Consider the following 72,089-nt stretch of genomic DNA (forward strand, 5'->3'; position numbering starts at 1 on the left):
CCAGACCATCCACAGGCTGGATTTAGAAGGCCCCTAAGTTTGCCTACCCATGATTTACGCGATCCATGTGCAAGAAGGCTGGAGGAACATACTGAGCAAGGGCTTCCATGCAGTCAAGTAATTGGTACAGTGGTGCCTCGCAAGACGAAAATAATCCGTTCCGCGAGTCTCTTCGTCTAGCTGTTTTTTCGTCTTGCGAAGCAACCCTATTAGCGGCTAAGCGCTATTAGCGGCTTAGCGGCTATTAAAGGCTTAGCGGCTATTAAAGGCTTAGCGGCTAAAAGGCTATTAGCGGCTTAGAAAAAGGGGGGGGGGAGCGAAAAAAATTGCAAGACTCGCAAGACGTTTCCGTCTTGCGAAGCAAGCCCATAGGGAAAATCTCTTGCGAAGCGCATCGAAAAACGGAAAACCCTTTCATCTAGCGGGTTTTTCGTCTTGCGGGGCACCACTGTACCTCTTACAATCCAGCCAAAGGGACACAGGTGGCGCTGTGGGTTAAACCACAGAGCCTAGGGCTTGCCAATCAGGTCAGCAGTTTGAATCACCACAATGGGGTGAGCTCCCGTTGCTCGGTCCCTGCTCCTGCCCACCTAGCAGTTCGAAAGCACGTCAAAGTGCAAGTAAATAAATAGGTACCACTCCGGCGGGGAGGTAAACGGCGTTTCCATGTGCTGCTCTGGTTCATCAGAAGCAGCTTAGTCATGCTGGCCACATGACCCGGAAAAACTGTCTGTGGACAAACGCCGGCTCCCTCAGCCAGTAAAGCGAGATGAGCGCCGCAACCCCAGAGTCGGTCACGACTGGACCTAATGGTTAGGGGTACCTTTACCTTACAATCCGGCCAAGCTGCTTAAAGCAGTTGCTAGGCTTGCAAGGTGAAATAATCAGCCATTTGCTAATTGTATCGCCCAGCAGGGGGTGTGTGCACGCAGACAACAGCAGCAGCTTGAAGAGAAGTAGAGAAAGCTCATCCGCACTTGTAGCCATTAGGTACACGGGGTCAGAACCGCACCCCCACTCCCAGAAAGAGCAGACATAGAAGGCTGTACAGGCAACCTGCCTTTAGCTGCCAAGGAATCTTAGTAGTGTGCAGTTGGGCCAGAAGAGGCCTGAAATTTGACAGGATTGCGCTTCTGGAGTTTAAGGGGTGGCACTTTTCCACCAGGGATCCCTTCAGAGCTCCTTCTTTGCTAAAAGGATGGGGGGGGGGTTTCCTCACGGGAGACGACATCTAATCCCATGATCCTTCCACGCAGCAGAAGGGAATTTCCCCCTTACATTCGCAGGCTCCTAGTTTTGAGCTGCACTAAAATTAATTGTGATTTCTCGCTAAACCCTACTGACATGTTACCAGAGGGGTGCAGAGCTTATACTGCCAAGGTAGTTCGCCATTCTTGTTTTTCTTCCCATGCCGAGTTTCCCTTCACAGCTAAAAGGAAGTTAGAGGAGGGGAATGCATGCAAAGGTGACAAAAAATCCAGTGCTCAGGTACTCTGAAGGTATTAAATAAAGATCCAACTTATGAAACAGATTGTTATCCCAGGTGCGCCAGTACTGAGCACCAGAAATTGCAGATACAACTTTCAACCTGGGTGTGAAGACTTTATTACATTTGATTAACAATTCATTCCAATATTGGAGGGGGCAGGGAGGGAATAAAATACGCAATTGGTGTTCACTAATATGTAAAAAAACCCCACCCAATGACCATTAGGAAACAACGCACTGTATTATAGTGGATACGATACACTTCTGACAAGATTTTAAAAGTAAAAATGAAATCATTATCTACAACTACAATTCATTTTCATAGCAAGCAAACAACACGGGGAAATTTCCACTGTTGGTGCTTATAATATTTCATTGCACGATTCTGTATGTTTTTTTTTGCCGAAGTGCCTTTTGCAAGAATTGAATCTGCACATGGAGGATATGTGCATGTCTCTGGTGTGGTAAACCTTTTATTGTGGCAACCATGAACAGCCACCACAAAGCAGCATCTCAATACAGTTTTGCCTACACCCCAACTACCAGAGGCCTGTATGATCAGGCCTCAGGGTTATCAGGAGTCATTTTCACATGCTCTGTGCTCAACAATCCTTCTGATAGTGGAAAGCAGTTGTGCCAGTCAAGTCTTCCTCCCATGCATCTCAAAAACCCCACTTAAGCTTCACGGTGAACAGTTGCTCCACAGAAAGCATATACTTTGTGCAAATCACTTGGACCGCGGCATTTCTACAAGATGGTTTCTGGATTGAGTAACAGGCTCATTTTCAGTCCAAAAGTTCGGAGTGGCTTTTCCTTGCTTGAGAAAGAGAGAGAAAATACGAGGGCACACAATTAGATTTATTCCAGGAAGCCAAAAGGAATTTGCTCTCTGCAACATTTAAAGCAGCAGCTGTCCTGACCATTCCCTTTCAACCAGTTTAATCAGGGAAGAACGCGGCAGCTAACTAAGGACCAAGCCAATAGACCTTTGCTTCTCTGTGAAGTTTATCATGGTGAAAAGAATGGGAGAACTTCAGTGCTGCTTCAGAGTCACATCACATGAAACAGCTCCAGTATACCTGAAGGAGCGTCTCCACCCCCATCGTTCTGCCTGGACACTGAGGTCCAACGCCAAGGGCCTTCTGGCGGTTCCCTCTCTGCGAGAAGCCAAGTTACAGGGAACCAGGCAGAGGGCCTTCTCGGTAGTGGCACCCGCCCTGTGGAACGCCCTCCCACCAGATGTCAAAGACATAAACAACTACTGTGGTACCTCGGGTTACATACACTTCAGGTTACATATGCTTCAGGTTACAGACTCCGCTAACCCAGAAATAGTACATCGGGTTAAGAACTTTGCTTCAGGATGAGAACAGAAATCGTGCTCCGGCAGCAGCGGGAGGCCCCATTAGCTAAAGTGGTGCTTCAGGTTAAGAACAGTTTCAGGTTAAGAACAGATCTCCAGAAGAAATTAAGTTCTTAACCCGAGGTACCACTGTACCAGACTTTCAGAAGACATCTGAAGGCAGCCCTGTTTAGGGAAGCTTTTAATGTTTAATAGACTATTGTATTTTAATATTTTGTTGGAAGCCGCCCAAAGTGGCTGGGGAGGTATTATTATTAAAACTGGGAGGAACAAAAATAATTCAGAACTGTTAAGAATGTTACTAACACAGGTGGGCAGTATTATTATTACAGTTTTCACAGTTTTTTTGATCCACTAGATGTCTCAGGCTGAAAAATCCTATACTTCACAGGGAGTTAAATTCTCATATACTTTTCTAGGACTGCCAAACAGACATGCACAGAATTTCTTTGCCATCGGTCTGGCTTCAGAGATTTCAAGAGGCCCCTCTCACACGTTTGCAGTCGTGTCTCTGGAAGTGTGAGGGCTAGAAACCTACACAAAAAACACATTCGAAACCAGATGCTTTAGCCAATACCACTCCTACCTTTGTTTTGCAAACATGAAGTTTCTTCTGAGTCTCACAGATGTGAGTGTCATTGTCTCGGCAACTCGTCTCCGATGCAGCTGTGTCCATCAGACTGCTAGTACAAGTCTGAGTGCTGTAACCACTGTCCGCCTGGCGAACAGAAATGAGAGAAGAGAAGTGATATTGCTCAGTTTCTAAAAAGCAGCAAAAGATGGAGAAATTACAGCATACCAAAAGACAAAAACCTAGCATTGTCATCACCCTGATGACATGGCTTGGCAGAACAGAAGCCCATCGCCTCTACTGGTCCAAACCAAGCCACAAATGGGAAGCTTAAGAAGAGGAAAGCTTGTTTTCTTCCGTTTCACACAGAACAAGCCACAACAAATTGTCCATTGATATACTGGAAGCCCGCAACTTATGTGGGGGTTACGTTCCGGGGATTGCACCTACAGCACATTGGGTTTGACGGTGGGTGGGATTGCCAAAGTCATTCCCCCCAGAACCTTGCCTCCTTTCAATTCCACTTTTATTTTTAGCCACGCACATAAACCTGAATGTGCACAAGTTAAATGTGGGCTTACATTGTGGGCTTACTGTACATGGAAGCGTCCCTAGGAGAAATATTCTTGGCTAAAGGATTTCCTCCAGTGTTTCTGCCTAAGCACAGCACAGCCACAAGATTACCACTGAAAAGGGCCACCCAAGAAACTATGGTTATAGCCATAGCTAAAGAGACATTTTGGTTGTATTTTTAACCTTACAACTGAATACTTCAGGCATAAGAATGCAGTGTTATCCTGCCGTTCAGTTTTTGTCTTTTTCCCTCCCTTGAACCGGGTGTTACAAGAATAATTTAACTTTCAGAACTGGTGTTTGCTTGTTTTCCGCCTCTGTGCCCTCTCCCATTTCTTCGTGTCCTCACAAATACACCAACACTCTCCACCTCATTCATATCTTTTGCGTAAAGGGGTTCCTGAGATCAAGGAACATGGTTCTGTTTATGTGTGGATACAACAGGACTCCATTTTGAATCAAGATGGCCGACTGGAATCCTGAGCAATGCCAGGTACAAGGCTGCTAGTTTCCTACAGGGAATGTGTGTCTTTTCCTATGCGTACATACACACCTCTTTCAACACATCTAGAAAAATACATGGATCCCAGCAAGTCTCCAAGGGAAAAGATTACTGAAAATAATAATTCTGCTGAATAACAGCACTGTTTTCAGCAGCCAGCCAGACACCTCCAAGCATCAGAGCATGGAAAACAACAACTTCCCCCCTTTGGCTAAAGGTATACTGGTGCTGAACATGGGAGTTTCCATTTAGATGTAGCATGAATAGCAGCTGCTGGAAGGCTGGACATGGGGAACCTGTGGTACTCAAGATGTTCCTGGGAATTGATGGGAGTTGAGAGTCCAGCAACATTTGGAGGGCCACAGGTTCCCACCCCCTAGTTGTACAGACATGGTTTCCAGCATATACTGTATTTTTCGCTCTATAGGACGCACCCGACCATAGGACGCACCTTGTTTTAGAGGGGCAGAACAAGAAGAAAAAAATTCTCCCCCTCTCTGCTCAGCGCCCCTTCAGCGAAGTGGCAGGAGAAACGGAGCCCCTTCCATTTCTCCTCGCGCTTGGCTGAAGGGGCGCTGCGCAGCTCTCCCTCTCTGCTGAAGCCAGGTTAGTCTTGCTCTCCTGGCTTCAGCAAAAGGAACCCAAAGCCTCTGGAGCGCAGCGGGAGTTCCTGCTGCGCTCCGGAGGCTTCAGGTTCCTTTTGCTGAAGCCAGGAGTGTGTTGCTATCGCTGAAGCCAAGGAGCCTGAATTCGCTGCATAAGACGCACACACATTTTCCCTTAATTTTTGGAGGGGAAAAAGTGTGTCTTATAGAGCGAAAAAATATGGTATTCAAGATGGCACCCTCACTAAATTTGAGAGACCACAATGGACCCAAGGTATGAAGATACAGTTCCAAGTGTGCAGGGCCCAGAATGCGTAAAAAATCAAGGCAGTAGCCTTACCTGCATGCTACTGCTCTCGCAGGGACTGGCGCTGCTTTCAGCTAGAGGCGACATGCACATACAAGAACTTTCAATACTGAAGCCAGCCATTGGCGTGCAACTATTCTCCGCCAATCCCTTTACCAAGTTCTCGTCCAACATCTCCGGATCAACCATATCCACCGTATAGTTTTCCTTGAAACTACCCGGGTCGTGGAGAAACGTCAGCCCTTCCTTGCGGGCTTCAGGCACGTCTGGTGAGATAGACACCCGGGCAACCACCAAATGGGTGCTATGCGCAAACGAATCCCCATTCAATGGGTGCAAGTTGACCTTCGATTCTGCTGGCAAGGACGTTTCTGCAGGCAAAGCCTTGGCTCCCTCCTCCTGCCCTTCGCTCAAACTTTCAGGTGCCAAAGGCAGACAAACGAGGGAGCTCTGATAAAATGTCGTTCCTCTACGTGCCACAAGTCTCATGGGGGAACAACTTTTTAATGGAGAGCATTCTGTGTAGGAATTCCTGGTCCCGGCAGGAGTTAGTCGGCAGGAGTTAGAAACAGAAGGAATGTCTGGGGAGCGAAAAGTAAATTGTCTTTGATCTGCATTTGGGGAAAGGAGGTGCGGGGGGGGGGGGGGGAGAAACAGGAACAGATAATAAGTGAAACTGCTTCAAAACAGTAAATTCCTAAAGGAGACCGGGGGGAAAAGGGTTACAAATATTCTGGGATGCAAAATGCAAGACAAAATAGCAACCACCTTATTGTATATTTCAGGCTTGTTAGGACAGAAAAATCATAGGAAAATGGGAAAGCTTTCTGACGCTCAGGGATGTATTAGGGAAGTTTTCTTGGCTCGGTTCCAGTTCAAAGATGAAATGGGCCAATCAAATGCATTATGTATTATTAGGGTTTATTTCTATGCCACTACTTTTGTCCCAAAGTGCCCCCCACCCCTAAGTGGTTAAAAGCACACAACAGCAAATGAGTCTGGTCAACCACTTAAGCAAAATACCTGACAGTGGTGTCTTTCTTATCTGAATGCCAATCGGAGAAAAAGCTGGAGAAGGAATATTTGCAGGACTCCTCTCTGGAAACGAAGGACTCGGCAAGCTTCCCAGACTGCAGGTCCTGGAGCCTCCCTGAATCGGGCTGGAGGAAAACTGGCCCTTTCAACATGGAAGAAAAGTTCGAAAGAAGGTTAAACAACAGTTGCACACCTAGAATGGCTCGCTCTCTTCTATTTCTATACTGCCCTTCATCCAAGGAGCAGAGCATTGTTTACAATATAAAAACACAAAAATGCACCACGTGGTAACAAACAAAAGGAACACCCCCCCCCCCCCGCAGTTTAAAAGGCCAAAGACTGGCTCATTAGCCAAAGGCCTGGGAGAAGAGGAATGTTTCTGCCTGGCACCTAAAGATCTGTAATGAAGATGCCTGGAGAGTCTCCTTAGGGAGAGCTTTCCACAAGCAGGGAGCCACTGCAGAAAAGGCCCTGCCTCATTTTGTCTGTCCTCCAGATCTCTCACAGAGGAGGCACATAGAGGAGGAGTCAACGCCAGTGAAACTTGAAACATTCCACAGCCCAGTTCTTTCAATTATTGCCACCAAAGAAGGCCACCACCCTTCTTTTCAAAGTCTTGAGCTCAAAATTAAGCATGCTGGCTGGATTCAAAGAGGGCCTCCAACTCAGCAGTGTGTCAGAAATAAGGCAAGAACCACAATTCATCAGAATGCAAGAACTAGAAAACTCCAGCAGACACAGAAGACCTCTTCCTAGCTGTGAGAATCCCTGCCCAAAATTCTATCTGGGTTCCAACAGTTCACACACTGGACCCGATTCAGCAAACTGATCCTGCTACTGGAAGCCCATGCAAGTAGGATAACCCCCAGAGCAGCATGCGGCGGGGGCAGAATTGCCTGCTCTGTTTGTAGTCACTCCGCACTGAATTCCTCAGTGTGTCTATGCGCATTACAAAATCATGGCTGGTGCCTGAATTTCTGAAAGTCTACTTCTCCTATGGTGTGGCCAAACAATGTGTACCAAAAAGCAGTTTGATGCACAAGTTTTCTAGCCACGTGATGTTGATTCAGCAAGGTAGAAACTAAATCATCTAATGCGAGGCTAGGGAACTTGTGGCCCTCTGGATATTCCTGGGCTCCAGCGCCAACCATGCCTGACCACTGGCTGGAGCTGAAGGGAGTTAAAGCAAGGATAGGAAAAACTGTTGGGATTCCTAACGGACCATAGTGATTTGGTTTTTTCCTTCCTACAAATAGGAACGGTAAGCACTGCGAGCTAGCAGTACATCACACAAAGGAAGTGAAGCTAACTCTTTATTAGCAAAAATAAAGGATCTGCCCAGGAGTGTCAGGGTAATGAGCGCGGTGACACATCTCCAACAGGTCTTGCCCCATGAAGCAGCTGCCGAGACAGAAGGTCCCTGCCTCCCCACAGCTACCTCAGTCCCCTCTTCATCAGGGTTTCTCCAAAGCAATTTGAGACTGCGCCTGTATGTCACTAATCTCTCCTCCATCCTTTTAACGCCTGTCCTGGTTCTGGGAGACCGGGGCCGGGGGGAGCTTGTAGCAGGAGGAGAGATGTTCATGCCTTTTCACCAGCCTAATGCATCTGTGCCTCTTTGCCTCCCTCCTCTCCTGTTTTAGCTTCTGCCTCTAATTCTGAACTTTCTCTGTCACAGACTCTCCCAGCTCACTAAGTCCTGTTTTTTCTTCTGCTTCTGACACCACTTCCTCCCAGTCTGCTCCTTGTTTTGTTTTTTTTCATTCATTTTATAACACAAATAAAAAACACAGACAGAAAAAAACAATACAAATTCTTGTCACATCCTTATTTTTCTAAACATTGTTAAGTGGGCTTCCCCAAGTCCCACCTATCTGATTTTCATTTTACTTCATCTTTAGCAGTCTACACATATCATAATTTCTAACCATCTCCCCCCCCCCCTCTTACTTTAACCATAGAAAACTTCACATTTTATCACTTATAAAATACACTACCTTCTACTTCTAATCCTACCGCCTATATCCACTTCCAAAGCTATTCTAAGATTTAAATATTAACATATTTTTTTTCAAATATTCCTTAAACTTCTTCCACCGTCTCTTCTCTCTGGTCTCGGAGTCTCCCGGTCAGTTCGGCAAGTTCCATATAGTCCCAAGTCTGCTCCTTCTGACCACTTCTGACCCACCACCATTTCCCAGGCTCTGAGCCTTCTTCTCAAGCTTGGGGGTTCCCCAGCTACTTCCCCCCACCATTTCTCGGCATTCAACCAGCCAACAACACTAAACACAGCTCAGCTGAAGCCCACCACCAGCAAACACCTGTGTACCTAGGTCAGCAGCACTGGCCAGGAGCTGTCCTCTGCCACATCTAAAGGGCACCAGCCCACCTAGATGCTTGTTTCATAGGCATGCTACTGTACTGAAAGTGTCTGGCTTGTAGGAGCAAGATCCTTACCGAGCTGGATGTATTTAGAGGGCTTCTACAGCGGACTGGAGAGATGTCTATTGAACACAGTACTCCAAGAGAGGCTGGGACATTGTGTGGACTCTGAGGAGAAGGGGAGAAGCTCTCCGACGAGAGGCTTCCGTTCTCGTCTAAAAAAAGCTTTCTCCTCAACGAGGAAGTGCTCAAGCTTTCCTGAGACTGGTCGGCCAATTCATCGGGTTTAAAATATTCACCTGAGGAACGCAAGAATCACAGCTGTCAAGGAAACCATTTCCACACAGTTGCTGCAAGTCAAGTTGTTATTCCTTACGTAGCTAGCATTAAATAAGTACAGTGGTACCTCGGGTTACAGACGCTTCAGGTTACAGACGCCGCTAACGCATAAATAGTACCTCGGGTTAAGAACTTTGCTTCAGGATGAGAACAGAAATCGCGCGGCCCCATTAGCTAAAGTGCTACCTCAGGTTGAGAACGGACCTCCGGAACAAATTAAGTTCTTAACCCGATGTACCACTGTAAATCTAATAAAGCACAAAGGAAAAGCTATTACAAAATCCAGCAGCCGGCTTAGCACAGCCCTTTGAAGCCCTTAGGATTGCATTTAGGGCTATTTAAAACCCATGGGGTATGAGTACACACACAGGATTGCAGTCAAATCTCCCACCCACAATGCACTGCAGCGTCGCCACAGAGACAGCTGAGGATCTGCATAGGGCAGAGCAGGCATTGCCACAAGTCTCTCGTTCAACTCTTCCTTCAGTCGCGAGCCTGCTGTGTGGCACCAGATAACCTCACAGCCTCAGAACTCTGTGCTATGGGGGGAAAGGAAGAACGCCAAGCTTTCCTTACACGGTTGTGGTGACTTCATGGAGATCAGAAATATGAAGTGTTCAAGGAAGGTTCAAAATTATGGTTTGCTTCCAACCAAGTGTTAATCAGACCCACTGAATTTAATAGAACATGCTTATCAATTTCAGTGGCTTTACTCCAAGCAGAACAGCACTGGATGCAACCAATGAAAAAGGTGTTGTAGCATGGAGAGCTCTGGCTCATAGTTTCTACCATATTTCATTCATTTCTCCCTCTCACCTGGTTTCTGTCTCCCTTCCCCAAAACCACTCAGCACTTCATGGCCATGAGTTACACTCAGAGCTCACTGAGTTGTGCGTTGCCTTCTTAGGGCTTATTTCCTAAAGATGTTTTGTAGTTCCTCAAAACTTGGGCCTTCCCCTGAGTGTGCCAGTACCTTCTTCATAAGCAATGGCACCCAAGACTAGACAGCAGGGACAGAGGGAACGATGGCATTACCATTGCCACCATCACCTCAAGAAAACTCCCATCGTACCCATTTCCACAGAGACTGGATCTAGATGAGCAGTTCTCCCCACATTACATACCTAGTATTTTTTCTATGTCAAAATCAACAGGCAGAGATAATACTGTCTGGCAAGCAGCTGCAGAGAACAAAACAGAATGTTTAGGGCAAAATCATCAGGGTCAAAGCTTGAAAAAACCCCCACCCAAAAACATCATGACCATGATTTGATAAGAATAACTGCATTTGGACATCACAACAAACTATAATGGGTCCTGATGAAAGCAAGCCAAGCACTGCACAGCACACCCCCACCCCCACAACAAGGAAATTGAAAGTCTTTATCTCCATTTCTATTGACTGCCATTTGGCAAGTCACCTGAAACCTAAACTTTGGATAAGAGTAGTTGGAACACACCAGTTTTATACTCTATGGTTTGAATTTGTGTTTTTCCAAACGGGCCAGTTTAATATTGTTCTCAGGTATGGATGGAATGAGAAGCTGTGCTCTGCATGCATTTAGACTGAGGTACAATAGACAACACATTGCACTGAGCAAGTTTCCCCTTCCTCATCTCGTTTCATACAAACCATTGTTTCTCCCAGGTTGCACGGTGATTTCTCTGCTAATCGGCGAAGCGTTACTTAGATCGATACCTGCAAGATATCAAGTTCCCAGTTAAAAGCTGGCGTGACATTAACACAGAAACAACAGAAGAATCATTTAACATATCCAGCACCATCCCAAGAATTCAGGGAGAACAAGTGCACAGGAAAAGGAATGAGCTGTTTTCAACCAAGTTCTGCTGGTGCACAGACTTCCACTTGGCACAACAGGACTTCTCCTATCTCCTTGCACAACTCCTGCCAGCAAATCTGTTACACAGGTTCACCCATGGTGGTGGGGTTAGGGGAGCACAAGGAAAGAAAGTCCCAATATGCTTGCGCTAATGGGACAATATTTCCAATACAGTCATATCTCTTGTTATATCCTATTCAGGTTGCATGTTTTCAGGTTGTGTCCCACGGCGACCTGGAAATACCGGAAAGGGTTACTTCCGGGTTTCGCCGCTTGCACACGTGCAGATGTGCAAAATGACATCACATGCATGCGCAGAAGCGGAGAATAGTGACCTGCGCGTGCGCAGACGTGCAGATGTGGGTTGCGTTCCGTTTAGGTTACAAACGGAGCTCTGGAACGGATCCTGTTCGCAACCTGAGGTACCACTGTACATTGAAACTGGCCTGCCACGTTTTACATTTGGCTGCAGTTCAAATCAGTCAATGTGGCAGTTCCAAAAAGCTGCTGAGCTTGGTAGTTGTAGACTTTTCCAGCAGGTGGGAAATTGCACAATAGGCATCAGTTCCCAAGAACTTTGGGCACTCTCAGTAAGAGGGCTTAGTACACTGGTGGAGTTAGAGAATCCTTGGTCCCGCAGTCCCTCCCTGACAGCTTCAATCAGAGGAAGAAGTCATGTTCCATGTCTCTCCTCCAGCCAAATGTTACCTGGCAGGACATGGTTCAGTGTTGCGCAATTCACTTGTTTTATTAGAATCTCAGAGTGCAGGACACACAAAACCATGCCCAATGTGACCCACGGAGGGTTCCCACCCCTGATTTAAGCGGTTTGCATGGGAACCTTTCCCCATTTTGATACAAGAGACAATACTTACACCGAGTGGAGTTAAACTGAGAAACCTGTTTCTCACTGTGATCAGTCCAAGGAGATGGAACAATGATGCTTTTGGTGAAGAACTAAAAAAAGGAAAATGTTGTTATGTGTTTACCATGACATTGTGGGCGACAGTCAATTTAGAGCACAAAGGAGTAGTTTGCTCCTCATCGTGCTATAATTCCTAGGAACTACAATTCCCATGATTCTTTGGGGGAAGCCATCTATGGTGTGGGTGTGACGTGAGTGCAGCTTGCCACGTTGTCTAGATCTGATGATCATTCTAGTTACAGGTAGGTAGCCATGTTGGTCTGCTGTAGTCAAACAAAAAAATTCCTTCCAGTAGCACCTTAGAGACCAGCTAAGTTTGTTATTGGTATGAGCTTTCATGTGCATGCACACTTCTTCACATACCAGAAGATTCTTCAGATATCTGAAGAAGTGTGCCTGCACACGAAAGCTCTATAACAAACTTAGTCGGTCTCTAAGGTGCTACTGGAAGGAATTTTCTTTGTTAGATCTGATGATGTGATTCATCTTAACTACGGTTAGCTAATAAAGCCAGCTTTGGTAACTATGGCTCAAAGATGGCTTGTTTGAAACAAGTCACACTTCATGCTAACCACAGTTTCTTGGTCTGGGTAACGTAAGCTGCAGTTCAGCAGAAGCAAAACCTTCCAGACTCCTCCACTCCCCCCAGTTGTGACGTGGGAGAGAGGATTGCAGGAGCCGAATGCTCACTGAGACCAATTCCTGCTTATTCACGTTAGACTAAACTTTGAGTGTTGCCACCATCTGCGTACCAAAAAACATTTAACACAACCTCCCCGTTTATTGTGAATGTATGCACAGCTACCTTAGCAAAGGTTCAATGTACCCTACTCCAAACACTAGTCAATCAAAACAACTCATCACATAACTCCCACATTGCAGGGGATTGGACTAGATGAGCCCCTGGGTCTCTTCAACTACAATTCTGTGACAGAATTCTTCCTGGATGCTTCCACATCAAACTACTTGGTGGACTGTGTGCTGCAAAGTTCCTCGACAACAGGAAGAACATGCCAAACTAAATGAGATAATTGTGTTTTGTTTTTACAAACTTAGTTGTGTCAGGGAGAAGAGTAGCCTAGAGCCATTTTCTCTGATAGAGCCCTTTTCTATTATTATTTATTATTATTATTTATTGAATAATACCTGGAGGTCTCAGGGCAGTTCATAGAACCAAAAGTGTATTCTAAGTGCAAGATGCCTTTGTTTTAACTATGGAGGAATATTATAGTGCTACTAATAATTATTAATATTTATCCAAAGCAGCAAGCAATATATTACAACAAAACATACCCTCAAGTACAATAAAATGCCATAAAAACTAACAATATAGGATAGCAAAACCACATTTTCAGTCTTCACCTGAGGCCCTCCTCTAACTGCTCTGGCTTTTATTGTAATGCACTGTTCTTTTTCTGATTTTACGTAATGCCCTTAAAAGTTTATATTTGCCTGGAGACTCCTTATGTGGCAGTTGACTAATGAATTGATTATTGAATAATTAAGACCAGGAAAAACGCTTTCCAGGTTAAAAGGCTAAAGAGTGAACTCAACCAACTCTACATCCCAAGCGACTGTTCTAACTTTTCCACATCCACACCCCAGCAGAAAGAACTGATACACTCCTGGAACAGCTTCACTGTGCGATGAACTAACTGCGGAGACGAGGCTTCAGGCCCGATACCTACACATACAGGTTAAATTACAGTGGTGCCTCGCAAGACGAAAAGAATCCGTTCCGCGAGTCTCTTCATCTTGCGGTTTTTTCGTCTTGCGAAGCAAGCCCATTAGCGGCTTAACGCTATCAGCGGCTCAGCGGGCTTAGCGGATCAGCTGTTAAGCGGCTTAGCGGATCAGCTGTTAAGCGGCTTAGCTGATCAGCTGTTAAGCGGCTTAGCGGCTTGGGAAAAAGGGGGGGTGGGAGGGAAAAAACCCTGCAGGAACTCGCAATACATTTTCGTCTTGCGAAGCAAGCCCATAGGAAATTCGTTTTGCGAAGCACCTCCAAAACGGAAAACCCTTTCGTCTAGCGGGTTTTTCGTCTTGCGAGGCATTCGTCTTGCAGGGCACCACTGTATATTCCATGTATCGTTAAGATGTCTAACTCAAGAAATGATAGTACTGATGGTTACCTCTTCAATGGCTTTTTGTCTTTTTTCTTCCATCTCTTTATCTATTCTAAAATGTGAATTTAAAGGAAAAGGAAAACAGTACTGTTAGTTTACTGCAGAAAAATAAACCGACTCCAAGATATAGAATAATCAGGGTAGCAAGCCAGGTAGGTGGTTGCAACTTTTCAACAGGTTAAAGGAAAAAGAGAATCAGTTCTGTTGGCTGAATGCAATAGAAGAAAACTGACCTGGCTTGGCTTAGATACAATGCTTGACGTCGTATGTCTTCTGAGTCTATTTCCACAGGGTTTATTAACGCTAGTTCATCTATAGACCATCGAAATTTTGCAGGCGTCTAAAAGGAGGAAGAAAACGCTACAATGACATATGCCACAATCGACTTCCTTGTTTCAAGATAAAGAAGCAATCATACATCCCCAGGAACATCTAGTTCAACCTTTCTCAACCTGTGGGTCCCCAGATGTTGTTGAACTACAACTTCCATCACCCCTAGCTAGCAAGGCCAGAGCTCAGGGATGATGGGAGCTGTAGTCCAACAACATCTGGGGACCCACAGGTTGAGAACCACTGATCTAGTTGGACAAAAGGTTCCCTTAGAGTAGTTTTCAAGTGGTATTCCAAGGAGATTCCCATACAAAAAGATCAGTAACAGTGAGCTAGCTTCCATGACAGCCAGCTCTGCAATATTAATCTTGGATGTTAAGACCCCCCAGTTCAGCCCCCATTCCAGCTCAGAAGATGCAAGGTCTATTTCTCCCAAACATCTGCCCTCCAAGAACTTGAAAGGAAAAGAGCAAACTGGTCAGGTGTGCATCAGAGATCTGATTTGAATGACTTCGGACATACAAATGCATGAAAATAAACAGAATACACACGACAACATGTGGCAAACCACAAGTCTTACCACAGAGGATATTGTGGATTTAAACACAGTTGGACTTGACACAATCTGCTCCTGCAGGTGGCTATAATCACTTGGGCTTTCAAAGGGGTTCTGGACTGCGAGCTGCCCAGGTGACTCTGGTGTAATCTGCATCTTGACTTCTTTTGCATCACCCATAACTGTCAGCTGAACCTAAGAAATGGACAAGGAAAGCACTTGCATTAGACACATCAGCACCCTACAGATTTAAAGCAAGTGTGCTTTACGGCAGGGATGGGCACCCGTTGGTCCTCCAATGCCCATCAGCTCTAGGAAAATCACATTAAAGAGCCTACCAGTGAGGTCCAGTGCCGAGGGCCTTCTGGCAGTTCCCTCGCTGCGAGAAGCCAAGTTACAAGGAACCAGGCAGAGGGCCTTCTCGGTAGTGGCACCCGCCCTGTGGAACGCCCTCCCACCAGATGTCAAAGAGAAAAACAACTACTAGACTTTCAGAAGACATCTGAAGGCAGCCCTGTTTAGGGAAGCTTTTAATGTTTAACAGACTACTGTATTTTAATATTTGTTGGAAGCCACCCAGAGTGGCTGGGGTAACCCAGCCAGATGGGCGGGGTATAAATAATAAATAAATTATTATTATTATTACCCTGGTTGCAAAGATGCCCCAGAAGCACAAGGCAGAGGCTGGCGGGGCACTCAGTTTCAAATTTGCATTGCCACAAAAGCCTAGAGGGCTGCCACAGTTCACAACTACCTTGGCCCTTTGTATGAAACACCTTGCCCAAATACGCAGAGCTTGCAGTGGAAGACTGCTATTATTAATATTAGAATTTATATACCTATACCTACAGGTCTCAGGGCGGTTCACAGGATAAAATCAGAATATAAAACCACAAAGTACATAATGCTAGGTGTCTGTCCCATTCTAGCATAGCTGGTCAGTGATGGTTCTGCCAGGGGTGGTGCAATGGTTAGTATGCTGAACCCTTGGAGGCCACGGGTTCGATTCCCTACGAAGCTCGCTTGGTGACCTTGAGGAGCCAGTCGAAGCCTCTCAGCCTCACCTACCTCGCAGGGTTGTTGAGGGGGATTTAAATGAGGAGCGTGAGAAAAACCACATAAGGCACCACGAGCTCCGTGGAGAAAACGGTGGGATATGAACACATCAAATAATAAGTAAATAAAAACAACAACGTGGCAGATGTGAAATAATTTTTACAAAGCATCAACGGTCTTTTTCTCTTGGCCTTGGGTAGCAGCTAGTTCCTTGTTTCTCTCCCCAGGAAAGAATCCCAACACTTCAGTTCTCAACAGCTGAAATGTGAACAACTCCCAAGAGATGTGCGCTCAAGCAGTTAAATTTAACTTATTGATTGATCTAATTCTTGTACTGCCCTATTTCTATACAGTTTTTTTCATTAAAAACAAAACCCCACATATATAGCAGAATACAGTGGTACCTCGGGTTAAGTACTTAATTCATTCTGGAGGTCCGTTCTTAACCTGAAACTGTTCTTAACCTGAAGCATCACTTTAGCTAATGGGGCCTCCTGCTGCCGCCGCGCCGCCAGAGCCCAATTTCTGTTCTTATCCTGAAGCAAAGTTCTTAACCTGAAGCACTATTTCTGGGTTAGTGGAGTCTGTAACTTGAAGTGTATGTAACCTGAAGCGTATGTAACCCGAGGTACCACTGTAATGAAGGCAACAATATAGATGTGGCAAGCTGTATTTAATGCTGTATTGTTTTTAACACTCGGTTGGAAGCCGCCCAGAGCGGCTGGGGAAACTCAGCCAGATGGGCGGGGTATAAATAATAAATAATAATTATTATTAGCTGGGAAGCAAATAGCTGCAGGCACAAAGGCTGGGGAAACCAACGCGGATCTCTGGCTACGGATAAGATTCCCCTCCTACTTTTGCAGGAGCAGCTCCTTGATCGCAGCTCTGCAAAAAAGGATATATTGACTGTTGTTAGCCGCCCTGAGCCCGGCTTCGGCTGGGGAGGGCGGGATATAAATAAAATTTATTATTATTATTATTATTATGATTTGATTTAATTAATTAATTAAATGAATTAATTAATTAAACCTCTATATAAATGGAGCATATTGGCACCAGGCGGGCAAACCCCTTCCAGGAGGAGGCAGCCCTTTCCGAAGCCCCAATAGCATCTTACCTGCCGCTCATTCGGACTCGCCCTCCTGCCGACTCTACAAAGTTGCTCAAGGTATTTAACTTCTTTTTCCCTGCCGGCCAATCAGCGCGAGAGACCTCGGCGGACGCAGCCAATCACAGCTCAGAGCGGGAGCCCCCCCCCGCCCCCCGCCAGCATCTCTCGCTCTATATATCCATTTGAATCGCTTCCCTGGTTTAACCGGCTCGCGTGGGCAAAAGGAACGCAGAGCGACGCGGGGGCGGGGCTTCAATTCAAAACGGACGGACGCTCCCATTGGCGGGGAGGGGGAGGAGGAGGCGGGGCCGCGAGCGGGGGGGGGGAGCGGGCCAATGGAGCCGCGGAGCCCCAAGCTCACGCAGGCGCCCTCCGTCAGGCCGCGTGAGGAGGTGCCTCGTTCGCACCAGCCGCGGGAAAGAGGCAAGGAAAAGCCGTAGAGGTAAGGGAACGTAGCAGAGAGCAGAACTTCCGGTTCTGAATTGAAAACGGTCCTCTCTGAACCATTGAAACATTTCTCTCTCGTGTTTTATACACATTCGTAATATATTGAGCATTATATATCTATAACACACACACATATATGCAGCATATTTGTATATAAACACATAATAGATATAATAGATATCTATATATCTCTATGTATTATATATGATATACACAAACACATACATATATATTATTCATGTTTTATATAGATAGATCCGTTATATATGTTATATATCTGTATTTTATATAGATAGATATGGTCTATATAGATATCATATATATATAACAACACGCACACCCTTAACACACCCATATATATGATGTGTGTGTGTGTGTTAAGGGTGTGCGTGTGGTTATATATAGATATCTATAATACAGTATATATAATTTTATATATATATTGTATATATAATATGCACAATAATACACACACAGCATATCTGCATATAAAAACACAAACATATTATAAACAGGAGTATATCTATACATTTATATATTTTATACTTTTTATATAGTTAGATCCGTTATATATGTTATAGATCTGTGTTTCATATAGAGAGACATGGTGTATAGCTATAGATATAGGTGTGTTATGTGTGTGCGTGTGGCTATATTTAGATATCTTCAATATATATAGTTTTTTTATATGTTGCATCTATCTGCTGCGCTAGGCTATGAACGAATTAGAGGAGCGCCTTGGGTGAGCAGCCGGGCTCAGGAGCCGCTTCGGCGCAATACCCGGACGTGGCGGGTGACACCTGAAGCGGGAGACGGCCGTTGTCTCTCTTCGGTTCGCGCACGCGCACACCATCCCCTCCGTCTGCGTCGGGGTGAGGGAGAAGGAGAAGGGGAAACTCGACGCCGGGAGAAGCGGGCGCTTTTCTTTGGCTTTTGCCCTTCTCCATCATGGCGAATCCCGCCGCCAACTTGAACGCCGTGAGGGAGACCATGGAAGGTGAGGGCCTCGCGCTGCGCTGACCGTTTATCCCTCCCCTCACACGCCCCTGCTCGCTCCCTATTATTAATATTATTATTATTCATTATTATTCATTATTATTATTATTATTTATTGCGGCTACGGCTATTATCAGTGCCGGATTTAGGTATAAGCTAAACAAGCAAAATCTTAGGGCCCCCACTCTTTTGGGGCCCCCCAAAATTTTTAAAGAAAAAACAACACCTCTGGGTGTACACTTCCAAAATATAAGATAAAAAACAAATAAAATAAAACCTACATACAGTTAGAGCTTAATAATCATTTCACTATTAGTATACTTCTTAATTGTATTTCAGTTCAACAATTACTTTGGCAAAATACATATTTTGTTATGTGCAAATGGCTTGAGATACCTATTAGGTCCATAAATTACCATATAGCATATATTCAACACAAAAAACAGCAACCATTTGTTGTTGACAAAGGACAGCTGGACATGTAAAGGGCCGCAATACCTTCAGTAGCTTAGGGCCTCATCAAACCTAAATCTGGCCCTGATTACTATTATTATTATTATTATTATTATTATTATTATTTATTAACCCAGCCAGATAGGTGGGGTATTATTAAGGTAAAGGTACCCCTGCCCGTACGGGCCAGTCTTGACAGACTCTAGGGTTGTGCGCCTATCTCACTCAAGAGGCCGGGGGCCAGCGCTGTCTGGAGACACTTCCGGGTCACGTGGCCAGCGTGACAAAGCTGCATCTGGGGAGCCAGAGCCGCACACGGAAATGCCGTTTACCTTCCCGCTAGTAAGCGGTCCCTATTTATCTACTTGCACCCGGGGGTGCTTTCGAACTGCTAGGTTGGCAGGCGCTGGGACTGAACAACGGGAGCGCACCCCGCCGCGGGGATTCGAACCGCCGACCTGACGATCGGCAAGTCTTAGGTGCTGAGGTTTTACCCACAGCGCCACCCGCGTCCCGCCGGGGTATTATTATTATTAATAAATAATACTACAAAACTAGGCTGAGGAGAAAGAGAGAGAGTGCTCCAACCAGGGGCAGCCCAAGCCAATTTGCTGCCTAAAGCAAGATGACCACTTGGCTCAAAAGTCTGACCACGCTGGTGGGGTGAATCTTCCTTCGGCACTTGAGATCCTACATGGCACCCCATAATAGGTCAGGCAAGCTAGATTGGGGGGGGGGTGTTGCTGCAGGGCAGGCCCCATGCCCCATGCTTCGAGCCGCTTTACACACGCACACACCAGAGTTTGCCACCCGAGGCAGCTGCCTCACTCCACCAGGTGGGAGGGCTGGCCCTGACTCCAACCCGGAGCTAGGGCGTATTCGGTTAGAAAGAACGCTGGAAACAAATCATACAGAAAGCCAGACTTGTCCCAACACTCAGCCAGGAACCAAAGCTAGCCTTAGGGGTTTCCACCACAAGCTCTGCAGAGGATTGAATCTTAAGTCCTCCCCCCTTAACTGGGCTAATCATAGAAGTTGGAAGGGACCGCGAGGGTCATCTAGTCTAAGCCCCCTGCCATGCACAAATCTTTTGCCCACCATGGGGCTCGAACCCAGCAAAATATTCCGTTAAAATTAAAATTCAATTTAATTCAAATTAAGGAAAAAATAGCTCTTATATTTGGTATTTTACTGGTGGCAGTGAATCACGCCCCTCACTTTATGAACATGCATTGAAAACAGCATATTTTTATGTGTACAAGAAATTGCTAGCCCAGTACAGCCATACAATATTAATTTGAAAATATTTTTTCAGTCCTGCTGGAGATATCTAGAATTCTAAACACTGGTTTAGATATGGAAACCCTCTCTATTTGTGTGCGACTTTGTGAACAAGGGATAAATCCAGAGGCACTGTCTGCTGTCATCAAGGAACTGCGCAAAGCCACGGAAGCCCTAAAGGTATGATTAGTTTTTGGAAAACCAAAATGATCTGTTCAGAGCTCTCAGAATGTTACAACATAAGCTCAAAAACACCCGTGCACTAAATCTGCAGAAATCTGCTTTACTTTCCAACACTGCACATACTTATCTTACTTTCCAAAACCACAACTTTCTTAACCTTTGAGACTTCATCAAATGATGTCTTCTTAAAAATAAAACAGTTTGTAGTTTTCTTCTATCATTCATGCGAGAACAGGCTTTTTCTCTCACTTTTTCTATAGGTACACACAGATAGCATGAATGTAATTCATAGGCTCCTGTAGGAGGAGGAAAGGTGGGATATAAATTCAATAAATAAAAATATATTATTAGGGCCTTAATAATTGGAGAAGATATTACAGTACTGTTCAATTAAAAATAATTTCCTTTTAAGTAGCCTGATCTGCATACTTCCTCAGAAGCAGGTACAACATTTTAGTGGAGTGTACATCCAAACGTGTAAAGTTGCAGTTTTATAATATGTTTTTAGTTCTGGAAGACAACTGACCTTAAGGCCAGGGAAGCTATTTGATTATCAGATTTGTTTTGAATTTATGGCACCATCACACAAAATGGTTGCCGCATGCAGCAGGGATATAGTGGTGGACTTGCCCCATCTGCAGGATAGAGATGTTTGGATTGCAGCCTAAACCTTATAAAGTTAGGTTCTGTTGTGCCTCAGAACATAAGTCTCTTGGAAGAAGTACTACCCATCAGAAGTTTAACAAACAGAATATAAAAATAAGCAGCACCGGAATAAATGTTAATACCTTATTTGACATTTTGATTGAATTGTCTATATGCTGCTGTAATTTATGCATATCCTGTGTTCCAGGTTCAAAAGAAATCTGTAAATAGAAGAATAAAAATTTGTGACAGTTGACATTCTTTTGTTTAGAAGTTGGCAGTTTTGAGTTTATAGCTTTGCCTTAATACAGACTCCATAATACATGTGTCTACTTGCAAATCAATTAGATTTGTGCATGCCATACACTTATGCACATTTTGCTGTGGCATTTGTGGATAGACAATTTGATACCTTAGTTTTGATCACAGCAAAGCTGGAGTTACTGGATAGCTCCAGTCACCAGATACAGACTTGTCAGGAAGAGTAAGATTGGGATTGTTGAACACACTGTACAGTAAAATGTTGTTTAGGAAGGAAAGAAAGGAAGAATAGGGTTCAGAAACACTGAAAACAGATATTACCCTTAAGAGTCTCGTTGATAAGATCTACCTACTAACACGAATCCTTGCTGCATCTCACCCTTGAATGGATGCACTTGTTCCTTATTCCACCTGCCCATAAACAGTTCAAGATAGTTTTCAGAATTGCTGATATAGTTTAACAAAGCAATTGATTTAAAACTAGTTAACCTCTGAACTTAATCACCTTCCACACACATGTACAAAGAAATAATAATCAGCCTTCAAGCAAGAAAGGTTTCGCCCTGGCTTTTGTGAACAGAAGCAAGCACTTGCAGACAAAGCACCTGTAAACTGGTGATGAATGTACCTGCTAAACCTTGTCATCTGTGGTAGATAGGGAAGAGTGCCAAGACTTGGTTCTGACTCCCCATGAATTTCTCTTCCACCCCCCAGAAGATTGGCACACCTGTAATATTCCTCCTAAGCAGAGCTGCTATAGCAGTGATCACAAAAGGTTGATTGGTTAGGAAGAAGTGCTGTTGTTTCTGTCATTTCAGCACAGGTGGCTTTGTGTCCAGGCTGCAAGAGCAGTCTTTCAGTACTGTTGGTTCATCTGAGAGGTAGTTCATGGATTTAGTCTAGGGTACCTACCCTGGCAAACACACAACCTGCTGCTCAGTTGCAGTGGCTCCAGGACAGCGATTCCATCATCAACATCCTTTCAGCATTAGGTGAAAAATAAAAAGCAACACATTTTATGCAGCTACAAGCTGCTGTGATACAGGTCCATAATGTTAGTAATCTTCATTTTTGTTTTTCACAAATTTGCTAAAATCAAGTTACTTTTTCTAGGCAGCTGAAAACATGCCAAGCTGAGTCTGTGGGACAGCATCTTTGGATTGAGGCGAAGCTTGATGTGGGAGGCTAACAGATGATTTCAAGGTCGTGTGCTGTTTAGAACTCCAGACATTATAGGTTGTGTTGGTTTCTGAAGTCTTCACTGAGGAAGAATATAATGTAAAGGTGTATAAAAAATTTAAATATGCTTATTAGCCAATGATGTATCTTTATTGCACATGATATTTTGAAAATATTGTAAATATGTATTCCACAAATCTGAGATGTAATTTTATTGGCAGTCTTTCAAATATTTCTTATCTCTGAAATAGTGAAACTGTACTAAAAACAACCATATGATATACTACCTTCATGTTGCAAAACACTATTGGATGTGGGGTATGATTGACTTTCTGTTTTAAAGGTACACAAAATTTTGCATAAGGTTTAAATAATATTTTCCATTCAGAATATTTCACTAAATTAAAAGCCACTTGCCATCTTGTGAAGAAAGTTGCCATTAGGCACCTTTGCTTTGTTTAAATATTTCCATATTGAAACAAGATATTTCATGTATACAATGGAGCTTTTTACTGGGGCTGTGTGGTGCAATATGGTTAAAATTAAACACTGCTTGATTTCAGTGGAAGAGGTATGCAAATGCTTAAACATCATCCATTGCAATTAATAGTAACTAAAAGTGCTTAATGTTGACCGACAGGATTATGCATTACTATTATGTCATCTTTCTTATTGTTTGTATAGTATGTAATAACAAATAATAGAATATTATTATATAAAGTCCCTTGGAGAGGTTATCAAACTTAGTTGGGGAATATCAAATTACATTTTTATTTATGGGGACAGGTTCATCCTTCAGTTTCACAGTGGAATGTTCATTTAATGACCATGGGAAGATTGAACATAAATCAGGGGCGGAAAATGTGTGAACTCTAGCGGTCTTGGTCATCACAAGAACAGTTTTATGTGTTTAGTGATAAAAGATGTTTGCCTTAAGGATTACCTACACATTGTTTTTCTCTGTTCATTTAAAAAATTCTGTTTTCTAAGTATTATGCTTGTATTCTGGATATTTAAAGGACTATCAAGGAAATAGTCAATGCTGATGTCTAAAATAGAATAATTGGGTTTTATACTATCATGAAGGAGGAAGACACACTCCAAGTTTATATTTTAAGTTGTGAAACGGCTGTAGGAAAATAACTTTGTTTTATTTAGCGAGAAGAGATGTTTCACAGCCCAGTTCTTTGAATTTATATTAGTAACATGACTTACTTTATTGTTAAAGCTTCATGAACTTTCTGTTGCTTTATAAGAAATAAAAACCATTCATTGCCAACCGTGATATTTGCTTGCAGATTAGTCAAAAGAGTGCTTGGAAAGTAGGCAGTGGCAAGAAGAAATTAATCTAAAGAAAATGGGTGGTAGAGACATGGAATTGAAGAAAGGAAGAACCAGGGATTTAAGTCAGACTTTGGTGTGGCTAGCCTGTGGCCATTCAGAGGTCAGTTTATACAATAATTCATAAAAAATAAAAATTTCCAAGTGTCCATAGGTGCCAGGATATGGTGAATCCAGACCATGATGCTTAGACCTATCACACTTTGGTGGGAGTTGTGCAAACTCCTGGCTAAGATTTTCTAAAGCTACAATTTTTGGGAAGATCATCAGCTACTCTCTACAGGTTGTATTCACAACAATAAGTAATTTTATTATTTATACCCTGCCCTTCTGGCTGGGTTTCCGCAGCCACTCCAGTGGCTGCTTTGCACTAATGAAAGTGCGTTGCTTATGCAAGAAAGGGGACCTGATTTTTGGTGAGCACTCCCTACCTATTGCAGTATCCTGTGCCCCTTCCAAGGGTTGGGGGAACCTCTGGAACAATTGGAATATATCATGGAGGTCTATAATCGAGGTCAATATGGAATATAAGATTGGAAGAGGGTTGGTGAAAATGGAGGCTCCACCCTGTACCACTTTCACTAGTACAAAACCACCATTGGATACCACCCTTAGTTCATATTTCTGCAGTGAAAATGCTTGTTCAGGCATGTCTTGTGTGTTGTTCCCTGTGGCTCTACACTTTCAGATTAACATGTCTAGTTGTTCATGCTGTCTGCTAAAAATTGAAGGGAAATCCTTTGCTTGCTATTTCCCCTTGCAAATGGCATCTTTGTGTAGTATTTAATTGCCATTGAACAAGTCCTTGCTGGCTGTAAAGTGTAACAAATCCCCTTTCACTCGCTGAATCTGACAAAACAAAAAAAATTCCTTCCAGTAGCACCTTAAAGACCAACTAAGTTAGTTCTTGGTATGAGCTTTCGTGTGCATGCACACTTCTTCAGATACACTGAAACAGAAGTTGCCAGATCCTTCTATATAGTGAGAAGGTGGGGAGGGGTATTACTCAGAAGGGTAGTGGGAATGGGTGATTGGCAGATAGCTGTGATGAGCCTGTTGACGACTCTTAACGACTGCAATAGGTCTTACAGGAAAAAGCAAGGGGTGAGAAGGTGAAAAATGGCTTTGTCATGTATAATGAGATAAGAATCCAATGTCTTTGTTCGGACCAGGTCTCTCCATGGTTTTAAGTTTGGTAATGAGTTGCAATTCAGCAGCTTCTCTTTCCAGTCTATTTCTGAAATTCCTTTGTAGTAAAACAGCTACTTTGAGATCTTGTATAGAATGTCCTTGGCAGTTATCTTCAATAGAACAGAGTTTTTGGTGTGGCTAATCCACTTCTTCAAAATCACAACTTTAGCCCTTAATATCAATAAATGGTTCATCAACAAAATCCGAGTCTGAAAACTCAGAAAGTTTGAAATTCTATTTACATTCAGTGTTCTGAATTATTAACTACACTGGCATCCCATTTGCACCTTACCCTGCTACAAGAAGGGCTGGAAATGATTTGAGAGAGAGAGAGATGCCATTATACCCAAAGTGTCAAGACCTGCTGTTGTGATCTACAACCCACCCCAGGTGTAGAACAGGTGAAATTTGACACACACATCTTTAAATGCTGCTTATGAAGAGCCTTAAATAGTGACACCGCTAGATAAAACTCAGAAGAGGCAAAGGCAATTTATGCGGAAGCAAGCTTGTTAGATTTTTAGAGAAATAGGTCTTTTTCACATTAACAACCACAAATAACTGCACCACCCTGGGCTGGTTGGAGAAAAAGGTATATAAAATGTAATAAATAAATTTTCTCTGAAATAAAGTCCTACTGTGTTAGATGCCACTAACTTTCAAATAACCTCCCTTTCCTCCCTCCATTCCTTTCCCTCTCATAACATGTTGGTTGGACTGTTAGCCTGTGACAGGGGCTTATGTATAACACTTACAATTTTGCAGGTGATTCATTTATAGTTGTTTTTAAGCATGCTTAGGGTTGAACCCCTATTTCAACTGCCAGTTTCTGATACATTATAATTTGCATGTGAAATGTGCATTTCTTGCAAAATTTCCAGAGTTTGCTTTTTGAATAATAGGAAGAAAATCAGTTGTTCATTTATGGGGATAAATACACTATATAAGTTCTCTATGTTCCGCTTAGCAGCTGTGTGTTGTGGGCAGCCCATGCTAAAATGTACTTCTTTACATTTTTTTCTGATGACCAGTGGTTTGTAACAAATAAATGTGAGTGGCTGGCCTTGCCTTGAAGTTATCACAGGGAGGAACATGTGGCGCAGGATGAGCTAATTGTCTGGAAGGAGCTCTCCACCCCATCCCACCCCAAAATCTGGAGCTTCCTGTCTCTTGGTATTGCGGCCATGCCATATTACTTGTTTTTTTAAAATCGGAACGTCCAAAATAAATGATAAATTCTACAAAGAATGGTCTTTATACATTCTGAGCATCTAATTCAATTTCAAGGCCTAGGAGCTGTGTGTGTGTGTGTGTGTGTGTGTGTGTGTGAGAGAGAGAGAGAGAGAGAGAGAGAGAGAGAGAGAGAGAGAGAGAGAAAGAGATTCAAATCCCCATATTCCAATCTACAGCACTTCAAAAGGATTAGTATATTTTTAAAATAAACCACTTTAGCAATTAATTGCCTAATTCTTCCCCAATTTAACAGAGGCACCTGAGGAGAAAAGGTTAATACTATGTTCGGAAAATGTTTTCTTTTAAAAAAAGAATAGGCAAGCAGAAAGCATTGACTGTTCTAATCCACTAGATGGCAGCCAAACATTGACATCCAGGCTGGGGGGGGGGGGCTGCGCTAATGCAATCCTCTGCAAGTGTATGAAGAACGCTCCATGGTTTTATTTGTTGTACCTGCTACCTACCTGTCCGTGGACTGTCTCGCCAGAGTGGTGCATGCTCTGGTTATCTCCCGCTTGGACTACTGCAATGCGCTCTACGTGGGGCTACCTTTGAAGGTGACTCGGAAACTACAACTAATCCAGAATGCGGCAGCTAGACTAGTGACTGGGGGCGGCTGCCGAGACCACATAACACCGGTCTTGAAAGACCTACATAGGCTCCCAGTACGTTTCCGAGCACAATTCAAAGTGCTGGTGTTGACCTTTAAAGCCCTAATCGGCCTCGGCCCAGTATACCTGAAGGAGCGTCTCCACCCCCATCGTTCTGCCCGGACGCTGAGGTCCAGCGCTGAGGGCCTTCTGGCGGTTCCCTCATTGCGAGAAGCAAAGCTACAGGGAACCAGGCAGAAGGCCTTCTCGGTAGTGGCGCCCGCCCTGTGGAACGCCCTCCCATCAGATGTCAAAGCGATAAATAACTACCTGACATTCAGAAGACATCTTAAGGCAGCCCTGTTCAGGGAAGTTTTTAATCTGTGATATTTTAGTGTATTTTTGGTTTCTATGGAAGCCGCCCAGAGTGGCTGGGGAAACCCAGCCAGATGGGCGGGGTACAAATAAAAAATTATTATTATTATTATTACTTAATATTTATTTTTATTTTCAGTGGATTAAAGAAAAGTCTACAATGGCTCATCATGTGAAGGGGAAATGTAGGAGACCGCCAAACTGTGATTTATAATTTGTCCATAAATGATCTAGAGGTAGATGTGAGCTACAAGGCTGGCAAGTTTGCTGATGATTCCAAATTGCTTAGGGTAAAATTAAAAGAGAAAGGGATTGTGAGAGGCTCCAGAAAAATCTCTCCAAACAGAATGTGCAAATGTAATTCAATGCAAATGTAAAGTGATGCACACTAGGGCAAAAAATATTAATTGCACATCTATGCTCCTGAGTTTTTTTGTTTGTGTGTGCATGCGTTTATATGGTCTGAACTATCAGGGACTGAACAGAAATGAGACCTTGGTGAATAACTTGATGAAGATGTCATCCCAGTGTGTGGCACCTGTGAAACAGCAATTCCATGCTTGGGAACCTTAGGAAAGGGACAGAAAATAAAACTGCCAATTTCATAATGCCATCGTAGAAATATTTGATGTGACCGCACTTGGAATACCGTGTTCAGCTCTGGTCATCTCCACTCAAAGAGTGATGATATTGTAGACTTTTAAAGATTCAGAAACAGACAACCGAAATAAACGGGTTGGAACAGCTCCCCTATGAGGAAAGCTTGCAGCACTTGAGGCCTTTTAATTTAGAGAAAAGATGAGTACGAAGGGACATGATAGAAATTTCTAAAATTACGCAGGACATGAAGAAAGTGGACAGTTTTTCTCCCTCTGTCACAACACTAAACTTGTGACCATCCAATTAACTCTGGAGAATTCAGGAGTGCGAAAAGCAGGCACTGAGGGCCACCAACTTGAATGTCTTTCAGAGAGGATTAGACTGGCTTCCGTGGAGGATAAGCTGTTCCACTTTCACTGTCGGTGACTGTGTGCTGGGAATCGCAGGTAGGGGAGAGAAATGATGTGGTCAGGTGCTTCTTGGCCACTGAAATCAGCATGCTGGACTAAACACAGGACTTTGTATTTAAAATGTTTTAAAAAATAAAAAAACGAACGACCATCACCCCCAGAACTCATTCATTTGCACTCCCATTTTCATAGCCAGAGCAAATGAAACAAATGGGGTTCATTCATTTCCTTTTCCGTGCCTATTAAAAATGAATGCACACCATCACCAGGGAATCCTAGTGCATCCTTCCTCCATGAATTGGCCATATATTGACAGATGGAACGGGAGGGGGGGTCATTGTTGCACCCCTCTTCCAATGCACACAGTTATGGATACCTCCGCCATGGTGTCTCAATTCTCCAAGGCACACTTCAGTCCCTTAATAGCATAGTAATGGGCTTGGGCATACAGTCTGGGAATCACTGCCATAGCCTTTTGCGTTCGTTATTATTGGTCAATCACAATTTGCTTGCCATTCTCGCAACTGCTGCGTTTCGTCTTTCATGAGAAACGGATGGGCTGAGGATAAGGTTTCCTCAAGCCACAGCCGAAACGCTAATCCGTGTAATGCTTCTGTCATCTCCCAGGTGGATTACGATAGCTGCTTTTCGGGTGTCTTTGCCGGCTCTGGTTTACATAAAAAGCCGCCGTAGATGCGCTTATAACATTTGAAAGCAAATTAGCATGTGGCACTGGTCTTTTGATCTGAGCAGTGGCCGTCTTTCGCAACAATGCTTTCTTCCTGTAACAAATGCACAAATGTAGAGATACCTCAGGGCTGAGCACTTACGGGCTCATCCTGTCTCCTCCTCCCTTTGCAGGTGAGCTTCTGCACATGTCTATAGCATCACCTTTGCAGCACATCTTCAAACTTCAGGTTTGTTGTGTTGCAAACACTAAAGGATGTAGCAACAATAGTATACAGCTATACGAACCAGAAACAACTAAAATACCAACATTAGAGCACAATCCTACATGCTTTGTCCTTTTCATGTTCCTGCGCAGCAGGAAACTCCAAATTCCACCCTTTTCCATGGTTTGTTCCCTTGCGAGGCAAGAGCACTGGACATCTTCTAGTGCTTCTGTTACAGAAGCACCTGAGCAAGCACACAGGCAGTGCTAGTCTTTAAAGCGGCATCTGTTCCCCTAAAAGCAACAGCATGCATTCACAGCTCTCTCTTCTTTCCAGCCAGTGGCAAAATCCCGCTATCCATCTTCCCTGGCTGCATTCCAGCTGCCAACCTCTTTCTTCCAGCCTCCTCCCAAGGTGGTGAAGTGTGTCCAGCCACTGGCACCCACCAGCCATCAAGACAATTAATGATCATTTCAGAAGCATCTTTAAGCCAGCTGTTACGACACCTAGAAGGAAAGCCATTTCCCACACCCAAAGACAATGCTTCCAGTACTGAACATATATGATGTTCAATGTCTTTGTGCTGAAAAACTTCGCATTAGAACGGCCAGATAAAATACAGTTTAATTATTCCTTTAATTATTGGCTTTGCCTAAATGTAAACCCCACCCGTCTACTACCCTTAGTATCGCAAGATTGCCATGAAAGTGCTTGGACTAAAATTGTTGACCCAAAGCTTTACTTTTCTGTTTTATTACCACCACAGTAAATAACAGTGAGCTTAAGTAAAGCAAATAATTTAATTACACGGCACCTATATGATATTGAGTGACAGAATAATTTGGCCACAATAAAGACATTCTGTCCATGGTATGATTACTTTCCACCTATTCATTTTGACACTTTGGCACCCTATTTGCAAAATTTAACAGTTCCAAAATACAGGTGTGCTTTTACTTTCACAAGATTGAATATGCTGCCTTTGGCTATACTTGAGGGTCAATTTCAAAAAATTCCACTGGAAAAACGGTTATGTCCATGTGGAGATGGCAGTGTTGAGTCAGTGACTCATGTACTGCTGGCTTGAACTCTTTATAAAGATTCGAGGAATGAGGTTATTACCCCTCTATTATTGTCCATGTTGGGTTGCTCAATCTATTGTGTCCTTTCTTTTAGCAGATCAAGATGATCAGGTGACAGCAAAAACTGCAAAAAAAAAAAAAAATAGCAGGGGCAATTAGAATAAGATCTATTATTTGATTATTGATGTAAACCTCCAAAATGTATTTTGTATCGTTAACTTTTTACCTCTATCTTCTGTACATTTTATTTTATTTTATTGCTATGGCTAGTGGCTGATGCAAATACAGTGGTACCTCTGGTTAATAACTTTGTTTCGGAGGTCCGTTCTTAACCTGAAACTATTCTTAACCTGAGGTACCACTTTAGCTAATGGGGCCTCCTGCTGCCGCCATGCCACCGGAGCACGATTTCTGTTCTCATCCTGAAGCAAAGTTCTTAACCCAAGGTACTATTTCTGGGTTAGCCGAGTCTGTAACCTGAAGCGTCTGTAACCCGAGGTACCACTGTAAAGACTCTTCTGATTCAGCATCTTTTGGCTGCTAAGGCGGAGTTACACCAAAGAAAGAAAGGAAATAAATGAGATCAGCCATCCCCCTAGACCAGGCTTCCTCAAACAGGGCCCTCCAGATGTTTTGAGACTACAGTTCCCATCATCCCTGACCACTGGTCCTGCCAGCTAGGGATCATGGGAGTTGTAGGCCAAAAACATCTGGAGGGCCGAGGTTGAGGAAGCCTGCCCTAGACTAACTGCTGCAACCACAAACAAGTATTTGTAATTTACGTGGTTGGATCATTGATATGGTTTGCTCAACCTTTTTCTCTCAAAAATACTCTTGGGCAGAGGTTGACCTGAGAACTGAGACTGACATACCCATTGCTATGGTAGTGGCACGTGTGGTGGGGCAGCTGAGTTGGTTGGAAAGACAAGGCTGCACAATCGTACAACACAAGTGCATAGCTCCATCTTTTCACCACCACCCTGGCCCAGTTCCATTCAGATAAGCTGGTGTCTAGAGGGCGGCTCTGCCTCACCACATAGCCTGCCACTGCTTTTACAAAGCATGTTACTGATAGGCAGCCATGTCCATTGAAGAGACACGAATAATAATCTCTATAACCTATTACAACAAAGGCTCTGAAATTTTCTGGCGAGGATTGATGGGAGATGTGTATCTGGACAACACCAAGTTGGCTAACTCTGGTCTGGCCAGTAATTCAGGTCCATTACAGGCTTACAGATTACAGTCAACTTAAGTTTTAGCTCAAATCTCTCATGTCTTATTTCAAACTGAAGATGAAAAACATGTTTATTAAGACTGGGTTGTGTAACAAATGAAATGGAAGCAATATTTGTTTCTATAAGACTTGGAAGGAAAATAACCCCTGGATTTCTACCAAAGCAATTAGAAAGATGTTTGCATTAAAGTATGAAGCGAGCTTTATAATATGCTGAAAGCTCTTAGGTATTTAAGAAGAATTTGCCCAAAGCTGCAATTAATGCTTCTCCACTAAAAATTTTTTGGAGAATGGAGACATCAGCTCATTTTTTTCTCTTCCCCACCCCATTTTTATTACATTCATCTTTTAATTAATTTGTGAAGGGTTTTTGTTTTGTTTTTAATCTGTCTGTTGAGGAGGAGTAGAAACAGGAATTTGTACTGACCTGAAGTGTTTTGCAAGTAGCCAGTCATTCTTGGCTACAATTTTGCAGCTGGAAGAATTTAGCAATATGGACATTTTTGGAGGTCTGTCATGTGAGAGAATTGGGCAGTCTTCATCTAAACAGCAGATGAGGGGGTAACCCTGTTTCAATGAATTGCATATAGAGTAACACATGGTTGGATGTTTTTAATGGAAAATATCCCTTCCTGCATAAAGGTAGCATATCAGGGCATGAGCTAAAACTCTTCTCTCTGACATCTTAGCTTTCCAGGTGTGGAGAGTTTTGTTGTATTGTTTTTAATATGGAAAATCAATCCTCCCATTTGTGGTAAAATGCAGGGACAGCCTTTGTAGGTCAAAGGCCCCACACTGATTTTACTTGGAAATACAGTGGTACCTCGGGTTAAGAACTTAATTTGTTCTGGAGGTCCGTTCGTAACCTGAAACTGTTCTTAACCTGAGGTACCACTTTAGCTAATGGGGCCTCCCGCCGCCGCCGCGCGATTTCTGTTCTCATCCTGAAGCAAAGTTCTTAACCCGAGGTACTATTTCTGGGTTAGCGGAGTCTGTAACCTGAAGCGTCTGTAACCCGAGGTACCACTGTACACTAGTGTGAATAGCATATGTTCATAATACCATTAATCAGACTTGTTGGAGAATATGTGATGCTGTTGGCACATATTACCCACATGAGGTGGGTTTCCCCCCCATGTGGCTACTTTCTGAGTACAAAATCTTAAGGAATTTGGAATCATTATTGGCTGTTCAGCAGTCCTAGACACCAATTTTTTTCTTGGTTTTTTTGTAGCCCGGCCCTCCTCTGTCAAAATACTATTTCTGTGTGCATCTTCTGTTGTTTCCTGGAACTTCCGTATGCATCTTTTAAGAATGCAAGTAAAGAAAAGATTAGTAAAATGTATATTTGTTCCTAGATCAGTCTATACCAAAGTTTTATCTCCATGGAATTGCTCTGAATCATGCTTCCTTTCTACATTGACATGTTCAGATCCTCCTTGTAGTTATCTATAGACAATATGTTCATCATCAGGTAAGTCATCATTAGCTACAAGCAGATATTTTGTAATCCTTTCAACAGCAGAGGTACAAACCTCCTACTAGCCAGCATTTCAAAACACTTTGAATGGTGGTATTGAAGGTAATAATCAGTGCAGTTCACATTACAGTGGTACCTCGGGTTAAGAACTTAATTCGTTCCGGAGGTCCATTTAACCTGAAACTGTTCTTAACCTGAGGTACCACTTTAGCTAATGGGGCCTCCCGCTGCCACCGTGTGATTTCTGTTGTCATCCTGAAGCAAAGTTCTTAACCTGAGGTAATATTTCTGGGTTAGTGGAGTCTGTAACCTGAAGCGTCTGTAACCTGAGTTACCACTGTACATTCATTTGAAGCAAAGAGGCCTCCCACATCAGGATTTGGTCTTTTTTAAACCTCCAAGCTCTTTTATTGCACATGAGGCAAAAATATGGTAGGGAAGGTATCTGTTTGTTTGCAAATGTATGTGGGGATTGGCAAGCAAAGTTTGCCCTAGGATTTCTCTTGTTCTAGCCAGTCTCTGGCTCATGTTTTGTGCCAACCAGCACAGCAGCAACAAGCTGTTGCAGAATTTTGCCAGCTGTGGGGGAAACTACTTATGTGTTTTGTCTGGTTGCTATGCCCCCCATAGGAAGAAATCTTTAGCAACCTCTGAGGAGCAGGTTTCATTGGAAAATCTTGTAGAGCTGGGATGGGTTTTTATGGGCAGGAGAGGATATATTGTAATTGCAATTTATTCCTCCAGGCCCACATGTGTGGGGGTTAAACAGATTTTTAAAATCCCATGCTTGGCAGCAAAATTAAAAGCATTGGGTTAGAAGGATGCTGGAATGAAGCTACATGGTTTTAGCAGAAATGTTATAAAGAACTAAGTAAAAATAGATTGTTAATGGGCCAAAGTGTAAAATTTAAGGTCAGATTGTGTTAAGATAAATTATTGAACAAAAATTGAGAAAGATGGAAAGGATTTGCTGAGATAGCTAATTGAACTAGAATACAAAAAAGGGAGGTGTGAGGAGGTCGATGAAACAAGTAAATGAAAGGTAAAGATACAGAAATATTGGATGTGTTTTTAAGTGTGTTTTTTTTATTGTTTTGCTGTATTGTTTTCTGTTTTTCTTTTTATTTTTGATGTATTGTAACTTTTTATTGTCTTTTTTCCTTTTTGTAACTATTAAACTTCTAATAAATATCATTTAAAAAAAAAAATTAAAAGCATTGGAATTAGGCTGTAAAACCTTGGTTTGAGCAAGTCCAGCTATGAAATCAGCCGCCTTCCCCCCTCATCCCACTTAACAAACAATCAGGCAACAACCTGAGAAGTAAGTTCAAAAATAAGATGCACTTACTTTATAATCATGCACTGGTTCACAACAATATCAGCAGTACAAACTATGCAGGCAAAATACTTATATTTACAATATAACCAGTTTCAGGCGCATGCTTAAAGCTGGAGCAAGTGGAGCTATGTCTGCATCCATCACTGGTCAAAGGAAGAGAGAGGGGGGAACAGGAAGTACTATGTGCTGCGTCCTCTCCAGGTGAGGCGGAGGAAATGACATCACACAGAGCCCTCTCTACCAATTGTCATTCTATGGTCTGAGTATCTGCCTATCAGCATAACAGCTCTGTGGACTTAACCTCTTCTCATGCTAACTAGCATGAATATGCACTTGTTAGGTTTGGCTGCTAATCTCCCACAAATCCTGACTGTTAAAATGAGCAGACGAGAATGCAAATTTTGGGGGCTCGGATAAGTGTGATTCATGGAGGCATATTGTCCAGCATTTAATGGGAAATAAGTTGCATTTGTTTTCTGTTAAGTGAACCAGGTATGGGTGATATGGCAATAAGCAAGCAAAATGAGCAAACTCTATCCATATGATCTCCAGAAAATATATTTTCTACTATTCTCTACATTTTATTTTTATTTTTATTCATTTACTTACTGACATTATTTGTATGCTATTCGGTAATGGTATTCGCTGGGTGGCTTACCACAATAAAACATTAAAATACAATTACAATCAATAAAACAATAAAAAAGCAACTTTAAAATTTCAGCAGCTGCAAGGAAGGCATATGACGAAAGTAGAATGTATTTCATATCTTTAGGGTAATGTTAATATGAATGTTTTTTGTTAAGCTTGCTAATGTGGACTTCCAGTACTATATTTATTAAATGGCGTTTGATATTTTATTTATTTCACAAGATTTATATACCACTTCATTGTAATAAAACCTCATTTTTATGATGATTTTGTTGTGCCTAGATATTGGTTTATTTGCTGTTTTTGTAAGCAGTTTTGATAAAAGTGGCATATAAATAAACTTGAGCAGGATAACGTAGGCAGCATCACTAAAAGCCTGTGGCAGATTTAATTTTACGAGAGCTGACATAGATCCTATGAGCTTTCCCCCCAACGGAAGAGTTCCTTCCCCAAGTTCAACCCTCTAAAAACTTAGGTATCTAAGTCAATATCCTGGTCTGGATGATCATATCTCACCTTAGTAAACCAATATGGGATGGCACATACAGCCCTATGATGGTACCTCCTCAGTAAGCCAGAAAGTATCAAATTAACCATAGTTTCCATCCAACCTGAGAAACTATGGTTACCAGCTTTGGAGGAGGCCAGGATCTTAAACCACAGCTTGTAGCTGGTTTATGATTCTGGCTTGTTCTGAAGTTGATAATCATAAGCTCCTGGTTCAGACAGAACAGAGAACTACAGTTAAGTAGAGACTTCCTGACAAAGGGACTGTGTGCATGGGCAAAAGGCTCGTTTAGCTTATTAAGCTGAGATACAATTGTCCAAATGCACCCATTGTCTCGTTTAGATGTGATACATTTATACATTTTAATTACCACATATCTGAAGTGTTTCTGGTTCGGAATTTCAAGACCAAGCCAGAGCGCACACATTAGGAAAATTGTGCTAGCTTGTTCCTAAGTAAGATATGCACTGAACAAAAGAGTTGCTGTTACGGGACTTTTTATTCTGTCATATAAAGGGAAGAACATCCTCTTTTTCATGGGTGATGCCAGAGGAGGAGAAGGAGCAAGTTCTCTCCTAAACAAGGAACTCAGCCCCCTCCACTTGCCCCCCTGGACTCCTGCCATTAACAAATATTGTGGGGTCTCCCAGGGATCTTAACACATGGCACACAATTTGCCCACTTTGAAATATTCATTGTCTCCTTTGTGCGCCCAATACCAAATTTTCTGGCACCACCTCCACTACTTTTCTACCCAAAGATGACCAGTTGATGTTTCTAGAACTAGAATGCAGCCTTATCTTGCTGTTGGAAGCGACGAAGGCTGAGACCAGTGTTCTTACTGGGAGGGGATTTGACGGGGGACAGTTTGAATCTTGCAAGAGCAGAGAGAAAAACAGTCCACAGCAGGGACAGGCAAACTCGGCCCTCCAGATGTTTTGGGACTACAATTCCCATCATCCCTGACCACTGGTCCTGCTAGCTAGGGATAATGGGAGCTGTAGTCCCAAAACATCTGGAGGGCCAAGTTTGCCTATGCCTGGTCTACAGTTGCTGGCAGTGGGTAGCAAGAAGTGGCCTTAAGAACATAGGAAGCTGCCCATGTGGCTCTCCAGAGGTTCGGTTCATCCCTAGCTGGACATGCCAGGGATTGAACCTGGGATCTTTTGCGTTACCCACCCTACAGTCTTTCAGTAGCTGCAAGGCCATTCAGTTGCTTTTGGAGAACTGATGTTGCTTTCAGACCAGCACTGTCCATGTCTTTCCCAGAATCCTCCTACCCAATGTTTGTATTTGCAAATAAACAGATACCACAAACAAATACTAGGGATGCGGGTGGCGCTGTGGGTTAAACCACAGAGCCTAGGACTTGCCAATCAGAAGGTCGGTGGTTCGAATCCCAGCGATGGAGTGAGCTCCCATTACGCGGTCCCTGCTCCTGCCAACCTAGCAGTTCGAAAGCACGTCAAAGTGCAAGTAGATGAATAGGTACTGCTCTGGCGGGAAGGTAAACAGCGTTTCTGTGCGCTGCTCTGGTTCACCAGAAGTGGTTTAGTCATGCTGGCCACAGCTGTCTGTGGACAAATGCCGGCTCCCTCAGCCTATAGAGCGAAATGAGCGTGCAACCCCTAATGGCCAGGGGTCCCTTTACCTTTACTTTTACAAACAAATATTACAGCTTTCCAGTACTGTATTTTTGCAGAAAGGCTTACCAGATAGATAGATAAATTTTATTGTCATTGTCCATATATACACAGTATACACAACAACGAAAATCAAACACCCACCCAAAGACCGGGTTCACATACACATTTGCACGTATCTCCAACACTCTCATCCTATTCAGACATAATCTATAAAAACATAACATAATCCAGAATATAACATAACCTATTAAAGGCATAACATAACCTAAAACCTATCTCATTCCTACCTTGGAACTTCCTGCTTCTGAACAGAGGGGAGCACTCCAGTAGTACAACCTAAAGGACCAGGTGTGCAGCCTTGGGGACATTCTGGAATTACAGCTGTCTATGGAGGCGCAGGTAAGTTCTGTGTCCAGGGCAATTCTTTACCAGCTCCATCAGGTACGCTGGCTGAGGCCCTACCTGTACCCTGTCTTGCCAGCATGGAACATGCTCTGGTTATCTCCCGCTTGGACTACTGCAGTGTGCTCTATGTCGGCTACCTTTGAAAGTGACTCAGAAACTACAACTAACCCAGACTGGTGACTGGGAGTGGCTGCTGGGACCATATAACACCGATCCTAAAAGAGCTTCATGGGCTCTCAGTACATTTCCAAGCACAATTCAAAGTGTTGGTGCTGACCTTTAAAGTCCTCAACAACCTCAGCCCTGTATACCTGAAGGAGCGTCTCCACTTCCATCGTTCAGCCTGGACACTGAGGTCCAGCTCCAATGGCCTTCTGGCGGTTCCCACATTGCGAGAAGTAAGGTTACAGGAAACCAGACAGAGGACCTTCTCGGTAATGGTGCCCACCCTGTGGAACTCCCTCTCATCAAGTGTCAGACAGATAAACAACCACACAACTTTCCAAAGACATCTGATGGCAGCCTTGTATTGGGAAGTTTTTAATATCTGATGTTTTGCTATGCTTTTATTATGTTGAAAGCCATCCAGAGTGGCTGACGCAACCCAGTCAGATGGGTGGAGTATAAGTTGTTCTTGTTTTGTTGTTGTTTACAGCTGACAGATTTTTAAGTCCAGCATTGGTATGAATTCAGTGCAAATCAAGCAACCTGCATGCCCAGTTAGGGAAATGGGCACTGCCTCTTTCGAAAAGCTACAGCTGGAAGCAGAAGTTGGTGCATTCAACCTGCCCTGCCACACAACGGGATCATCTGAAACCGAGTGTGTGCTTGCTTCAGTGGCCTGTATTCAGTGGAGAAGTTACAAAGCCCTGGGGCGCTCTCTTGCTCTCCCCCTCTCTGATCTTTGAAGTGTGTCCCTCTTTCATTTTGCCATTCAACAGGCTGACATGCAAAAGCTTTGTTCAGACAGTTTAATTTAAGCCCTGCCACTGGTTCAACAAGATGATAAAATCCTCTTTGCTGTACAACATCCAGCATGCAGCTCCCTGTTATCTGATCCCGTTTGAAGCCCCTCTCATGAATCCGCCCGATAGTGCAAGTACTCCAAACATGTCATAAACAATGTATTAATACCCTTGATTGAATTCCATTAGACTAAGAACTAGATGAAGTTTAGGCCAGCAGAGCAGGCCACTGCAATAAAATATAATTTGGACTAATCTTCCTGAGGAATGTCTCAGGCTTAAATCTGACAGTCGGCTATTGCAAGCAAAAGTAATTGCTTGTTGCCTACACCGGAGACTCTTTTCAATCCTAGTCTTTGTAAGCGCTGCACCTTCCTGCAGGTGTCCCGTGCAGCAGACAATCTGTCCCTTTGTTTCAAGGGGAAAATGTCAGAAGCCCAAATAATGAAACAGACTGTGGGGGGAGTTTAATGAACATGACTGATCCAGAGTGGAATTTGCAGAATCCTGAGACAAACAGAGATGTTAAGGCAAAGGCGAAATACAAAGAATCCCAGCAGGTGAAATGTTAATTCAGGTGATCAGATTTTTAAAGCTGTGCCAGATTAAATACCTCTACATCATCCTCCAGTGCGTACATTTTGACAGCTCCTTGCTATTGTCCATCCTTGCTAATGGGAAGGGCCGTACATTTGCTACCCCAGGTTAGAGTGTCAGACTGAGAACCCCATACACGACCAAGCCAGCTACAACAGCTGGTGTTCTCATTGTGTTTTGAGATTACTTTGAAATCTCAGAATCTTCCTCTGAGATTACTGCTCATGTCACAGTCTTCTTGAAGAGTCATATGGATATTTTCCATTGATGAAGATATCAAAATGTGTTGGGAATATCAATCCTTGCACACATCCATTTGTATGTGCTTCACACAATTCTACATTTGTCTTTGATACACCATTTTTGCCCAGATACCCGCATGAACTGTGTCAACACGCCTTCCAATCCTCTGCCACGTGCCCTGGTTCTGCAAAGGATGTCTGGGAGATCCCTCGGTGGAGAAGTCAAATGTGAAAATGGTTTAATAGAGGTAGAAAGTTCAAAAAGGACTGCACTGCAACAAAACCCATTGCTTATGAATGTTTTCTTTAAGAATCACTCTGTGTATCATCTCTTCTGAATGATAAATCAAATGGAGCCTACTCATAAGTGTGTACTGTATTATCTGTTGAGCTGACCATTCCCACTTTAGGTAATCAAGGGATAGAGTCTAAATGCAAAGCCCTAATATCCTGCTCTTTTTTGGAGAGCTATTCCCAAGGGAAACATGTCATAGAGGTCAGGAAATGAATGTTTGGCTTCCTTCCATCTTCTGAGCCCTTCTGGCACTATTGTTTCTTGTAACCCTCAGGGCATTAAGGTGGAAAAAAAAATCCATTGCAAGCAATGTTGGGTTTTGTGAAGTCAGTGAATGCTTGACACACATTTCCAAAGGCCAGGATTCATGGGCTAGGTATCGATTTATTGTGGGGAAACAGATTTTATGCAATGTTGGGTCCATGGCAATGAAAAGTACATTGAGGCAATCTTTGGTTGTAGAGGTTTTACAAGAATGCTTTGTATGTTTGTCGATCTAGGACTAGCTGTGTAAACATCAAGTATCATTCCTTTCCTGAGATTCACAGCAATTATCAACTGACTAGAGAAGTGCATTTTGGGAAAAGAATTCCAGCAATCAATTATTTCTTTTTAAAGTGACTTTAAAATCAATCAGAATTCTTTTACAAATATGCCTTGTATGCACAGTGTTCTGGCGAGTTTGGGGGATAGGGGTTGTCTGTGTGTGTTTTTGTATTTGTGTGTTGGCTTTTTTCATTTTTTACAAACAACGTGTATCAATCTTTTAAGAAGCAGACAAGTAAACAAAATGAATTTTCATTTGTGTTATTTCATTAGTGTCATATGGCATTACAACCTATTATTGACTTCTTTGAGAATATTTTTACCCAAGGAGCCACAGTTTAACATGCACAAATCAAGATCAATATTGGTTATGCATTCATTTTTGCAAAAATGCTATGAGGCAATTTTCTATACAAATCCCATGGCCGTATTTATGTGGGGGTTTTCCCCCTCTTTTAATTCTCAGTGTGGCCAAATTATGGCTTAGCTTAGATTTAATTACAAAAAAATGGATTGTTATTTGCATTGTTGCTTACCATCCCAGGTGTGTTATTTATGGACTAAATTTAATTTATTTACTCACCCTTTTACAATGAGAACGTAGCGGGGTCTGTGCCATTTCTGCTGACTTCACTTGCTTGCTTTAACCATCCTTTCCCATTAGAGATCACCGTTGAGTTTAAAGGCTGTAATCTGAAACCTTATGGCTTTAGTGGATACTTAAGAGGAGTCATTGATACACTTTGAAGCCAAGATATTTGAACAGCATTAGCAATAGCAGCATCCAGCCATTAGACCATTAGGGTCGTTTGTCAAGGCACTAAAATTAAATATAGGGTCCCTGGCAATACCTCGGTTCGATTCTGCAAGTTTAATGGCAGTGCAAGATTCTCTCTTCAATCAGCCCCTTCCATATACCATAACATCACTTGTTCTACATATCACTCAGGCGCAGAAGAGAAAGTAGTGGGGAGATAACTTAAAAATTTAGGTGGGAGAAAGGTTATGATTTCCCCCCTGCTTAGAGGGTTACATGATACAGCCACCATTGCCCCTGGTGTGTTATACTTTGTGTTTTATCCTCTCAGTATTGAGGGTGTTCATATTGTTATAAGTTTGGGGAGGAGACCCCTCCCCCCAAAACCCAAGAAATTAATAAATGGTAGGGTTTTGATTAGTTGGAGTATTGAAGGGACGATTGCAGGCCAGTTGAGCTTCTTTTCCAAGCCAAGGCCTCACCTGGGATAGAGGTGCTAGCATGACCAAAGGTGTTGAGGGCCCATCTAAGAGGAATCTTGGGTTTGGGCAGGCAGAGGTTGTCAAGGTGATAGGGTATGTGTGAGAGAGGTGACAAGAAAAGAGTGTCTACGCAAGGTGTACTGGGAAGAAGAAGGGGAAGAACAAAGAGAGAGCTCCATCTTGGGCAGGCTGGCTGAAGGCAGTCTGGGAGAGATGCCTTAGACCCAGTGCTACACCGCTGTGGGGAACAAGCCCCTCTTGAGAGGATGATGCTGTAAGAGCTGGACTCCCTCCATACAAACCATATTTCTTAAAGTTATGACAGCCTCTGCCCCATCTTCAATCCTTCAAAGGAGCAGGGACCCTGGGTGAGGGCAAAACTCCTGGAATCCGATGCACTGTTTGGCAGGGATTGGGGTGACCGGTAACAATATGATGACCCTTACAATGTAAATCTTACATGTTCAAAGGATAACTAAGGAGGAAGTGGGATTTTGCCTTATATTCCTACTCCTCATCCATGCACTTCCTTGTAGTAGTCATGCATTCAGCATCAGGATGTAAATCTGACTTCTTCTTTTATTTCTACAAAAATAAACATGCTTTCTCCTGCCCTGCTCTCCTCTTGCTCCTTATTCCCCGGGGTTGTGTCACCTCTTGGTTGAGGGCGTGTTCCCTCAAACTGTCTTTTCTCTCTGTTACTGACTTTTCCCTCCTGCTTGCTCTCCCGACTCAGTTCTCCTATTGATACAGCTGGTGACTTCATGCCACTGTTGACAAGCAATGCCTGAATTATGGGGAAGAGGAAGGTAGAGGTGGTCCAACTGAGTTACCTTTTTGGATGGCCTCATCCAGTGCTTTTCTTCTAGAAAAAAAGGTGCCCTTGAGTACCCCCAGGAAAAGAAGCACTGGTCCCAATGGCTACTATTTGTAGAAGGTGGCTTAAGTTGAGATGTTTGATGAATTAGGTTTGTAGCCTTCATAAGGCTTCCCTCCCTTTTCTCCCAAAATTCAAGCACTTAGTTTATGCACTTAGCCACAACTGGGATCAGTCAATTTTGGTTCTTTCGACTTCTCATCTTTCCAATCTTAAATCTGGTTCTCCACATTTCTGGAACAATTTATGAATATTATTTTGCAAAATCCTCATGAAAAATCCTCAATGAGGATGACTTTCTCCTAATAAACACATTTTGGTATGTAGTTTTGACCAATGTACACATTTCTGCAAGAAGTTCTCCTTGTATTGTGCATTTTTGTGTGTTATTCTCATTGTTATGCATACTTCCCCCTAATATATGCATTTTTGTAAACATTCTTTATTTGTAGAGCTACATGGCAAATATTATAAAGGTGTGAATGTCGAAGGATGGCTGCTTTGTAAAGTGCGGAATTGATAGATTCAGCTTTAAATCAATTACCCCCCCAATCCCTTGCCACAACAGTTCTCTACCTGGTAAGCAGTTCTCCACCAGGGACCTTCTTTCTTTGTGTTCTCTCTGTGGTGATGAGAAGATGAGCATCTTTCAGATCCGTCTAGGAGATATAATATGGGTCAAGCTCTTTCAGACGCAAAAAATAAATAAATACAAATCTAGTTATCATCATTGTCACGTTAGCAGATGCAATACTGAACATCTGCTAATCTGAGTTAGCGGATTTTCAGTGTAACATAAAAGTAAGGAAAGGCAGGAATACAAAAGGGCCGTGGTTTCTACATAACGTCTCTTCATAAATATGAGGAAAGCCAAAAGTATTGGAGGGAACTTTGTAATCAAGGATTTGTGAACTATGAAGTAGAGAAAAACCCTCATGGTTATGCAGGTAGGAAAAATGATTTGGTTTTTAAATATATATATACCTTTGCAGCTGCTGCAGACTTCCCCTGGAATGAGTCCCAGGTGCTGAGTCCTTTGCCACTGTCAGCACTTTGGCTGTAGTGACAGCACCAGTCCTTCCTTTGCACTCCAGGCATACTTCAGCAATGGACAAGCTATCAAAAACACAACGCCCTGGCCCATAGATCATTTCATGGTGGCAGGTGGCCACCGTGCATGGAAACTGGGCTTGGTTCCCAATTAAAAACAGCACTAGCACCTGCCACTGAAAAGCATCTGGGGACTCAGAGGTAAGGTGGTGGTGGTTGAGTTGGGTTAGTGATGGAGAATATGCAGTTCTCCATATGTTGGAATCCAACTCCCATCAGCCCCAGCCAACATGGCCAGTGGTCAGGAATTGTTTGTTTGTTTGTTTGTTTGTTTGTTTGTTTATCATCATCATCATCATTTATTATCATTTATTAGATCATAAGATCTCAGAGCAGTTCACAAAATAATGGGAGTCGCAGCTCAACATCTGGAGAGCCAGAGTTTCCCCATTCCTGGTCAATGGGTAGAGTCCACCAACACTGGCTACTTTTATGGCCTACTCACTCTAACATGAAAGTGTTAAGCGTGTACTTAAGGCTGTGTACATCTAAAGCCCATTTGAAGGACATTTCTCCCCTCAGAGAATTTTGGGCACTGTGATTTGTTAAGTGTTGCTGGGAATTCTAATTCTGTGAAGGGGGGACTACAGTGCCCAGAATTCTTTGAGGGAAGAATGTGCTTTGAATGTGCTTTAAAGGGACAGCGTGTCTAGATTTGCCGTTGAAATCAATCAAACTGGTCAGTAGACACTACAACCATCTGTGAGCATCTCCTCTGAAACTTCACTGCTCCAACAAGCAGACCACTCAAGCAAGCAGTTATTTATGTTACTGAACCCTGAAAAACAATATCTTCACTGTCTTCATGAAACTCATGTAGCCACATTCCACAGTCTCCATTGCAGTCTCCACTGCAATGGAAACGTGTGGAAGTTGGGGTGAGGGGAGGGGGGAGAGAATTGCAATTAAAGTGTTGGGAATGTGCTGCTGCTTCTTCTTCTTCTTCTTCTTCTTCTTCTTCTTCTTCTTCTTCTTCTTCTTCGTGGATATCTCTCTCTCAGAGAGGCTTACAACAGTTTCTCTAAATGGCATCAGTCCCTTCCCCTAGAGCTTTCATTCTACTAAATTATTTTTATTCATTTGAAGCATTCCTCTACTGCTGCCCTTGAACGTATTGGCTATCAGGGCAGTGTAGTGAAATATGGAAAGGCTGATAGGAATGCTTCAAGGAGATATAGTTGAAGAAGAACCAACGTTTCAAAGTCATGAAGAATACATTCCTCCCTAAATGTGGCTTCTTCCTATAATCACATCCTTATTGACGTTGTGAGCAGAGCTGGGTGCAGAGAGAGGCCTGGTGTAACAGCCTCTACCCCCCAGCCTGGGCGCATCTGATGCACTCAGCGTCCTGTTGTCACAATGAGCTCTGTCTCCTGACAAGTCCACCTACTGTAAATGGAGACTCTCCCATTAAAGCCTGCTCCTCTGGATATGTAACCCCTGGCTTTCCAGATGTTGTGGGACTACAACTCCTATCACCCCTGACTCTTGGCCATGGTGACTGGGGTTGAAGGAAGTTGAACAGCCAGGGCTGGTCTACCCATGAGGCAAGGTGAGATGACCGCCTCAGGTGGCAGGATCCACAGGGGCAGCAGATCCTGATGTAGATGTGTCCCCCCCCCCCAGTTCCTGATGTAGCTCTTCTCTCACCCCTTCTTCCCTGGTGGCGAGAGGGGCACCACTTTGCTGCTTACCTCAGGTGCCAAAATGTACTGGGTCGGCCCTGCTAATGACCTCTGGAGAGCCACAGGTTCCTCATCACTGCCCTAAGGTCAAGCAGGGAAGAGCTTATGTTTAGATAACTTGGAATTGCTGAGTTACAGCCTGCTGGCCCAATAATGGGCGCATAATAATAATAATAATAATAATAATAATAATTTATTATTTGTACCCCACCCATCTGGCTGGGTTTCCCCAGCCACTCTGGGCGGCTTCCACAAAGACCAAAAATACTCTAATATGTCATACATTAAAAACTTCCCTGAACAAGGCTGCCTTAAGATGTCTTCTGAATGTCAGGTAGTTGTTTATCTCCTTGACATCTGATGGGAGGGCGTTCCAAAGGGCGGGTGCCACTACTGAGAAGGCCCTCTGCCTGGTTCCCTGTAGCTATGCCTCTCACAGGGAGGGAACCACCAGAAGGCCCTCAGCGCTGGACCTCAGCGTCCGGGCAGAACAATGGCGGTGGAGACGCTCCTTCAGGTATACTGTTCCGAGGCCGTTTAGGGCTTTAATGGTCAACACCAACACCAGCATTATTGGTACTGAAGCATTATTGGGAGTGAAGAGGCTACACTAGTTCCTTATGAGAGATAACAGAATCATAAAGTTGGAAGGGAGCTTGAGGATCATCTAGTCAAACCCCCTTCTCCATCTGTTATACAGGATGAAAGAGTCCATCCTTTGTTCACAATCAGCAATACTAGAGTTACAAGGAACATGGATGTTTTGATTCTGAACTACATGGAAAGCTACACACTTTGGATTGCACTCAATGAAGCTGCTTGGCATGTATGCTGGCAGCAGCCATGATGAGATAATGAATGATTCCTCTCAGCCTGACTGAATGAGCAGAGGCCAAAGCTTTGATGCTGCTTGTAGGTGGACAGGCAGGGACAGGTTGTGTGAATCCTTTATAACTAGTTCAGGCCCATCAAGAAACGGAGCTGGCAGTTCCAGCCTGGTTCTTTTTTAATGTCACAGTTCATTTGCAGAACCATAACTGGAATCAAGAATTAAAAAGCCCTGTGTAAAAGTCAGTAACATTAAACCTTTAAGACTTGTGTTTCATGTGTCATAAAAAGCCCATGAAAGGATTTTATATTCTGTACAGTGTTTTAGCGCTTTCAATCATTTCTCCCCTCCCCACCCCAACATAACTTTTGTGAACACTTTAATAGCCTCTAAATGAAAAACTAAACTATGTGTCATTCAAAATGGAGGGAAAAAAAGTTTTATGGATCACAGAATTTAATACAAGTTCTGGACCATAACAAGGAACTGATAAACGTATAACTGAAATTAATTCTAAATGCTGAAAAAAATATATTTTAGGAGTATATGTGCTCCACGTTGGAACAACGTAGGAGTGAAAGCATTTGCCCTATAGAGATTTTCTACAGTGGTAAAAAGAGCGCATTTGAACAGTCATTCCCATTAAGTGAGGTTTGTTCTTGTTTACGGTCCATCTGTTCCAACTCCTGACCTTCACCATTTGCATTATTGTTTCCAGTGTCCACCGCCAGCCTGGTGACTTATCCAGTGAACTCTTGCTACCCACAGATGGCTCCCTCTAATAATGGATATTAGAATATTTCTGTCAAACCCTACCCTAACTTCACAGCTAAATCTGGAAGCTTTCTTCCACAGCTATGGCTGCCATCATCAATGTCTTTAGTCACCATATTTCAAATGGCAGAGCACATCAATGGCTACATTTTGTCACACTTTTGTGCTGTGTGGCCATCAAAGACCACGGCGTCAGCAGTCTAGCCAACATGGCGCCCCCAGATGTCTAATTCCAATCATCCACCTCTTTGACCATGCCGGCTGGGGCTGCTAGTAGGTTGGGTTAGGGTCCCAAAAAAATCTGTAGAGCGCCACTTTGGCTATGCCTGCCTTAAGTTATCCTTTCTCTGGTTACATTCCATTTAGATCCCTGTTATGCGTTGTACACAAGGCTGCCAACATACAATGTGAAATCACAATGGACACCTTCAAGGCATTTTCAGCAGACCTGGTCCTATCAGGCAGCTGATTTGGGGTACCCTGATAAATTCCTCATTTATTATCACTGAATTTTTTATTGTTGGGGCAGTGAGATTTTTTACCTCAGGATGCTGAATAATTCAACCAGCTTCATCTACAATCAGCCTTGACATGGTGTTGGGGAGGGGGTATCAATTAATTGCCTAGTTTTATGTTTCACTCTTAGTTCCTGTGTGCAAGCAGGAAGGCCAACAGGCCTGGCTAGCGCCCGAATAAACTGAGTGCGCACCTTGAACATGTCCCAGAATCCTTTGCGACACTATAGGTTCCATGACAACTTTTAAGGGGTTTCTCGGCAGAGACATTGATGTGGAAACTAGCTTCCCTTGAAACTGAAAAGTTTGAAAGCCACTGCTTTATAACAATACAAATACAAACACTTACGAGAGGCTCTCAAAGCTGAGTTCTTTTAATGGCCTGTATCTGGGTTATGTCTGAATTTCTTTTGCATACATAATTTATTCTTTTCTTTGTTCTTTAATCTCCTGCATGTACAGCATCATTTCCTTTGCTGTAAAAGTAATATATAGAGAGAGTGAATAATTATTGCAACACGCACACACCCTCAGACACCCACATCTTAATATAGGGGTGACATTCACTGATCCTTTGGTGTCACTCTGGAAGTCTTAATGTGTTTAAAAAGTACTCGATCCTCGAGCGGAGAAGACTTTGTAGTTGATGTACTAAATAGATAAATAAAGGTACAGAGGGTATGTATATATTTTCAGCTAAGTTCTGAGCCAAATCAAGCCTATCTGGAGGGATCCAAATGGGCATTGGTTGAGTCTGGTTGAGACAGCCCTGGGCCACTATGGGTTGGACAGCCCAGAAAGATCCAGGAGTCGAATGGGGCAGTGCGTCAGCCAGGAAGGATAGGGCAGGAAGGTGACACAATGAAAGAAGGGTCCTACTGGGTGGCTGCATCTTCACTGGAGAAGTTGGAGTGCCCTTTCTAGCTGGCCTTTCCTCCTCCCCACCAAGCTTATCCTTCTTCCAGCCCCCTGAATCAGCACCACACAGGATTGAATCCTCTATTTACTAGCCTTGGTCTGCGAGGAGCTCCACTTGATAAGCCTGGAGGCTACCAAGATATGGCAATAGAGGAGGTGGGGCCATCCCATTCCTACTTTGCCACCTCAGAAGACGGCAGCGGAGGTGCGGAGTTCTGTCGCCACCACTGTGCAAACACCCAGCTGCTGAATGGATAGCCACCTCAGCGCAGGGGCAAGCTGCATCAGGACAACCATCCTCCCAGAAACCACGTGTTTCCACCGCTGCTGCCTCCTAATGTGGAGAAGCAAGAGGAGGGATGGCCTCACCCCTTAAGAACCTAGGAAGAGTTCTGCTGGAGAAGACCAATGGCCCAACCAGTCTAACGTCTTTTTCTCACAGTGGCCTATGCTAAGCTCACAAGCAGGGCCTGAATGCAACAGGCATCTTCTCATCATCTCCCAGCAAGTGGCATTTCTGAGGGATAGCGTCTCCAACGGTGGAGGTCAAGCACCACCTTCTGTCAGCAAACAATTGCCTTTCCAGCAGCCATTGTTCTCTCCCATTCCTTTCCAGGTGGTATTTAACACCTGTCAAACTGGCCAAAATGTTCAGATCTAGGCCAAACACCTGTTGGAAATGCAGGGAGGCAGAAGGCACATTGATCCACATGTGGTGGAACTGTAAAAAGATCAGAGAATTTTGGGAGATGATCTATAATGAACTTTTAAAAATGTTTAAATGCTCTTTCCCCAAGAAGCCCAAAGCCTTCCTGCTAGGAATAATGAGTAATTAAATCTCAAAGAAATTTGGGAGAGTTTTCATGTATGCTACAGTAGCAGCCAGAATTTTAATTGCAAAGGGTTGGAAAGGAGAAGCTATCCCATCCAAATTAGACTGGCAAAACAAGTTGCGAGAATATGCAGAACTAGCCAGATTATCAGCAAGGTTCAGAGATGTTACCAATGAAAAATTCAATAGAGAGTGGGATGTATACAGAGTTTATTTAAAAGAGCATTGCAAAAATATAAATTGCAAGGTCTGGTTCGACTTTCTGCATGTAATAGGAGAATCTTATAAAATGAATGTAATTGAAACAACCTAGAGGAGACAAAGTTTAGTGTGCAGATAAAGAATGCAATCTGGGAATCACAATGGGGGGACCGGAGGTCATGTTGAACCCAACTACAAATTGCTACATACAACAAGCACCAACTATGGAATGAATGTTTGTTTACTTTTCTTTTTGCTTTTATTTTCTGTTTATTCCTTATGTTACAGTTTTTAAAACCAATAAAGCATATAAAAATCCTCTCCAGGTCTGCTGCCTCAAACTTCTCTCTCAGATTCTGGCTGTGCGCACTGCACACATTTAAAGCCCGCAACTCCCCCAAAGAATTCTGGGAACTGTCAAGAGTGCTGGGAATCGTAGCCCTATGAGGGATACACTACAGTTCCCATGATTCTTTGGGAAGGGGAAAATGTGCTTTAAGTGTTTGGTGCATAAACAGCTGCCGCTTACTTCCCTACCTTGGGCTCTTCCTCCCCTTTGTCTCTGCCTCATGTAAATAACAACGTTAAGTTTGCTACTTGCAAAGTTGGAGTCCTGTAGCTTTTGATGAGTAGTTTGGCTCCACCTCAGCGCCATGCATCTCTTGAAGGCTAACCCCATATTATTTGCAGATTATTCACAGCCATTATACGTTAACGGAGCCTGCCTTAACCTTCGCCACACTTTCAAAGTTTCTTGTACACATGCCAGTTTCCCCTGCATGTTTTGACAAATGAGATATTCCCTCTGGTGCTTCCTTGTGGGTAACAGCGTGTGAGGATGTGTGGTGGCGGCAGCCGCAAAATTTATTACAGTTATTTTGTAGTTTGATATTAAAGAACATGATGTATTATATCAGGTGTCTGACCTTTAAAGATCTTAGGACCCAATTCATTACAACATAAAATTTACATATTATTCAACGGCCTCGCGGACCTTTTATGAAGAAATTGTAGCGCAGATGTACATGAGATTTAAGACAGAAAAAGTAGCCCTGCAAATGAAGAATGGGGAACTGCATGAAATACTAGGCTGCCGGGAAGGTGGGAGGGGAGAGGAAGCCTGTAACCTCTTGAAATCATTACTCTCAGGAATAAAGCTTGCATCCCTTTCTTCAGAAATATTCTGGAAAATAAGGAGCAGGCAAGGAAGGAAACGTCGAATGAGTTTCAAGCAATTTCTCTCTTTCTTGCATAGCATTAATTAGAAATGCTACATAGGACGTTTCCAATAGTGGCTTTTGCCTTAGTGGAAAAGTGCTTCCACTTGAGCAGCCCAGTTTTTGTTGACCCCTTTGTTCTTTCTTCTCTTCTTGAGAGTCCCATGGATTGCAAGAAGATCAAACCTCTCCATTCTGAAGGAAATCAGCCCTGAGTGCTCACTGGAAGGACAGATCGTGAAGCTGAGACTCCAATACTTTGGCCACCTCCTGAGAAGAGAAGACTCCCTGGAAAAGACCCTGATGTTGGGAAAGATGGAGGGCACAAGGAGAAGGGGACGACAGAGGTCGAGATGGTTGGACAGTGTTCTTGAAACTACCAGCATGAGTTTGTCCAAACTGCAGGAGGCAGTGGAAGACAGGAGTGCCTGGCGTGCTCTGGTCCAGGGGGTCACGAAGAGTCAGACATGACTAAACGACTAAACAACAACAACAAATTGTTCTTTCTGCAGCCCTCCATGCCATACCTTATGACCTTAACAGATTGGAGAACTGGGACCAAACTAACAAATTGAATTTCAATAGGGAGACCACAAGCTTAATGTGAGCCACCAGTGTGATGTTTGGTCACAGTGATTTTGTAAGCCACTTTTGGGAGACATTTTGTTCTGAAAAGAAGTATACAAATCCTTTACATGCTTTTAATTGTGTCACCAGTCCTGAAAGCATTGCACTACTGGGCCCAGATGAAGGCACTATTAGTACAGTGGTGCCTCTAGTTGCTGACTTAGTCCATTTCGGGGTGCCATTCGCACCCCGAAAAGTCCACAACTGGAACACCTCTTCTGCGCATGTGTGCAGCACGATTGAGCGCTTTTGTGCATGCACGAAGTGCGCAGATCGCTTCTGTGCATGCGCGGGTGGCGAACCTGAAAGTAAACACTTCAAGGTTTGCCGTGTTCGTAAGCTGAAAGTTTGTAACAAGAGTGGAACACAACACAAGGTATGACAGTACTAGCATATACAGTGGTACCTCAGGTTACATACACTTCAGGTGACAGATGCTTCAGGTTACAGACTCCGCTAGCCCAGAAATAGTACCTCGTGTTAATAACTTTGCTTCAGGATGAGAACAAAAATTGTGCTCCGGTGGCACAGCAGCAGGAGGAGGCCCCATTAGCTAAAGTGGTGCTTCAGGTTAAGAACAGTTTCAGGTTAAGAACGAACCTCCGGAACGAATTAAGTACTTAACCCGAGGTACCATTGTAAAGCCCTAGATGGCTTGAGACCCAAGTACCTAAAACAGCATCTTCCCCAGTAATCTCAGATCCTATGAAGGTCAGGTGAGGCCTTGTTGGTGGTGCCACTGCAGGGGTTGTCCACTTGGCATTGACCCATGATGGGACCATTTCAGGGGCAGTTCCCCATTGAAGAACTTTTAAAATACCCAAAAGTATTGCTCTGGCTCAATCAAACTACGCCAGAGACCACCTCTGCCAGTTCAGTCAAGAAGGCAGCTCGGAAGCAGAGTGAGTGGAACACTCAGGTTCTACACCTGAAGCAGTCCTCATACCCTCCAACTTTTCTCTGATGAAAATAGGGACGTCTCATTCCATAATGATAATTTTACTATTTATACCCCACACATCTTACTGGGTTGCCCCAGCCACTCTGGGCAGCTTCCAACACATATAAAAACATAATAAAACATTAAACATTTTTTAAAAAAACTTCCCTATACAGGATTGCCTTCAGACGGCTTGGGGGTCGATACCCTCCAACATTTCTCCAAGGAAAATAGGTCCATCCTAAGGAAAAGCAGGACATTCTGGGATCAAAACAGAAACTGGGACGGCTTATCTAAATCAGGGACATCCCTGGGAAATAGGGACACTTGGAGGTTCTGGTCCCTTCTATCCTAGTCCTAGTGATGGAGAAAGAATCCTTATGAAATTGCACCATGAAATTGCACCCACTCGGTCTCTTGTTGACTTTTGCCTCACTGCTGATGCAGGAATGTTCAGGTTTGCAGCCTGTAGACTTGTAGCCTTCAGATGCTTTACCATTTATGTGCTGACACTGGATAATTTCATTTAATTTGATTAGGGCTTGATCCAATCAAAGTAAAGCATTTTAAGTCCCACTGATTTCAATGACAAAAAATCCAATCCTATAAGTTTGGGGAATTGCAACCTTGAACACTGAGCTTAAATACATCCCCCCACTTAAACTACTAAGAAGTACTCACTGGATTATCAAGTTAATTTTTTTTATTTAGCTTGCAGTGGTGCCTCGCAAGACGAAATTAATCCGTTCCGCGAGTCTCTTCGTCTTGCGTTTTTTTCGTCTTGCGAAGCAAGGCTATTAGCGGCTTAGCGGCTTAGCGGCTATTAACGGCTTAGCGGCTTAGCGGCTATTAACGGCTTAGTGGCTTTAAGAAAAAGGAAACAAACTCACAAGAACTCGCAAGATGTTTCGTCTTGCAAAGCAAGCCCATAGGGAAATTCGTCTTGCGGAACGACTCAAAAAACGGAAAACCCTTTCGTCTTGCGAGGTTTTCGTCTTGCGAGGCATTCGTCTTGCGGGGCACCACTGTACTTGCTGACCTGGGACTGACTTCAGTGGGGCTTACTTCTGAGTAGACATGCATAGGAGTGCACTGTAAATGTCTTTAATTAAATCCTTTTAATATCTAAGGGAAATGAGAGCGTGGGATGCCATTTACTCAAGGAAGTTAGAAAATTCCTGGTGAAACTATCTAGTGACCTTTGTAGGATAAGATCTCGAGGGGTGAGGAGAAGCAAGACTCTGTGCTCTCTTCCATAATAACCATGCCGAATACTTCAAAATGATTAGTTGGTCTTAGGTTTGGTTTTCAAGCATAGACGACCCCATTAAAGTTCACTAGTCTAATATATAGCTTTAAGACCAATTGAAATGACAGAAATGTAAACAAAGCCCTGGGTTTTATTGCTGGATGTAACAGAGTCTCTACAAAATAATAGCAATTATTGCTGAGCAGCTAAGAATGAGAGCTGTGAGCCAGGAAGCTATGCGTTCAAATTTCACCTTTTCTGTTACTCAAGAAGAGGCAATTTCAGGCAAGCTACTCCCTCTCAGCCTCAGCTTCACAGTTTACAAGATGCAGATAACGATTATCTACCATGAATTTTCCCACCACGATCTGTTAATCCCGCTGAAGGGAAAATAAAGGACTCTAAATGTAGCACATGGATATCATTTGAATTTGGAGTTGGGTGGTGGAGAATCACACCTATCCCTCCTCCATGTATAGCCCCCATAAAATTATTCCCCAAGAGGATCTATATTTCTGGCCAGCTCATACATTGAGTCACTATTGTTATAAACTATGATAGGGGCACATGCTCTAAGTACGCATACAATTCTTCCTATGAGTTGGATCCAGACTTGGAGCTGCATCCATTGGGTTAGATGCAGACCAATTCATGGCTTCGAGTAGACCCTCTTGAAAACAATGGGACCCAAGTTAGTTATGGCTATCTTAAGACTCACATACTTCATGCTGTTTTGCTTTTTTAATGTGATAAACCAATGCTGGAGAAAATGTGGGCCAGTGTGCAGAGCATTATCTAAAACCAGACTTTGCAAAACAATACACTCCTGGTGAAATAAAATATGACCGTTTATATAGGCTCAAGAAATCTGATCTTTGTGAATTCTGATACAAATGACCTGCTCTGCACCTCCCAGACTAATGTGCAGATTGGAACTTATTTATTCATTGGATTTTTCTCTTCTCCAAATGTTGCAGCGCAGGTCTTAGCCAAAAAGACATGCGTTTTGTCAACATGCATTAAGAAAAGCCATGTTTAGAAGTGCCTATTTTGAGATAGACGACGTTAGGAAATGTTTTTTTAAAGAGAAAATACATTCAAAAGCCTGTATGTACGTAAGTGTTTAAATGTATACTTTAGTACAGTTTAAACAAATATTATTGCAAATTTCATATTTTCAAAGGGAGAATGGGGGTGCCTGCACATTTCAGCCAGCCACTTACCCAATTTCTGAGATTCAAATTTGTCCTATAGCTGTTTGCAACATTTCCAACCTTTTTTCTTTAAGTTTTGGGAGTAATCATCTAATAGCACTTGAATTTGTGAGAGTGCTTTGGTGCAAAATAAAAACTGTTTTAAAAAATTGTTTTTAAAATGTATGTTCATATGAATTGTGCCTTCCCTGTCCATATGGCTATGTCACACCATTAATGTGAAAGGAACGTAATAGAATGTACAATGGTTTCAATGAGTACTCTGAGAATGACTAACATTGGCTGTCACCCTGTGATTGGCAACATTGTCTTACTATGCAGGTGCTGCTTTAATTTTTTTAAATTTAAATATCTCCAGACTGTGACTATTTTCTGGTAAGGGTTAAAGCACATGTCAGAACTTTTGGTTTGAGCAATTAAAATGGACCCAAACGCCCTAAAGGAGCAAATCCATTTTGAAAAAGAATCAGACTCTGTGGTTGGCAAAGTGACCATGAAATGCATTGCAAAGTGTCAGGTGAACAATGACTCACGGGAAGATGCATTAACGCCCTGCAGGCAAATCAGGATGAATGCCCATTGTCATAGAACATCCCCATCAGAAAAAATGCTCAGGAAAGACTGGATATAATCTAACCTCCATGTAAGCAAATCAGAATGAATGCTCAATGAACAGGTAAGCTGGAGGAGCCCGTAGTGTTTTGCGTTTTTGATATTTCATTGTCATTTTGTGTTCAGTGCTTTGATGGCCTGACACAATATACGGATACAAACATCCTGTGCGTGGCATCAGGTTCTCTAAACTGACCTGCCACTAGCTGGGGGGGGGGGCACCACTCAGGCTTTGCAAAGGCTCTGCCTTCCACCCTCAAAAGCTCATCTCGCATCCCTTGTACTAGAGCTTAATAAAAAGCTTGCAGCTCACAACTTTCTCTGTCTTTCACAAAAGGTGTCCCACTTTTGCAGATGAAGGGTTGGAAGGAAATCCGCTCAGTGGTCGCTCCGTTTGTTCTTGCGTCAAATTCTCGCTCGGCCTGACGCTCACCAGAGAATCTTGCGCAATCTCTGAAGCTGGGCTGGCACGTTTCCCAGGGACCCGAATTTCTGCCAAACAGCTGCAAAGCTTAGGCAGGAGGGATGTGATTTGGAGCAGATAGGTGATGGGCAGAGGGGTGCTAAATTGCTCCCATGTCCTCCGCTTTCCCCTTGCAAGCTCCTTTCCCACCCAGTTTTTGCCACAATAGAGAAAAACAGGGTGGACAGAAGCGAAAGGAGACAGGGATTCTGCACCTTTAACAGTTAATGCAGAAGAAGGCATTTTGGCAGGGGTCACTTAGCATGCATGCTATAGCTGCCAAGTGTCCCTTTTCTATTCACCTATTAATGGTGCAGCATCCTGTCCCCTTCTCCACCTGGACACCCTATGAAAAAAGCTCCATCAGATATACTCAGCCACTTAATCTTTCTCTTTATGCTGATGTGTGGATAAAATACAGGCATGCAGTGTTAGAGTGAGGATCCCATGCATTCTGCCTTGAGCTTCCTGGAGGAAGGAGGACTGAGATATGACAGACAGAAAGAGAAGAGCCGGGTAGTCATGAGGACATTGTTAAAACAGGAGCCGGGGCAGAGTGCATCAGGCTGTGAGTTTGTTTGTGGAAGTGCAGCATGCCTTCACTAGAGGGCGCTCTCTCCATGCTCTATTGCGAGCTGACACAGAAGGTCATTTCAGCGTATTGATAAATCACACTGCCGTGATTTCTAACTGACAGCTCAAACTAACATCAAGCTGGATGAGAGAGAACAAAAGGCTATCAAGCAGCCATTTTCTTGACACTTTTATTCAATCACCAGCAGATTGCTTACGACAGCAATAGCAGCTGTTTTGTCTTCATCTTTCCACATTTGATAAAAGGTGTCAACTCAAATTTTTGCAAATAATTCACTTACCCCTGCAGCTCTCTCGCGCACCAGCTCTGCTCAGCATACGTACCCGACGTGAGCGGATCGTGCCGAGGCAGGTCAGGGCCCGGCGATATCAGCTGAAGGTCATCTCTGATCTCAGAGGATGTGCCAACGAAGCTCCAGCCCTCTCAAGGTCAAAGATAAGAACTACAGGGAGAGATTTGCAAGGCGGACAGGAGGCCAAACAACAGAGAGATGGGGACACGCAGCATTGTTTCACTTAACACACTTAATGATTTGCCGCTCGCTCCTTCCCTGTATTGTTCCCTCGGAAAGGTGCTCTCCTGCCTGCTGATTCAGCTGCTTAACGCTTTCAAAGAGCAAATGACTTTGAAAATTGTAGATGCAAATGGGACTCCTCTTCCCCCGAGTTCTTAAATGAGTACTAATCCCTAAAGGAGTGTTTCCCAAACTTTGGCTGGACGCAGGTCCCTTTGCCTTCCTCTAATTGGGAGCATAGGTAAAGGTAAAGGAACCCCTGACCATTAGGTCCAATCGTGGATGACTTTGCAGTTGCGTGCTCATCTCACTCTAAGCCACTTCTGGAGAACCAGAGCAGCGCACAGAAATGCAGTTTACCTTCCCACCAGAGTGGTACCTATTTATCTACTTGCACTTTGATGTGCTTTCGAACTGCTAGGTGGGCAGGAGCTGAGACTGAGCAACAGGAGCTCACCCCGTCGTGGGGATTCAAACTGCCAACCTTCTGATCAGCAAGACTTAGGCTCTGTGGTTTAGACCACAGCGCCACCCGCTGTTCCTAAATGGGAGCATAAAGATAAAGGTAAAGGGACCCCTGACCCTTAGGTCCAGTCGTGGCTGACTCTGGGGTTGCGGCGCCCATCTCGCTTTATTGGCCGAGGGAACCGGTGTACAGCTTCCGGGTCATGTGGCAAACCAGAGCAGCACACGGAAACGCCGTTTACCTTCCCGACAGAGTGGTACCTATTTATCTACTTGCACTTTGACATGCTTTCGAACTGCTAGGTGGGCAGGAGCAGGGACCGAGCAACGGGAGCTCACCCCGTCGTGGGATTCGAACTGCTGACCTTCTGATCAGCCAAGCCCTAGGCTCTGTGGTTTAGACCACAGCACCACCCACGTCCCTAACTGGGAGCATAGACTCATATAAATGAAAGGGTTTGCTTTTAGAATCCGAAAGAGCAAGAATTACCTGCCCCAGTATTTCTGGTTTTGGGGGATGTTGGGCAAGGTGCCCCCCGCGGCCTCTGTTCCCTGACTTGGTCCACCAGCCCCTCATTGCTGTTACAGCTGCCCACTTGCTTGTCCTCTTTCTCTAGGTCCAGTCCTGCTCACAGCCCAGAAAGAAAGAGAAAAATAAATGGTGGGCAGTGCTTGTTCTCCTTGCTCTTATTATTGCTCAGGTGCTTGGGGATGGCAGGTGAAAAGTCAGCAGCAGCAAGGAATCATAGAATTGTAGAGTTGGAAGGGAGAGTGAGGATCATCTAGTCCAACCCCCTGCAATGCAGGAATACGCAACTGTCCCATATGGGGATTGAACCTGCAACCTCGATGTTGCCAGCACCACGCTCTAACCATCTGGGCTATCAAGGAGGAGGAGTGGGGCTTAGGGGCCTATCGGGTTGGCAGCATGTAATGCCAACCTCTCATCTCAGTCCTGATCTCAAGGTAGCCCAGGCCCCATGTGTGCAGCATGAGGCACTAATTTGGGTGTGCCTCCTGTTTGGAAGGAAGCGAATCCAGAGCAGTGACTCATGCAGAGGTAGAACAGACAACCTCTGCCGGTGGCAGCCAATTCTGCCCTGCCTGTATCAGGCAGCCTCCTCTGGGCAAGGGTGGCTATGTTTTGCTCCCAGTAGTGTTCATTTATTTGATTCTTTTATTTCCCACTGTGTGATCAAAGTACATAGATATCACAGTGGGAGATCTGCAACGGGGGAGAAATTTGGTTCAGTTTCCAGGTTCATGCAGATCCGCATAATTTGCACTTCCTGAAACAATATGTGAATCGAAGTGCCTCTCTCCTTCAAAATTCACACCTCCCCGAATTTTGCAGTTCTTCAAGCAAGTAATGTGCACAAAAATTACACATTATATTAGGGGGGAAGACGTTTGCATAAAAAATATTGGGGGAAAGACTTTGCATAAAAAGACATACATCGGCTACAAAATCCATTACATATGGGGAAATTGCATGCAAAAATGTTTATTTTGGGAGAAATCCAGGGCCTCACTCAGGAGGGGCTTCATTTTTATTTTTCAGTGGCAAACAGCAGCCTGGGAAGGGCATTTCAAATGGGAAAATGATATAGGTTGTTGGTTTGTGTGTGTGTGTGCAGATTAAAACCCCTTCCTTCATACTGAGGCCCAAATACAAATCCCCCCTTACCTGCATTTACCACTGACCATCTGTTATAGCTGAACCCTAAGTTCCTTAATGTTTTAAAAATAATGAAGGGGGAGCCTTGCTGGAATGCACTCAGGGATCATCTATGCACACCTTCTAGGCTGTATCTAATATAGCACCAAGTTAATACACTGGTTGCACTGGTGGAAAGTTGTTACACCTGAGGGGAAACTCGAGTACATTACCAAAGATTGTCGCACAAGAGATTGCACAACAAGCAGCACGTTTCTGTGAGAGAAAACAGTGGCATTGGGTTCCTTTGTTGCGCAGCCTTTAAACTTTGCTGTCCACTGGCCCAAGCGCTCTTGCAAGAGAAGACAGAAAATGTTGGAGTGACACACAAGCAAGATGTTGTTAAGTTGTGGGTGAACATATCAGATGGCACAGCGATTCTTCAAACAGCTCTTCTTTGTTCAAAGGCCAGAACTGAACTGAACTGAAGGGCTCAGTCAGCCTGCTTATATAGAGCTCCAGTACAACGTTACTGTAGCAACTTTCTAAAACTATCCAATCACTGAATGTCACTTTCGATCCTTCATTTGCACAACTATCTACAGTATCCCCCTGCTGGCCCAGGGTGAGAACTTCAGTACATAACAGATGTGAAGGTGACAAGCACCCCAAGTTGCTTCTCCCAACAGCTGGTGTTGGGAGACACACTGCCTCTGAGTGTAGAAGGCCCATTAGCTGCGATGGTTAATAGCTCTTTGTACTTTTCAAAGTGGAAATGAACACAGCCGTTTATTTACCACTAGTGGCGGGGGGTAGGGGTGGGGAATAGCAGTAGTTGCACGGAGAAGTAATAGATTAAGAAAGGGGGGGAAAGGGGGAGAGACTAATGTTGTTAAGTGAAAAAAACCCAGCTCATTTTCTGTTCTTTCATGAAATATGTTTAGGTCTCAGCCTGGAGGACAATTAGAGAACACTTCTAATGTTGTCCTGTTGTAACAGCTTCATTTACTTTTGAGAGCAGAGAGAAACTAATAGAGAGGCCTTTGAATTATTGCAATATGATGCTGTATCTGGTCTTGGCAGTAGCCAAAGCACTGAGATTAAAAATGATCCATCTTCCATTGCTGCCCCTCCAGCTGTATTACAAAATATATCTAAGCAACAAATAGTCACTGTTTATCACTACTTGGTTTATACTTTCTAATAGCTACAGCAACTGTGGGAGCATTTGAGATCCTGTCTCTTCTCCCACAGCAGATAATTTATAGTAGTTAATTGATGCACATGAAAATGGGGGGAGCAGTTGCCTTGCATTTCTGTCTCCTGTTTTCACCTAGTGACATGGTGGCAACAGCCCTTATAATGCAGAACCCCGCAAAATTTGTGATGTACCAAAGTGAAAGCACTTCCAAGCTGCCATGTATGCTTGGCTTCCGATACAGGGCGTTGTGATTGTACGACACATCCCATGACTCTGATGCCTGAAGACAGGAGACGCACCTGGCAGAGGGCTATACAGTGGTGCCTCGCAAGACGAAAAGAATCCGTTCCACGAGTCTCTTTGTCTTGCGGTTTTTTCGTCTTGCGAAGCAAGCCCATTAGCGCCTTAGCGGATTAGCGCTATTAGCGGCTTAGCGGGCTTAGCGGATCAGCTGATAAGTGGCTTAGCGGATCAGCTGATAAGCAGCTTAGCGGATCAGCTGATAAGCGGCTTAGCGATCAGCTGTTAAGCGGCTTAGCGGCTTAGCGGATCAGCTGTTAAGCGGCTTAGCGGCTTAGCGGATCAGCTGATTAGCGGCTTAGCGGATCAGCTGATAAGCGGCTTAGCGGCTTGGGAAAAGGGGGGGGGAGGGAAAAAACCCTGCAGGAACTCGCAAGACATTTTCGTCTTGCGAAGCAAGCCCATAGGAAATTCGTTTTGCGAAGCACCTCCAAAACGGAAAACCCTTTCATCTAGCGGGTTTTCCGTCTTGCGAGGCATTCGTCTTGCGGGGCACCACTGTACAAAGCATTTGTTGTCTTCCTTCACTACAAGCTGCCTTGTGTGGCCTTGAAGCATTTACACAGGGCAGTGTTCAAGAAAGCAAGAAGAAAAGTTTGAAATGCAGAACCATTCAAACCCAATCACTTGGGCTGATGGACCACAGCAAAACTCATTCATTTCAGCTTGGCTGAATAAAAAGCTTAAAGGAAACAAAACAAAGTTTATGCAGCGTTCTTGCAAATGGAAAGGAAGGGATCTGAACCTGGTGGGGCTCTATCAGGAAGAAGTTTCATAATTATGGTGGCACCACTGAAAAGGCCCTGCTCTGTGGGGCTGCCACTCTAAACCTCCATCACAGAAGGTACATAATAATTATAACTGTGTCCCAGGTACACTGAGTGGTTTGAAGCAAGGCCCTTTTGACTGAATTGCCTGACATCCCTTATGACTTGTGTATAGTCCTCTCCCTTGCTGCATGGGACAATTTATGCACAATCGTGTAGTGCAAAGTACTTGCGTTTATTCAGGAATTCATCAGTGTGAATTCTTCTCCCCACGCTCAGGGGTGGCCTTTGGTAGTCTTTGGTAATATGGCACCCTGAGTGTGCCCAAAATTTGGTGCCCCAAAATGGATATTCTCAGTTATGGATCTTCTCAATTTTGTGACCCTTCAGTTCGGAGTCCAGTGTGGGGGAACCACCTGCACCACCCTAAACCCGGCACTGCCACATTCCCCAAATTAACATGGCCTAAGAAGTTGGCATTTTTGTGAAGCCTCACTAAGGCAGCGGAATGTCATCAGGCAGGACTGCAACCTAGCGTTATGGGAAGAAAATCCCATGACTTGTTTCTATGGGACATCTTTCATCCTAAGGGGCAGGATGCTAGACATTGCCCTTTGTTTATTTCTGTTGCCTTTGGTAGCCATGTCATGGAATAAGCTGTGTGTCCTGCAATGCCAGAATTCTCTGATCATGAGCATTTCAGTATAATGACAGAGATATGATATATGCAAAACTGTTCCTACAGTGTAAGTTTCTGAATATCAGGCAGCCAATTAAATGTGAAATGAGACCTAATTTTGCAACAATAGTGGGATTTGTAAAAGCAAGAATCTGTGATGTTAATCTATGCAAATATTGCTCTTTGGTGCTTATTGAATATTCGCTGTGGTAGAAATGACAGGTTTTGGGAACGTAACTGGCAGAAACAGATTTTTAGACCTATTGTTCCAACTGGAATAAACCATAGGACATTCAGTAAGCAGTTCTGTGGCACCTTTAAGTACTGTACTGTAATTAGATGTGCAATTAGATGCCCAGTCCAATGCCTCCACAAAACATTTGGTCACATCCCAAATATTCCTTCTGGATTATCCCATCTTGTTTTATAAAACGTAGTAGGATGAGTTGCTTGTAAGGACTGAAAGGTGTTTAGGGAAAGAAACAAAGGAAGTTCATACAAGTGGGTAACGTAACACTGGCATTGTGATATGATATGTACCTGCATTGATTATTCAGGAAGATGCTATCAAATTAGCAGATTTTTGAATTAGCAGATCCGTTTTGAATATTAGGTATCCACATTGGATGCAAACTTCAGAGGTTAAGAGTGCATACACAAGTATGTAATTTTAGGAGCGTGCTTGCTCCAATTGCATCCTTGCCATGGTGTGTGTATGTGTGTAGATTTCCCCCCAATTAGAGGAAAATTGTTCTACTGGTTTGCAGCTGAGAGACCTGCACATAGCACCTTTATCTTTATTTTATTTGAGGTATTTCTATACTGCTTAATTACTGAAGTTTCTATGTGGTATTGGCTGACCTCTGGGCCAATCACAAAGCCCTCTCCACCCCACCATGCCTGGAGAAGTTTTGTCAGTGTGAAAAAACGGATTTTTTAAAAAAATAATAATCATTCTGAGGGGCCGCAAAAGGATGTCCTATTCAGCATTTGATTCAGAAGGTGCGTGTACCTCATTGAATCTGCTCCTGTTTGCAGCAATGACTCCACACACCATGAAGAATAGTGTATTCCAGATGTTGATTCAAACTAATCTCCATGTCAGTATTATGTGGAGAACAGGATGGATTGTCCTAATCAGATTTTCTCACCATTTCACAGTCATCTGCTGAAACTGAACATGGTTTACAGGGCTGTTATTTCCTTAACATGCAAGAGCTTCCTTCCCTTTTATGTCTGTGTATCAAATGATGTTATTTCTTGATACCTGAGTGGTCGGTTGTGCATTATCTACATTACATTTCCAGAGGCATGAAGTCAGGACCTCACTATATATTATGGGAGGCACTATATATTATGGGCGAGCAATGACCTTCAGTAACATCTCAGTAAACGAAACCCACATGGGGCCCTTGTATTCAGCTTATTCAGCCCCTGTAAGTAGCCAACAAGGAGGAGAGGAATGGGTAGATACTGAATATGATGTTATCACAGCATCCATTTCTTTTTACGAAACATTAGGGTGTGGGGAAATGGTGTACGTGTAGTTGGGTATAGAGAAACATGTTATTAGCAGCCATATCTCCTCCACAACATGTAGTTAGGCTGACAGTGTTAACTGAGTAAACACAGTAGGCAGGGAATGAGGCTTCATGTGATGAGAAGCCTCCAGGTGCCTGTAGTATGTATGTGGCAAATTTTATAACTTTCTGTGGAAACTCCAACCTGTTCTTGGTTCTTACATGCTTCGCTTTCTCATTGAGATCAATGTGGTTAACTTGGGCTGGAACAAGTTTGCTTTGGTTGGATCACACCGATTATAAGCATGCTTTGATTCTGATTTCTTTAGAAAAGCATGTGCACAAAGCCCCTGTTTCGGTAATGTAACGAAAATTGAAATGGTAAATGTGCATGTTTTCACAAACTGGAATATGAAACTGCCATACTGTTTATATCTGTAGTAACATGAAAGCCTGCTCGGGGGAAAAAACATTAAAACAACAAACGTGATTCATGTAAAACAATTCTTTCTTCTTTGTTTCCTGCCTGATTTCAATAACCGATGCAAGCCTGCCCATAAAGAACAGAAAATTGTATGAGCTGTGAGAAGAATTGCATGTATTTCTCTAAACAAAAGAGGTTGCATCTAAATCTCCTTTCACTATGTTTAGCAATGGACCTGAGCTGAAATTGAGAATGAAAAGGTTAAGGAAAGGTTTAAGCACCACCCCACTTTTTCTCTGTTCTAAACAGGGGCTATCAAGGTGTAAATATAATGCCTGGGAAGAAATCTTTAATAGGGATTAACTTGCTATATATTTATTTTGTCACCTGAGTTGCAATGCCCAGCAATCCTGCCAAGTTTAGGTTGTCTTATATAAGAAATAAACCTATTAATAAATGAGAAATTAATTTATGTACCACTTACCATATTTTTCGTCCCATAGAACGCACCGGCCCATAGGACGCACCTAGTTTTTTGGGGGGGAAATAAAAGAAAAAATGTTTTCCTTTATTTCCCCCCCAAAACCAGGTCGGGGAATCCAAACCAGGTCGGGGAACAGCGGGATGGCGGCGCTGCGCATCCCCGCTGTCCCCCGAGCTTGTGGGGCTGCCCGATGTCTGCCCGAAGCGCGGGACGCTCTGCTTCAGCGCGCCCCGCGCTCCGCGCAGCAGGCTGCTATCCGCAGCCTAGGGAGCCCTGCGGGAACTCCCGCAGGCTCCCCAGGCTTGCTGTTAGCTTCCTGAAGCCTGGAGAGTGAGAGGGGTCGGTGCGCACTGACCCCTCTCGCTCTCCAAGCTTCAGCGAAAGCCTGCATTCGCCCCATAGGACGCACACACATTTCCCCTTCATTTTTGGAGGGGAAAAAGTGCGTCCCATAGGGCGAAAAATACGGTACTTTCCAAAATGACTTTTCAGTGGTTAAGAATAAATACAGGTTGAATATTCTGGCAATTGCTTCTTATGGACATTTAGAAATACTTTGCTGACTGCTACAAAATATTTGTCCTTACAGGAGAAAGTCCTGTATGAGTGGATGGTTGAAAGGCGCGACTGGCATATTGCACATTTACATTTTTAATTATTATTGATATTGGGCAATGTGGAACACACCTCTTGCTGCCCTTCCTAGCAGAAAGAGACACAATTTCTAGAGCTCCATGGATGTGCATTTGCTTTTTTTTTTTTTAAAAAAAATTTAACTTGTGATTTGGTCAAGAAAGCTTACTGTTGTGTAACTTGGGCAAAATTTTCTGTCACTGGTCCCTATCATGAATATTTATTTACATCCCAACAGAAATCATTGCTCATCTGAAGGGGAGTTAACAATCCTTAATAGCCTCTTCTGATATGATTGATGCTTTTGTCACTTTCTCCAGTAAATAGGTTTATATTAGCATACAAAATATGCTTTCTGTCCTTTTTACCTCTGCAGGCATTTAACTGACCACTCACTTAAGATGTAATCTTCCACATGAGGCTTTGCTATCATTTCAGGGTCAATTTTTCCAACTACAGTGGTACCTCGGGTTACAGACGCTTCGGGTTACAAACGCTTCAGGTTACAGACTCCGCTAATCCAGAAATAGTACCTCGGGTTAAGAACTTTGCTTCAGTATGAGAACAGAAATTGTGCGGCGGCAGCGCAGCGACAGCGGGAGGCCTCATTAGCTAAAGTGGTACCTCAGGTTAAGAACAGTTTCAGGTTAAGAACGGACCTCCAGAATGAATTAAGTTCTTAACCCGAGGTACCACAGTACTCAGTGGAAACCTCATCCCATTAAAAACACATACAGTTTATTAACACTGGGTTTTTCTCAGCCTATAGGGTTGCTTCTGTTTGGGGTGCCTTTTAAGTCATGCCCCACTACCAGTGTTCCAGGCCATGTATGGATTATTCACCAGGAGTACCTAACATATTTTGCTAGAATTTGTGTTCTGGTTGGAATGAAAACTGGATCCTATTTGTCATGTAATAAGAATGTTACTGCAGTGATGTAAGGAAGTGAGAGCTGGACCATAAAGAAGGCTGATCGCCAAAGAATTGATGCTTTTGGATTATGGTGCTGGAGGAGACTCTTGAGAGTCCCATGGACTGCAAGAAGATCAAACCTATCCATTCTGAAGGAAATCAGCCCTGAGTGCTCACTGGAAGGACAGATCCTGAAACTGAGGCTCCAATACTTTGGCCACCTCATGAGAAGAGAAGACTCCCTGGAAAAGACCCTGATGTTGGGAAGATGGAGGGCACAAGGAGAAGGGGACGACAGAGGACGAGATGGTTGGATAGTGTTCTCGAAGCTAGCAGCATGAGTTTGACCAAACTGCGGCAGGCAGTGGAAGACAGGAGTGCCTGGCGTGCTCTGGTCCATGGGGTCACGAAGAGTCGGACACGACTGAACGACTAAACAACAACAAAATAATGTTACTGCAGTTATTAGACAGTATATAACTGCGTGGTGGCATGAAACTGGATCAGGGCCCTACAGCTGGTACGAGTACCGGCACATTTTTTCCTGGAAAAAAAAAGCACTGAGTAAGAGGGAAAATAACTGTTCACAAGCCTGACCCTCAACCAAATGGAGTATTCAACATGCATGTGGAACTCCAGAGGGGGAAGCCACTGGGTGACTTGGAGCTGCAAAATGGGGGTCAGGGGAAGGGTGAGGTATTCTCCCCCTAGTTCTCTGATTATTTCTCCAGAAGCAGTTTTTGGGTTTTAAAAAGGGCCATTTTAACGATGTTAAATGCAGGGTGTGTATTATCTAGTTTAGCACAGATCCTTCAGTGTAGGTGGTACAAAAATTAAAACAAAATAAAATGTGCTCAGCTTCATATCTTTATATCGTTCCAGTATAAAAATAGATAGATCAAATGACCCTTTGCTGAATTATACAGCCTGGTGCTATTTAAGGATTTCCCATCTAGTTCTTATTTTTCAGCTGGAGTCACCCCTCCTCTTTCCCTCCGTAATTGGTGCTTAGTCTAAAAGATAATCTTATAATTTTTACATATTGATAAGAAATAAAACACAGCCTCCCTGTTGCGAATGGACTGGACTTCACAAAACACTAATATATGGATTAAGGAAAGTTAACATAATCCTTTTATGGAAACTAAAATCAATTACATGTCAGCTTTGTAGCATTATAAATGTATTTAGTCAGCACACATTTATTTTTCCAGCAATATGCCTTTCTAAGTGACTCGCCAGATGTTAAATATTAAATAGAACTAATCAAAATATGGTTGGGAAGATTTTTTTTTTAAGGAAAAAACAATGATCAAAGAGAGCTATTTATTACCTGATCTGTGTTTCTATTGAAATGCTGTTTCCTGTGATGTTTGAGTTAATTTAGCTTAGTTCTTGAATTTGGTATAGTGTGAACTCTTAGAAATATATATATTTACTATGAATGAAAAGCTTCAGTACCAGTACCTGGTTCATACAATACACTAAGCCAAACTTTGGCTTAGGCAGACTGTGGAAATGTGTGGCTTGCATTTCCCCCCCTCTCTCTCTGGTCCTTTTTGCCGCTGCGCAAGTCTGGGTGGGGAGGCCCAGAGGCCCCACCCACCCACGGACTGCCTCTCCACCCTTGATGAACTTGGTCATCCTCTCTGCCAATTTTATCTGCCCAACAAACCTATGAGGTAGGTCAAATGAAGAGATGGGTGACTGGCCCAAGGGCACCCAGTGAACTTTATGGCTATTTGAACCCAAGTCTCCCTAGTCTTATTCCAACTCTTTAACCACACTGGGGCTTTTAGACCGCAGTCTCTCAGACCAGGAGCATGCGTTAACTTGCCACACATTGACTCCACTGGAAACAGTACCTGGAAGCCTAGTGACTTTCCCATTTCAGCTCCATGATGTGCATAGTGATATTGTTACTGGTGATGCTATCTGTGAAGGACTCAGATTGTCACCACACATTATGATTTTGGTGGTGGTACATTACCAAGAAGCCAGAAAAAAATGGCTGGTTCTGTATGATTCAGGGCTTGGACCTGATCCACAGAACCAGCTCATCATTGCAACATTCTTCCATAAATTGTATGGTGGGATTGGCAGCAGGAAAGGGGTTGGTTGCCCACAGGACGTTCTCTAGTACAAGCCCACCTGAAAATGAAGCCATTGAAGAGGTCTATCAACTTCGATTGATTTCATAGGGGTTTCCCAGTGGATTGGCTTTAATGTCTTAAGTTACAATGTGCATGGCAACACATGAATTATACCTCATGAAATCTCTGTTGAAGCTTCACAAAGTGCAATGGGAGAGACCGTGACACTTGAAAAAGTCTACCTGCATAGTCATCACATGTCTGTCCTGGATGATATTCAATGTTCTGTGTGCAGTGCTGGATGGTGCATGAGCCTAACGTAGTGTAGTCACCTTTGGTCAGGCAAAAAGAACAGGTTGAGCAAAATATGAGACAGGAATGGGAGTGCTGAGCTAAAAATTACTTCAGCTGGTGCTGAAAGGACATTGCCTAAAGCTATGTGGGCCTGAACTAAACCTTTAAAATGGCTGCCACTTGCTTAGTCTTACCCTTGACTGCTGGTGGAAGGTAGCAGCAGCAACAACTACTACTACTACAAGCTGCCTGTTCTTGCCCACCTTGTTCTGGGTTCAGTCCCAACTTAATCCCCACTAAGGTGATGGGAAGCGCAGCAGCGAGGAGGCGAAGAAAAACCACCACGGTGGATATTCTTATATTTATATGATTGCCGATCAAGAAAATTCTCTACGTGGTTGCTAAATGGGCAGCGGGAAAGTCCCTCAGAACTCCAGAGCCCTGTACACAATTGTCTGTGTTTATTTCTCTTGTGCAGTAATGCTTCAAGTCTCAGAGCTGAGACTCTCCAAATCACTGCCTTCTAAGCTTGACTGATGGATTTAAAAGCTTGAAGGAGGTTTGTGATTCACTGAGTAAGCTGCCGATTTCATGTTCAGAGTCAGAAGGTGGCTTTTAAATGACAGAAAACTTTAGACTAGCATCAGACTCAGCAGGTGACCTGCTGTTTGCTTAGATTTAAAATGGCAGCTTTTCTCTGACAGAGTGTTCAAAGTGGATTTTTTTTTTGTTCTATGCACACACAACATGCATCCCCCCCCCCGCCCTGCCCCCTGGAAAAAATATAGCAGAAACAGAATTCAAATTTTCAAAACATTCTGGTTTCGGCTCCAAGCCTAAACTGATACCAAGTAAGTCTTTTCGTTATGAAGAGAACTGACAGACACAAAGAAGCGGTAGAAACAAATGGTTGCCATCCACTTTCCCAGGAAATGTCTGGTCAGGGAAGGGTTGTAACTCAGTTGACAGAGCACATGCATTGCATACAAATAGTTGCAAATTCTGTTCCCAGTGGCTCCAGCAAGGCCTGGGAAAAAGACTCGAGGCTGAAACCCTGGAGAGTTGCACCCAGTCAGTGTGTAGACAGTGCTGAACTGGATGGGCTGATAGTCTGGCTTGCTAGAAGACAGCTTCCTAAATCTCTGCCAGATAAAAAATATATATGCACCAACAGCCATATTTTGTTTCTAAATGAATTCCTATGAACAGCACATTGTGGTTCGAGGACCCGACCCCCGCGAAGTGAAATGAAGACACAAGGACAAGTGATATAAGGTTGATGGGCTAGAAAAGGCCACAACTTTATTGATTACAGCAATGAAAAGGTATTGGCTTAGGCATTGGATCGCGAAACAAGTGGGTTTATTCACCAGGGGTTCATCACCTGTTGATGCTAATCCAACTATAGGCTCACCCCTGCTGTCACCGCGGGTCGTGCCATGGCCTCCCACCAAGCAGGCATCGGACAGAATACACGACCGCCAGATTCCTTTAACGGAATACCCCTAAAAATTGAAGGCATAGGCGATGGCCACACCTAGCACTTCGACACACCACAACACATTATTCCAATGCCTAACCTACCCACCAATACCACGAAAAGTTGTGACGATTGCTACGAGGTAGGCGAAAAAACCAAAAAGCCTAATGCCAAATGGAAAAACTCCTACCAGGCCCCCCAGGCAACCAGGGCGACCAACCTAAGGTCCATAGCAAGGCCAATGACCTAAGCCCTAACTAAAAGGGAGTGGAGGGTGGGTGACTCGCAATGGGCGACGACGAGGAATGAGGCCAGGAAGAGGCTGGCGCTGCAGCAAAAGGCTGCTGAACACGCCCCCTCCGCGGCACCTGGTTGGGTGGCCACCGGGGGGCGTGAGCGCCAGCCAGGTGAGCCGGAGGCAGGGGGCAACGCCCCCTGCTGGGCGGTGCTCGGGCTCCCGCCCACAACCACTCCCCTCTCTTTCAGGGAGGAGAGTCTTTGTGGTTTGAGGACCCGACCCCCGCGAAGTGAAATGAAGACACAAGGACAAGTGATATAAGGTTGATGGGCTAGAAAAGGCCACAACTTTATTGATTACAGCAATGAAAAGGTATTGGCTTAGGCATTGGATCGCGAAACAAGTGGGTTTATTCACCAGGGGTTCATCACCTGTTGATGCTAATCCAACTATAGGCTCACCCCTGCTGTCACCGCGGGTCGTGCCATGGCCTCCCGCCAAGCAGGCATCGGACAGAATACACGACCGCCAGATTCCTTTAACGGAATACCCCTAAAAATTGAAGGCATAGGCGATGGCCACACCTAGCACTTCGACACACCACAACACATTATTCCAATGCCTAACCGCCACCGGGGGGGTGTCACCGGGGGGAGAGTCTTTATGAACACCATAACCCCACATACACTTGCTGGACAATGTATAAAACACAGAGCCATAGGAATGTCACCACATATTTCACCACTACAAAACTAATAAAAAGTGCCAGGACATTTTCTTGTATGGCTTGATCCTGTTTTGAAATATAAAAGAAACTTTACTTTTTTCCAGTGAAAGACAAATTTAAAATGTTTTCTGATCTCCCATATATGTCTAAAATAAGGAACTTCATTCATTAGTGTAAATTTGCTAGTATCGATTTCTAGTTTCTTTTGGGAAGGCTGTAATGATATAGCTGCAATTAATACATTTCCAACATGTACTCTTTGCTTATTCGTAGCATTGGATTTCAGATACCCCAACAGAATTACTTGATGGCTAATTGGAATTTCACAACCGATTATTCATTCGACACTCTAAACCATGGGTAGGCAAACTAAGGCCCGGGGGCTGGATCCGGCCCAATCGCCCTCTAAATCCAGCCTGTGGACAGTCCAGGAATCAGCATGTTTTTACATGAATAGAATGTGTCCTTTTATTTAAAATGCATCTCTGGGTTATTTGTGGGGCATAGGAATTCATTCATCCCCCCCCCAAAAATAGACTGGCCCCCTCACAAGGTCTGACGGACAGTAGACCGGCCCCCTGCTGAAAAAGTTTGCTGACTCCTACTATAAACCATTTCCTGCCAATATCTTCTTATATCTTTGCAATTCCACTGAATATGTATAAAACCTGCTCCTCCTGTGAATAGCCTGTAGACATCTGTTTATTTGTATGCCTCTTTTCCTCAAGAATATGCCCAAAGTGGCTCATAACATATCAAATGGGCAACTATGAAGATCGCGCTTCAAAAAACCTATCATGAACAACTGAAAATAATCATGAGGTCCGTAGATGCAGGAAATAAATCCATACTTTCTATAAAACAATACAAATAAGTTAACCAGATTTAATGTCTTAAAATGAAGCAGGACAGAAAATAATGCCTAACACAGAAATAAAATGGCAACATACAAAATGGGAGGCGGTCACTATTCGCAAAGGACATTCTGCAAAAGCTCACCACAATGAATGTGTTGGGTGATGGCTGCACCTTTCCCTTGTGACATCCTTCCTTCTGAGCTCTTTCCCCTGGCTCTCTTCTCTCAATCACGTCTCCATCTCTCACCTGGCGAGGTACAGATTACCAGGCATTCTCCAAGTCCCACATTCCCTCACAGGTTTGATATTTTTCACACGGTTTCTGAACAGAGCTTCCAGACTGTTCTTTAGGTACTTAGAAATCACAAGCCAAGTTCTGGGACATGGGGGGGACGGGACGACAAATACGATTCACTTCTCATTTAAAGGTGAACCTACGCAAATTTGCACTTTCCAGAACAATGCATGAACCAAAGCATAGCTGTTCTTTGAAATTTGCACTTTGCGATGCAGTGAAGCAACATGTCCAAAAATGCACACACTGGAGTCAAGTGTACATCAAATGTATTATATTAGGGGACATCACTTTGGGGGGGGGGAATCAAGGGAAGTAATAGTGCCACTGTATTCTGCTCTGCTCAGACCTCACCTGGAGTACTGTGTCCAGTTCTGGGCACCACAGTTCAAGAAGGACCCTGACAAACTGGAACGTGTCCAGAGGAGGGCAACCAAAATGGTCAAAGGCCTGGAAACGATGCCTTA

The 72,089-nt window shown here is 43.6% G+C and overlaps 2 protein-coding genes across 3 annotated transcripts; one reads left to right on the forward strand and one right to left on the reverse strand.

The window, feature by feature from the left end:
• Positions 1-1,588: 1,588 nt before the first annotated feature.
• BORA (BORA aurora kinase A activator) lies at positions 1,589-17,298 on the reverse strand. Of its 2 annotated transcripts, XM_028728378.2 has the most exons (12): positions 17,120-17,297; positions 14,968-15,138; positions 14,291-14,397; positions 14,064-14,109; positions 11,882-11,963; positions 10,799-10,864; positions 10,290-10,346; positions 8,902-9,125; positions 6,433-6,586; positions 5,443-6,020; positions 3,438-3,569; positions 1,589-2,305 (listed from the first exon to the last, which is right to left on the reverse strand). In XM_028728378.2, exons 2-12 carry the CDS (start codon positions 15,121-15,123, stop codon positions 2,216-2,218), a joined length of 1,692 nt encoding a protein of 563 aa, XP_028584211.2. In that variant the 5' UTR covers positions 15,124-15,138; positions 17,120-17,297; the 3' UTR covers positions 1,589-2,215. The 2 variants fall into 2 exon arrangements, with proteins under 2 accessions (XP_028584211.2, XP_028584212.2); XM_028728379.2 differs by lacking the exon at positions 10,290-10,346 and having other exon boundaries at positions 17,120-17,298.
• A 1,103-nt stretch (positions 17,299-18,401) lies between these two features.
• On the forward strand, positions 18,402-23,837 carry MZT1 (mitotic spindle organizing protein 1). Its single transcript, XM_028728380.2, has 3 exons — positions 18,402-18,557; positions 20,325-20,470; positions 22,493-23,837. Exons 1-3 carry the CDS (start codon positions 18,509-18,511, stop codon positions 22,514-22,516), a joined length of 219 nt encoding a protein of 72 aa, XP_028584213.1. The 5' UTR covers positions 18,402-18,508; the 3' UTR covers positions 22,517-23,837.
• The last annotated feature ends 48,252 nt before the right edge of the window (positions 23,838-72,089 follow it).

The sequence above is a fragment of the Podarcis muralis genome, chromosome 4 (genome assembly GCF_964188315.1).
Source record: "Podarcis muralis chromosome 4, rPodMur119.hap1.1, whole genome shotgun sequence".
In the NCBI taxonomy this organism is placed as follows: domain Eukaryota; kingdom Metazoa; phylum Chordata; class Lepidosauria; order Squamata; family Lacertidae; genus Podarcis; species Podarcis muralis.

Coding starts and splice junctions, on each gene's coding strand:
- MZT1 (XM_028728380.2), top strand. CDS start 18,509: ATGGCGAATCCCGCCGCCAACTTGAACGCCGTGAGGGAGACCATGGAA. Junction 18,558..20,324: donor CGTGAGGGAGACCATGGAAG/GTGAGGGCCTCG, acceptor ATATTTTTTCAG/TCCTGCTGGAGATATCTAGA. Junction 20,471..22,492: donor AAGCCACGGAAGCCCTAAAG/GTATGATTAGTT, acceptor TACTTTTTCTAG/GCAGCTGAAAACATGCCAAG.
- BORA (XM_028728378.2), bottom strand. CDS start 15,123: ATGGGTGATGCAAAAGAAGTCAAGATGCAGATTACACCAGAGTCACCT. Junction 6,021..6,432: donor AAGAAAGACACCACTGTCAG/GTATTTTGCTTA, acceptor CCCCAAATGCAG/ATCAAAGACAATTTACTTTT. Junction 3,570..5,442: donor GCGAGAGCAGTAGCATGCAG/GTAAGGCTACTG, acceptor TCTGTTCGCCAG/GCGGACAGTGGTTACAGCAC.